Below are 72,089 nucleotides of genomic sequence, written 5' to 3'. Positions count from 1 at the left end.
ATTGATCCCACTCTTGATCCCCATGTCTGTATGAGACATATGAGCCAGGGAGTTATCTTAGTTTAGCATACAGACTGGAACATTTAGGGAAGATAGCCTTACTCTGTTCAGCGGGAACAAAATCCACCTATTAGCCAATCACAGCTGAGTATGCCATAATAAGAATCAGGTCATCATATCTTAGGCTCAATAAGCCTCGTCAAAACATGCTTCTACAACATAAGATAAAGATAAGAGGTACTTTATTGATCCCAAACTGGAAAATGTTTTAACATGTAACATGCATCTACAACCAGCATCTTCAACCTCATGTACTTTCCTCCAGCTCTTTCTATTTATTCGAAAACAGCTAAAGAGACCTCCGCTACCATAAACCCAAATCAATTAGGAAAAAGTCCAAGTCGCAGCAGCTGCATGCCTTAAAAACCTTTTTGTTATGGAAGGTCTATGGAGAAAGATCAATTAAACACTAAGATATATCTTTATTCACAGGTTTGTGGTGTTGCCATGGCGAGGCCCGGGCGCCCTGTGTCTGAAAACTACCAGCCGGTCTGGTCTTCAGTCAGTCAGTCGGTCTCCTACTCCAGTGGAGCGAACGCTATGGTGTCAGAGGACGGAGATGATCATGCGGGCATTTTATCCCTCTCCAAGAGCTCCATGGATGTGGTCATGGCGACGGCACCGCCGCACATGCGTGACCCAGCCTGGATCGGTATGGACCTGAGACGCAGCTCCAGCACCAACACACACATTGAGCAGAACTCTGTGACGCTGCAGAAGCTGCACCCTCGCATGTGGCAGCACATCAACTCCGCCAACACGGACATGCACAAAAGCCCCCCCGCCCTCAGCGAGCGCTGGATCGCTAACATGCATCGCTGGAGTGAGAGCAGCACCAGCACACACAGTCGCAGCAGCACTCCAGATACAATTGTGTGGAAAGATGGGACCTCACGCCCTTCGAGTCTAACCCAGGAAACCCCTTGCTCTCCCTTTTCCAAAATGACCACTTACTCTCCATTCATGTCGCCGCTAGAGGCAACTGAAGATGTCTTAACTTCTTCTTCTTCAACACTTACACTGAGCCCACAGCATCAGGTAGACCTACATGCGCCCTCGCCATCCCCACTTCAGTCACCAATGCGTGCTCTGACCACATCACCCTTGCCATCCCACTCCCCATCCCACTCCCCCAATCTCCTGCAGCCCACTAACACGGAGGATGAGGGCTTCCTGGAGAATAACTCGCTTTCTTTTATATTCCCATCCCCGATACCATCATCTGTTAGCCTAGCAGGGTTAGGTGCGTCAACAGATCCTGAATGCCTTGACAATGGCATTATAGAAGAGCTGTACAGTCCTGGAGGCTCACAGTTTTCACGGGGTGGAGAAGTGATGAGCCCAGGGAAAATGTTAGGCTACCAGACGCCTAATTCCCCAGCAGACGGACAGGAATCAGAAAGAGGAGCGTCAGTCAGCCATCTTGAGCTGCCATGGAAACAGGGACAAAGCCGGGGTTGGACGTCACCCCTGGTTTCTTCCTTGAGCGACTCTCTATTGGGTGACTGTTGCAGGTGCAACTTGAACAGCAGAGAGAGCATCAAAAAGGCTCCGGAGTTCAGGGAGGAAGGGACAATGACGACACAGAGGGAGTTTGTGGACGCAGCGGTGCAGACGGTCTCTCTTTACGGCTCCTTGTGGGGCCTCAAAAGGGACACCTCCAACATGGGCTCCCACTCCTTTCTGGGTTCGCCGCCCGGATCAAGACTGAACCTGAAGACTTTAGTGGGGTCCAACTCCAACCTGGTCTCCCCGACTTCCAGCATGTTCCCAGCCAACAGCAGAGAGGGTGAGGAGCAGGAGGAGAGGCAAGGAGACGACCCAACGTGGGATGTTAACTCAACATCGTCATTGCACGACCATGAGAGGAGGAGGTCGTGTCTAAAGATGAAGATCTTCCAGGGAGTGGAAAGGGACCAGTTTGGAAGGAGGGGGAGCATGAAGCAGGTGCAGTGGGACGAGGACGGGATGACATGGGATGTTCACGGAGCGTCGGTGGATCCGCAAGAGCTGAGCACAGCCATACGGAAACACATGGAAATCCAGAACAGCCCCAGATTTCCCAAACTCGCCTCGAAGAAGAAAAAAGCACCGATGCCTCCTCTCCTATCGAATGTGGTGAAGGTCTTTGCCCCAGAACATCCTCCGCCTGAGACGATTATTACCTCAACTTTTACAGGGATGGGAGAGGCAGACGAAGGATGGAGTGAAGTTGAGGGGGAAGGGAGAGGCCATAAGGAGGGAAGATTAGAAGCTGGTCGTAGATTAAGCAGAGCTGAGGCACCTTATGCAATAGAAGATGATGAGGTTTACGGAGATGAAGGCAGCAGACATCCAAAATCAACCTTGCATGGGAGTGGTAAGAAGAGGTCACTGAGGAGGCCTGGGTGGTGTGGAAGCTCTAGGAATGACGATGACTGAGCCTGGAGACCAGACTTATTATTGACTATGGATAAATGATGGCTGATCCGGTCCTGAATTTGCAGAGCTCTACCAATAAACTCTACATGAAGCTCAGCTCAATTAACTTGATCATGTTTCCAGTTAAACTGCATTGTAATTACATTTTGAGGTCAATGTATTTTCCCAAGAGCCACAGGGGCAATTTTAAACACATTATGGTTTGAAGTACAAATAGCAAAAGCGCAACAACACTACTTGGCTATGTTTATGCAGTACTATTATTCTGCTTAAAATACTGTACGCCAATAAAGATATGGATGTACCTCTTTTAAAAGGTACTTTTGACTGAAAATGTTTCTCCCAAAATGTAATTGGTAGTATATTTAGTGGGACCATGTTGCATTGGGAGGAGCTCTCACTATGCTTGTTTTTCAGATACATTTGATCAATTTTGTTTAATCTACAGTTAATATTCTAATACAATATGCTTGAATGAATCATAAATCAAGGTTCAGTAGTAAGGATTCACCTTCAAGTAGACATTTGTTGTTTTTAGAAAGTGAAAAGTAAACTTAATATTATCATAACTATACTTCTGAAGTTTACTTGAGCCTCATACAGATTTTTTTGTTGCCAATACTGACAATGATTATGTACTCAAGTAAAAAGCCTGTATACTTCTGTCAACAGTTCTCTTTGCACACTATTGTAACACGTTTTTACAGTCTTTGTTTGCCACAAATCTTCAAGCCTGAGTCGACTAATTTCTCTGTATAAAATAAACCAACCAAGATCTGCATTTCTCTCCAGCTGACTAATGAGAGAAGTGCTGGGTAAACACATTTACACTCAAATATTTACACATATAATTACACAGGAGGTGACTCGGCTGAAACATGTTTGTTGTTTGTGAATAAACACCAACTCAAAAACCCCAATAACTCTCCCTCGCTCTCTTCCCACACTCTCTCAGCCCATTCACTGTGGAAAAAAATACACAAAGTTGAGTTGTGTGTAAACTTGGTGAACCACAGTGGTGAGGTTTGACCATTCGGGCGTTGCTATTCAGATGAGCGGGCACATTCTCTCTCATTCACCACAGAAAAAAAAGCTCAACTCACTAGTGGCTTCCACTGCAGTCCTCATATTTTCACAGATGTGTGTCGAGTGGACATTAGGGTCTCTGTTGCTGTCACTTTAAACAATCCACTAAAAAACAGTAAATATACTTAGAAACTGATTAAAAAGAGGATTAAAATGATGTTTCTATGTTGTATAAGCGGACTATACGAGCATATATATGCCGATCAACACTGGAGCTTTTGGGCAGTCACCAATATCAGTAAGGCTTTTTAAAACACGTGATAAGAATATATTAGCTAAACATAAAACAAACATGTTATTCTTCTTTAAAATTGTGTGACTTTGATATGCATTAAATTACGGTATATCACACAAAACTAACACTAAGAGTATATAGCCAGGATTGTTGCTTTGTGAGACTAAATGCTTTAGCTAACTGCTAATTAGCGGCATGCTAAATGCTCACAGTAATATTGCTTACTAGTTCGAGTTTAGCAGTTATAATCTTGAGCATGTTTAACATCTCGGTTTAGAATGTTAGCATGCATTAGCCCCTAACACGTGGTACACATATATAGCTGATATAAATGCCATTTGTTGGCAGGTATTTAGTCATTGACCCTTTGACTTAATGGTGATGCTAGATAGAAAGTCAGGAAATTAAAAATATAAAACAATCATCCTCAAAGGAACATGAATGTCACTACCAATTTTCATGGCAATCCATCCAATAGTTTTTAAAATATATTTCTTTTTTTTAATTCTGTTTATTTGCCAAACAGTCTCAAAAAAGAAAGAAAAGGATACCTATCAAACACATATAATAATATGAATGACAGCAGTAGTTATACATTTGGTTACATTTAAGGAAGAAAAACAACTTTAAAAAATAAGAATAAACCTGTACTCACCGTTTAAATGTCTATTAGGTTAACAACACATATCTTACCGAGTAACGTTTACAAAGGATGCACTGTAGTTGTGAGAGTTTAGATGTAAAGGTCAAGTTCAGGTCACTATGTCACTGCTGTCATGTGACATGATGGGATGTTTGTGTACAGTGCTGCATTGTGCAGTGTGCATGTTGGTGTACTGTGTGTGAGCATACTATATGTATGTGAAAGTGCTGATGGGACTCCCCAAAATGCCCTTTTTTTCTCAGCGGCAGTGAAAACCCGCAGTTGGAGGAGAACAATCCAGCGCTTGGCCTTTGTTGTGGCTTATTGTCCCTGTGTGTGTTTGTGTGTACTGTATGTGTACCTGTGCATGTACATTTGTGTGCGTTGGCTGCTTGGTATAAATAGCGTGGGACGTTTGCCGGCCGGGGATTCTGTGATGAAGATGGCTGTACCTGGACCTCCGCTGCTCCTCTTTCTGTCTCTGCTGCTGCCGCTGCTGTTGAGCAAGGCATCTCTGCCAGCAAATGCATACACGCTCACCCCCGGACGGCAGCCCCAGCACAAGCTCCTCCACCTGGGTGAGGGCTGTTAAAACATGCAAAACCTTACATTTGAATATCAACTTTCTGGTTTTGGAGCTTTACTTTTTTTTTGTTATACTTCCCTCTCAGACTGGCCAAGGGATTGTGGTTTGGCACACTTCAAGCCAAACGTAGCTGAGAGGATTGTTTCCGGGAACGAGGCCAGACCCCACTCCTGGCCCTGGCAGGTGTCTCTGCAGGTACATCTGCCTCTCCATTGATGTAGTTCAGTTTAGGGAGGTCTTAAATTCAATGCTATATTCAAAAATCCAATACACTAAGACCAGATACACTTTTATTTATCCTAAGACTGCAACTACGGGTCTTAAAGAAGTTTATCAATTAATCTTGTATTGTATTGAATGTCAGAATATAGTGAAAAATGCCCATGATAAATTCCCACAGCAAAAGGTGACGTCTTTAAATTATCTATTTCATATGCACAACTTTTTTCAAAGCAAATAGATGCTTGTTAAACAGAGAAAATCAGTAAATTCTCTTATTTTAAATGGTAGAAAGGAGTGGTTACGCACACATAAGTTTGACACGTGTATTTCACTAAATGAATTGACTAATCACTTGAGAATATTACAATTTAAAAACATTTTTTTTAAACATGAATTATTGTAATTAACATTAGCAGGAGAAAAGGTGTTATTATCATAGATAAATACGCTTTTATGTAAATCGCAGAGGTGGAAAGTAACTGAGTTAATTTACATTACATGTTACTTGTTAGACACTTTAAGCCAAAGCGACTTACATACTCAATGCTGTGGGCAATCCCCACAGGAGCAATTTGGGGTGGAGTGTCTCAGGGACACAACGACATAATGACTGCAGTGGGACTCGAACATGCTATCCCTTGATTCGAAGATCAGCACACTAACCCACTGATCCACAGCCACCCTTTAATTTACTCAAGTACAGTACTTTTTGAGGTACATGTACTTTACTTGAGTATTTCCTTTTTTGCTACTTTGTACTTCTACTCTACTAATTGAATACCTTAAATGAGCAGATTTTGATTATTGATGTGAATCCACACTTAAATAAGACTGTATTAGTTCCACCTGGAGTAAATTCACAAGCTCCCTGCAGTATACAAAGTCATTAAAACTAGCTGCACCTTTAGCAGCTTTGACAAAACTTGGATAAATCAATAATCATAATCAAAACATATAATATATATTATTCTAAAATGGGTCAATTTTCACAATGAGTACTTTTCCTTTTGATACTTTAAGTATATTTTTGATGAAACTACTTTCCTACTTTTACTTGAGTAGCATTTTGAATGCAGGACTTTAACTTGTAACAGAGTATTTCTACACTCTGGTACTCAAGTACAAGATGAGAGTACTTCGTCCACCTCTGGTAAATGGACACTAGAATAGGGCTAATTGGGTCATATATTAATACATGTGTGAATGAACTGATTTAACATTGATGCTCTATCAAATGTGAACCAACCACATGGTGAGCAACGGAACATCCTTGTTTACTCACTAATAACAAATCATAATTAATCATCCATCAGGTGATCATTTTTAAAGTAAATTAAGTGTCACCAAATGTTGTCACATCACTGAGGAGGGTGTCTGGTTGTCTCCTGTAGGTTCGTCCCAGGGGAAGCAAACATTACATTCACGTCTGTGGAGGAACTCTCATTCACAAGAACTGGGTCCTTACTGCTGCTCACTGCTTCCAAAAGTAAGAAACCGCGAACACAGAAGAAGAAAGACAGAAGGTTTGAAAAAAGAAACAAAATGAGAACCACTATGGTCTTGCTTTAACTTTTTGTTTGGCCTCTCAGGGGGAAAGCTGAGGATGCTGGGAGTTGGAGGATCGTCCTGGGGAAGCACCAGCTGAGACGCTCGGAGAAAGCAGAAAGGGTCTTTCCCGTGAAGAGGATCTACCGACACGAGAACTTCCGTTACCCGGCTCAGAGCGAGCTGGACTACGACATCGCCCTGGTGAAGGCTGCCACAGATATCGTCCCCACAGACTTTATCCGCTACGCCTGCCTGCCGCGCAAGCAGACCAGTCTCAACCCGGGACACTACTGCTGGGTCACCGGCTGGGGAGACACCCGAGGTGAGAGGAAGAGAGGGATTGTTAAAGGCACACTTCCCCTCAAAATTATCATTTATTTATCAGTTACTTAGATTGTCTTATCTTGAATTGAAAAAGAAAAACATGCTTATACACAGCAGGGTTGCCAACTCTCACGCATCTGGCGTGTGACACACGCTTTCACTCTCAATCTCACGCTCTCACGCTGCCCAAACTATTCTCACGCCAAAACAAGAATACCGAAGATTAGAAACGGTTTTGAAAACTGTTGTCACGTAGCGATCGTCTTCTCAATAGAACATCTTTGATAATGTCTTCTGGTCAATCAGAATAACGGCGAGGTGTTGTTGCAGGAAGTCCCGACGGAGAATACTTTTGCTGTAGTACATCTCTATATACATCGATACAACATTACGTGTTGATAGAAATCAACACGCAGTGGCGACTGGTCATTAGGGGCAGGTGGGGCACAGCCCCACCTAGTGTCAGCAGAAAGTATTACAAATAATGATTACAAAAAAATGCAAAAAATAAATTAAAAAATATATAAAATATATTTTAAGATCATGTTTAATCATCTGATTCGTCTGTACATTGCTGTTTTAGTCTGTGCTCTTCTAATTAGTGTCTACAGTGTGCCTATTGAGCTCTTTAGAGCCATGTGGGACAAAACCCGATCCTGCCCCTCCCTCTTCTGTCTAAGTCAATGGTGACTGTAAAAACTACACTGCGCATGCTCAGAGTATTGTCCTATTTAATGTGTGTGGCAAAAAAATAATGACCATAGGGGCATAGTGCTGCCATCCCCACCATACGTCATCTTACATAATTCAGAGCTGATTGGCTGTAAGTACGTGTGCCGCGAAAAGTGTGGTGTGTGAAGAGGAGACGAGAGAGCTGCAGTGACGCGTCCTAAAACCCGGAAGTAAACTGCGCATGGCTTCCCTCTACCTAAAAGCAATGAGATTTCTCCATAGGATTTTAGAAAATAGCTCAAAATAAGATCTGTGGGAAACAAACCTGTTAGATAAATGCACGTTTTGTTCAGCCGGATAATATCCACATGTCTACCCTACTTTTATAATTTTCGAATCATAAATCTATTGATTAGATTAGATTTATGATAGACTTTTGAAACTACAAGAAGATAAGGAGGACTTTTACAAAAAAGTAATAGCGATTTTTGTCCAGAAGGATAGGCAAATGGACTTCATCTTCATGTCAAGGTAAGACTGCAATTTTATTGAAAATGGGATCTTACTAAGAGAGAACAATTCAATATTTAAAATTACATTTTTTGGGTATCCTTCTGTTGAACTGTCTGTTTAAAATTAATTGAAGCATCAGACAAAAAAAGCTTTTGAAAATAATATTATATTTTGATTTAGGTCAAAATATAATATTTGTAAACCTGAAGAGTCAGTGGCAGTGCCTCACCAGCCATGAACCTCACTGCAGAAGCTTATATACATACTTGTAGACATCGAAGTTGTTTGTGCCCCACCACTTTTGTACATATAGAAACGCCACTGTCAACACGTAATGAAATAAGACCCCACGGTTTGATGATTGATAGGTGTGTGGGCTGTCTTTCATTTTGACACTCAGAACAATGGGGGCTATCCACCCTTATCCACAATGTAAAGTAATGCACACAGCCTCTCCCCTCTTCTCTCTGTGAGGAGCAGCAGGTTCAGCTTTCAGAACAAAGTAACACAAAAATTAAATGGCATTCATTTTTTTAAATATGTCGTGTAGTAATAGATTTATTTATTTTTCTTCTCAAGAGAGTAGCCTACCAGAATGTGTATTTTTTGTTAGTATTTCAAAAAATCTCCTGGGGGACAATCCCCCCAGACCCCCCTACAGAGGTTGGGTTTTCAGCATGTCAACTCTTTCACTTGTGGGGAAATTGCAGGATTGGCTCCAGGTCGCCCTTTTTATTTACTACAAGACAAATGTGCCTTTTTGTTTCATACAGTTCCATTTGGATTGAGACAGGGAAATCTAAACCTCACGCGTGGCATTTCACTGTCAAGGGGAGCACATTACATTGCAAATACTGACTTGAGCCCCACCACTGTATGGGTTAGCCCTACCATAGATTACCCAACAAAAATACTCCGTAGCCGATAAATCAATTAATTGCTTATCGTGACAGGCACACAATAAAACAGTGGAAACAAACATGTGTTTGACTTTCATTAGTGAAGGAAACTGTGTGCCCTTTATAGTCTGTGTCCAATATTGTGTATTTGTATATTGTATTATCCTATATCCTAAAGTCCCGCTACTGACACGATAGCAGTCATTTCGTACGCATGTGTAATTAAACCCATGATATCAAAATCTCACTCCAGCCAGGTACCCAAAGTTGGCAACCCTGTACAGTGAACGTAGAAACTAAAATCAAAGAAAAATCTTGATGAATTAAACTAAATGGGGGCTGTGTTAACAACAGTTAATAGCCTATGTTAAAAAAAACCTGTTTAAAAACTAAAAACACCCAAACTCACGCATTATATATTGTCTCTTCAGTACTTCCAAGACATCTCCACTAAAACCTTCCTTTTTAATAAATGTCCATATAAACATGCTCACAATGGTGCCGGGGCAGTAATTGTCGTGGCTAGCACTGTTTATACTGAAGTGATTTAAATAGTGAGATCTCAGTTAAAATGTGTGGATCTTGAATGTGTGCGTACTGTTGTACAAAACTGCAGGGGAGATATTTCAAACCAAAATGATAAACTATCATTACTCTACTTCGTGTTTGATGTCATATTGTCACAGCAAAATAACAGTGTTTTAATGACAATTGTCTAGATTGACCTAAAATGCAGTTTAAATAAAAATTGTTGTCCTTTACTCCATTTCAGGCGGGAAGGAGAATGTGTCTCTGGCAGAAGCCCTGAATCAAGCCCGCCTACCCATCATTGGCCACAAGACATGCCGGCAGAAGAAATTCTGGGGCGAGCGTGTCCGAGACTCCATGATCTGTGCCGGGTTCAGAGACACTGAGGGCCCGCCTGCTGCATGCCAGGTATGACAAACATAAAGCTGCAACTAACTAACAGTTATTTTCATTATGAATCTGAAGATTCTTTAGAGTAATATCGTGGTCTAAGAAATGTCAGAAAATAGTGAGAATCAACCATCCCAGTTCCAAGGGGATTAAGAGGCCTTATTATACGTATTTGGGTTTTTTATTTCCTGTAGTGTGTTATATTGTTTTTTGTGCATATAAATGGTCTCCAAAGGCTACAATCCCAAAGTTACTCTCCCCCAAATATACCTGGGCTCTGGTTTCAGACAGAGGGTGAAAAGAGGTGCTGCTGCACAGGCAGTATGAGAAAAATAAAGAGCTTTTTGAACATTAAAGCATGGAGACATGTCCCAGTAGAGAGTAGAGGCACAAAACGAATATGTACCTGAAAAAGAGCATACTTTAAATTTGAATACAATATAAAACACAAAGCAAATCTCATTATTTGAGGCAGGTTCTGCCATTTAAACACAAAAAAATACTTTAATTTATTAGTAAATTATTTGATAACTTTTCTCTTGATTGATATATAATTTTGTCGACTAAACACTGAACCCTAGACTCTGATTTACTGAATATTTTGGGGGTAAAAGAAAAAATGAATTTTTAAAAGACGCCACCTCCTCACCATCTCTCTCCGTCTCTCAGGGTGACTCCGGTGGCCCTCTGCTGTGCCAGCAGGGTCACGACCGCTGGGAGGTGCACGGTGTGGTGAGCTTCGGCCCGATTGGCTGCACCGTGGAGAACAAACCCAGCGTCTTCACCCGCACCGCTGCCTACATCCCCTGGATCGAGGCGACGCGCATCAGGGACTTCTTCCTGCACTAAACGTGTCCCCGGCTCTGTGCTGGCAGCAAACTTAAGCTCTGTTTAATATCTGACGTCCACATGAGACAACAATCTGTTTTGATGTGCCATAGTCCATTCAGCAACCACTTCAAGATGTAAATACAAGTTCTGAATGGGCAACTATTGTTTTAAACACATCATATTTGACAGTGTACACTATGCTCTGCTCTGAACAAAGTCGTTCATAATGTACAACACTTTTACATCCAGTCTACAATTGTGCAATAAAATAGTTAAAAGCTAAATCTTTGTCAACATTTTTTTAATATCGTTTTTAATACAGCGAGTGTGATGGAGACACCAACAGTTTTACAGTGATTTCTTCTTGCACAGTAAAACAGGAACCACTGCATACACGCTTCAATAAATACAACAGTATTTAGAACTGACCTTAAGGCTTCGTTCTGTGTTTGTACATCGTAAATGAAAATCTCTTTGCTCGTCTACTAGAAGAGTCTTTCAGTCCAGAAACAGAACATGCTGTCGTTCATCAGGTGACCCACACACACCAGGTGTCACCCTTTGGCTTATTTAACCCATATATCACAGGTTCATTGATTTCAAAACTAGCATCAAAGAAGACTTATAAGTCTCACATAAACAATAATATAACAAATGATACACTTCTATAAAAAACCTTTCTTATGACTAATCAGATCAGTGACAGGAATCCCACAGATAAATGAAGAGAGAGGGGTGTTATAGGACGGTCTACATCTCGATTCCCAGCGGAGTTTAGTCCAATCTTCCTTTTCTTTTCAACCACACCCTATGTTCCCCAGAATGCTCCTGGAAAGGAAAGTGAACCAGAGTACTGGGAAGAGCCCACACTTCCCTGAAAAGCACACTGCATTTGACCAGAGTGTAATTCCTCTTAGCGCTGTGGTGAAAGGCTGTGTCCTGGAGAGATATTTGGCCCTAATGTAAAGCAGATCTGTGTGGGAGAGGGTTAGTACAGCCTGGAGGACGGGGAGGGGGAGGAGCCTTTGAGGTGGTCCCAGTTGCTATAGAGAGCGTAGGCACCAGATAAGGCAAAACCAGCCAGGCCTCCTCTGGCTACACCTCTCAATCCACCTGCTAACATAGAGGAAACAGAATCAACGATAGAGCGGTGTATGAACATTGCAGAATGCATTAAAACATGCCAAATAACAACTTCAGAAAGATTTCTGTTTTATGGCTCTACGGCATCGTTTTAAGCTTTATTCTCAACGTTGACACTCCACACTAATTTATTTAAAACCAACATGTTGCACAGTTTTTCTATGCATGTATATTCATTGTGTTTTAACCTGCTTGGATTGTTGTCGACTTGTGTGATCTAAAAAAGGAAAATAACTCCAGACCATAGTCCAAAGTTCCATATTATAAAATCAGGTGTATTTGTGCACTCCAATTATTTAATCAATGACTGTAGAAATGGGACCTTAGAAAACATTTATTCAGAAATGAAGACTTATGACTCGTGCAAGGTGGAAATAGGCATCAATTTAATAGATTACTTATAAAGAAAAGTATATAATCCCTAGCTTAATAAACAATCACTTGTTGCAGCCCAATAGCATTCAAAACATTGCATTTTGGTGTTCAGTAGGGTTATAGTTGCATTCATTTAATTGAGAATTTTTCCACAGGAGGATTTTATATGGAGACAATGAATGTTAAAATCCAGCTATCTTTGTTTCATTAAAACTAGGGCTGTCAAGTTAACGCGTTAATAACGCAAAAAAAAATTAACGCCACTAATTATTTTAACGCGATTAACGCATGTGTATTTTTTTTCCTCGGCCGCCCCGTAGTTTCAGAGCGCATCGAGTTTAAAATACCATCTACAAGCTGATGCTGCTGACAGCCCCGCTCCTGCCGCCCGCTTGTGGCAGACCACACTTCCACGCTCACCGGCAGGCACCGACTGGCCATCGGGAGGACCGGGAGGGTGTGTGTGGCCCGAGCGAGCGAGAGAGAGAGAGACCTTACGTGCATTACCATACCGCAGTGTGAACGCGGCTATTGTTGTTGTTAGCATCTGGTGCTAGCTAGCTGCGCTAACGGATATAAGGAGCTGTTAAATGAAAACAGAGGAGCGCCCTATCCACACAACTGCGCCGAGCACTTGACTTTAAGCAGGAAGCAGACAGTGGGACATTGTACGAGAAGTCAGCACACTCATGATTGCAGCAACATGATTGCAGCGTCCAGGCAGCTCCCGTTCGAGCATATGCCTTGAGTTGCACATAGCTCACACACACACACACACACACACACACACACACACACACACACACACACACACACACACACACACACACACACACAGACACACACACACACACACACACACACACACACACACACACACACACACACACACACACACACACACACACACACACACACACACACACACACACACACACACACACACACACACACACACACACACACACACACACACACACACACACACAAGGTTGAATTGAGGCGAATATTTGTAATGTTCAGAGGTTGTTGTGTTTAATATTCATGAGAATATTTGTCATTGTTCAAATTATAATAAACATTAGCATAAAGCATATTTGTCCACTCATATGTTGATAAGAGTATTACAAACTTGAAAAATATTCCTCTAAGGTACATTTAGAACAGATAAAAAATGTGCGATTAATTTGCGATTAATCGCGATTAACTATGGACAATCATGCGATTAAATATTTTAATCGACTGACGGCCCTAATTAAAACACATCTGCAAATAGCACGCACATAAGTGGTAGGTGTACAACAGAGAAGACACTTACTGCTGGATTTAAAGAGCATCCCAGTTAGCGTCCCAGCGGCCACCGTATTGATGTCGTCCTCTGCTCCTCTGGCCTTCTCTATCGCCACGCCAAAAACACTATATAACAAGGCTGCAACGGCAAAGAAAAAAACAAACAGGTTTCATAAAAGAAATATAACAAACAACAACAAACAATCATAAAAGCACTCCAATATAATATGTAGTGTATACAAATAAAGTAAAGCTTCCCTAGATGTTGCAGTATGATTTGGGATTAGTTTTTTATAAGGGTCTTACTAGGGCTGTGCAATTAATCGTATTTTAACCTCGATTACAATTTTGGCTTGCAACGATTACGAAAGCAGCGTAATCGAAATAAAACGATTATTTTTTGCTGCATTCTCTTTCGCAATGATGCTCTCAATTTGTCTTGCGTTATACATCCTGCCCGCGCATGCGCTCTCACCCCTCCCTAAAAGCCCTCTTGGCAGGTTATGTTGTGACTTGCAGTCCGTTTAATAAAGCCATATAAAGACGTTACAAGGGAAGCTTTAGTTGCCGTGTCTTTATTCTCCGGTCTCTAGCGTACAGTCAACTTTGACTAACCTCGTCAAGCCGGAACCTCTTAGCTCGCTACTTCCGGATAAGGGGTTACAAAAGTACTGCGTGTAGCAGAATAAACATGACAGGTTGTGGGTGACATTAGAGATCATATTTATATATGTTTAGTAGGTTGTGGAAGTGCGCTCCAAAATATTTGTTGATCTTTATTGGTATTTACTATTTTTGATATTATTTATTTAAATGTTGATATAAATGTAATTTTTTTTTTAAAGTTCAATAAATGGATGTTTTCAAAGTCAATGAAGAATCGTATTTAATAATCGTGATATCAATTTTGACCAAAAATAATCGTGATTATGATTTTTGCCATAATCGAGCAGCCCTAGGTCTTACCAACAGAGCCCAGAGAGTTGGCCCATGAAGCCCCCTGTCTGGTCACCATGTTGAGGATCCTGAAGGGAGAATGCAAACATTTAGAAGAAGTGATCCAGGTGTAATTAAAGAAATATTACTGAAGTGTCCATACTCACTGCACATTACGAGGTTTGGACCATCCCAGGTCTCTAGTCTCCTTCAGGCTCACCCTGAGACCATTGACAGCCCCAAATGCTGCTCCTGAAGTCAAAACAAGTTATGTTCCAGTTATTATTTATTTAACAGGGACGGTGCACATTAATCAACATTTCTGTAAATGTGCCGGAGTTAGCGAAGAGGCTATTTTACATCTGTAGTCCCTACAGTCAACCTAAAACACATTTCATTTTAAACAAGTAAATACAATAAATGTAAAACATGGAACACACATTACTGGAATACTTAAATAAAAAATGTTAAAAGACAGAACAATAAAACAAAATAACATGGCAGTGGGTTTTAAGGAGCAGAGGATTGAGTCAGTGTTGGCAGAGCTGATTGAGCTGATTTGAGTTGTGATTTAAATAACCTGAATGTAGTCTGGTCTCTGATTGGAGAAGGGATTGAGTTCCATTGCTGAGCAGCTTTAACAGAAAATTAAGACTGACTGAAAGAACTTTTTCTGAGTGGAATAATGCAATCTCCTCTCGCTGCACCTCTTGTTATCCTAGTTGCAGTTGTGCGTATGTTAACAAACTGTCTAAGAGGAGGTGAGGTAAGGCCGTTGACAATCTTGTAAAACAGGCAAACAATTGCATGTTTCAAGCTCAACAAGTTGTATGTTTTGAGTATTGGGCAGTGATAATAAAATGATTTTTTGTCCAGTATTTTGAGTGTTTGTTTGTATTAATGTGTGACTCATTCTTTGCAGAATTTGCACCAGTTTTAATGAACCTGTTATTTATTCTTTTGTAAAGCACTTTAAACACCCCGTGTACAAAATGTGTACTCATATTCTACCCACGTTTATCATTTTTACTACAAAGCAAAAAATGATGTAAAGTGAAAGGGATTTATATACAGTAAATATATATATAGAATGAACACGTGTACTTTGCCTTACCAATAATGCACGAGCCTCCAATGGTAAAGAAAGCCAGTTCAAACCTTCCTCTTGTTTTATTGGCACCGGTGGGCAGAATAAACTCATCTGTGTCCTGAAACACAACATCAACAGCTGTTAGAAAAGAAATGTTAAAAAAAGACACATTTATAAATGTCCATTTTTACAGTTATTTTGACTTGCCATATGCCTCTATTTATATAACATTTGAGTGATGGAATATTGTTTTGGATTCACTTAAAATATAAGGTAAGGTTAGATTATAGGGTAGTTGGTTGGTCTTGGTTGTCTTGTAGGCTGTTATTGTTACTGTTCAATACATTCACTTTTTCAAATCTAGACAACATGTAGGAAACATTGTACTATCTAAAATAATATAAATCTGATTATTGTCTGAGCCCATATAGTCAAGCTTCAAATGGGTTATCAGGCTGTCACATTTCTCATATCTCCATTATGCCTAATGATAGTACTTAAAAGAATCTGAATTTACGAAGAAGATACATTCCACTTTAGCTTACCTGAACAAGGTACCGAGGGTCGACATTGAGGTAAGGGGACAAAGGACTCATTCCAGTCACTGAAATGAAATCACAATAGTATGTTAGCTAACCTTTTAAATTGTGTAACGGTTGTATCAACAAGACATCCAAAGGACATAGAGCTGGCGACCAGCACAGATGTTACCGGTGTTAGCAGACTAAAGCAAAGGGAACACTTACAGGGAACACCGGCGAGCTCTGTGTTGGAGTATTCACCTCCTCCAAAGAGACCCCCGATACCTCCTTTCATTCCTCCCGACCCTTGCGAGTTGTCCATGGCTGTAAAGTGAGGAGATCCGAGGGTCACCTGGTGAACACCGGAGCTGCTAGCCGTTAGCAAGCACTAGCTAGCTATGTCGTAATACTCCAAATCCAAGAGAGACTGGTCGACGACGAGCTGCTGGATTCACTGACAGCAGTAGACAGTGTCCTGCTGATGTGAATGTTAAATCCTCACTGAGTTTTAAACGTGAAAATGCTGATTTTTGTTACAGACACTGAGAAAGTCTTCTCGTCTATCCTCTGACCTCCAGCAGCACGTTCTGCTTTCTTCTTCTGTGGTGTTTGTATGACAGGTGCCGAACACGAGTAGATGTGCATTACCGCCACCTGCTGGAGTGGGAAAAGAGATTCTGCAGGTAACAACTACAAAAAACATTACAAACTTAATATTGAATTTAAGTATTATCTATAACATAGTATTAGTATTAATTTGTATTGTATATTAGCCTTATTAAAGGGTGGAAATGAAGTATTATAACTAAAGACGTTCTCAGAATAAAATAATGACTTCGTATAGTAACTCTAAATAATGAGAAATCTTTCCTAGAATAAAGATTTTGTATCTTAAAATATTTTTGTATAATCTTTTGAGGTACAAAAAAAGTTAACAGATAATGCATAATGAGATATTATAGATTAAGATTAAACGTTTAAACATTATTTAGCAAAATAATATACATTAGTTCAAATTAGTGCCACAGAAACACACATTGATGCACCTAGTTATAATCAGGGTCGGTTCTAGACAATTTGACGCCCTAGGCGAGATTTTAGCTGGTGCCCCCCCCCCTCCCTATAGAATATATAAAGAATAAATGAAAAATCTCTACAAAAGACAAATACACTACAAAAACCCTTATTGACATAGGTAATATACATCAAAAAGGCTTCAGATGTATTCAGTATTGTATGGACATGTTGGAATTGGGGGGTGGACATCACCTCCTCTAGGGGGGTCCGGGGGTATGCCCCCCCCCCGGGATTATTTTTTTAACATTTTAAAGTAAAATGCTTCAATCTGGTGCACTTTGAGCACACACTTACTAGAGACTATCTGGGGGTACAACTCTAAAACACGCATTTTATGAAAAAGATCGGTTTACATTTTAATAATCAAATAATGTGAACATAACCAATAACCAGAGATGGGGTCGTTACTCAAAAAAAGTAATATATTACGTATTACTTTAAAAAAAAAAAAGCAATACATTACTTTACTTCGTTACTCTCTACATAAAGTAACACGTTACTTTACTCGTTACTTTACTCGCAGGGCCGCCTCTCCCTGCAGGCAGATCACGCAGACATGCGGAGGGAGCCTCATCTGAATCGCAAATGCGGTGCACCCAGGGGCGGCGGGTACTGTAGGCTAGGGAAGGCTAAGCCTTCCCAAATATTTTTGTCACTGCATCCTGGTAAAATAAAAATATAATGTTTGTGTCTTTGACATTAGCGCTGCTATGCAGCCACCAGTAAACTGTACTACGAAGCCAGTTCAACAGACCCTGGATATATTTGAGTTATCTTAACTAACCCTATAAACGAGATCTCGCTAAGCGGTCCTACGACGCTGGTTATCAACTCTGTAAATCAAGCCAGGGTTTCTTTCTCCAGCTGAGAGCGCATTCACGTGAAAGGGGTGGGGTTAGCTACATTTGACCAATCACAAACAGGGACAAGTGTACTGACAGTGCAGCATCATACTTCAGTAATGAAAAGTAAACTAATATTAGACACATAATGAGCTTTAAACATCCATGACTTAAACATATAATCCAGGATACAAGCCACATAGTTGCACCTGCAAGGTGAATATAGAACAACTGGGTAAAAGATAAATAAACTACCAAGTGTTTGAAAGCGTACAACAGTTTTATCATATCACTGCCCTATCTAAGACACGAGTGGATCTGACTTTAATTACATTTGAGTTGAGTGTTTCGTCAACCTAATGTGTTGCTTAAAATAATACTTCTGCATACAGTATGTGACAATGTAGCCTAGGTGTTGCACGGCCAGATAGGGCTCGAGAAGCTGACTCAGATAAGGACATATGATATATTATTATATTATATGATCGATGATCTGATTGAATGTGATATGAATGATAAGTGCGACACGTCGGCGTCTTCTCTGCATACGGCAGTTTAAACTGTACTTCCTTTATCCTGTAATAAGACGTGATAGATTTAAACTGCGCACACTGAGCTCTGATTGGTCACTGAGTTGATCTCTTTTCTATACACGCCGGAGGCGGGCAGCGTCAGGTAAAAAAAGTTATTTAGGCCCATTCCCAAACCGCCCCCTACACCCTACCCCTCCGTTTGCGCGTTCACGCGGAGGGTCCGCCATATTGAGGGCTGTTCCAAAGCAACGAGTGTGGAGGGGGAGTGGGCTATCAAGCCCTCAAACAGCGAGTCTGCAGCGGTGCCAACCCAGTCTCACAAAAAAACGTGTAATAACTACGTTGGTCCACAACGTAGGACGTAGTATTTCTACGAAAACGCCTCTGAAATTGTAAGATCCCTACGTTTTTTTCACCATTCATTCCAATGGCTGGCATCTATGTCACGTGATCTTCACATTTCTCCCTGCAGAAAAAAAAAAACATGGCCGAACTTCGTTTTATTCTCGGGGTGTAAAATGCCTATTTAAAGTTACTTTGGCCATTAAAATGCGTTTTGATGTCATTTGATGCGAGAAATATGAGTTGTTATTTCAGATTATGTGTGCAGTGGATGTACTTGATCTTTAGTTTGCTAGTTATTACGAAGATTACTTCAGGAAATGGTGTTTATACAACGTTTTCATTGTTACCAAGGTGGTTGCTAGGGACGCTGCTATCGATATTATTTCTGTTATGTTGTGTAACTGTTTAATGGTGTTATCTTTATTGCTACCCCCTTCCCCGTCAAAGTATAGTGTTGGTCCACAGCGCAAACGTATTAGTTTAACAAAATCCGCATCTAAAATGGTGCAGAAACGTTATTTTCCCCTGTACAATTCCAGTTTCACATCTCACAGCACATCGTCATTAACAAATACCGGAAACAGACCGAAAACACTTTATTCCGAGTGTACTTGCTTTTCTCTTTGAAAGTCATCACATAACGGCATTGTAATACACGGTTCGGCTGCATTAAATATTACATATCTGCCGTAGTTCGGTATTTATAGAGCCCTGATGAGAAGACTTCTAGACAAACATGAGGAACTGCCGCCAACACTGGAAACGTGACGTGGATCATAAATATATCAACAATTAAACAACATCTTACATTTCTTTTCACACAATGCGTCTCCTTGCAGTATCAACACTAATTCGGCGGACTTTTATATTTGATCCAATTGGTAGATAGGCTGTATTTACACCATAAAGGTGCACAGCTGATATAAAGGGACACCTAGTGGTTAAAGCATGTTATTGAATTTCATTATTTTTATTATTAGATATTAATAGGATCCCTATAAAGTATGTTCATTACTCGTTATTCTCTACTAATAGTTAAGTAAAGACTGTATATAATGACTATTTTGCACATCCCTTTCAAGATTTCAAGATTTTCTAAGGTTTATTGACATATCATATAGGCCTACACAACTATGGTGTAGTTATGCAATGAGTGAAAAACTTGGGGCGCAGGTTCCTCAACAGTGCATTACAAGACATCTATCAATATTTGTGCATACCTCCAGCAATGTTAACTATGTTGAAGCACTTATTTTAACTGATATTATACATATGTATTATACTCTTATAAGATGTATGTAGATAGTATAAGAAATGTGCAGAATATGACAATTTAATGGTGGAGGTACACATATTGAAAGATGTCTTGTGATGCACTGTTGAGGAACCTGTGACCAAAGTTTTTCATCTCCGACCTTGTCAGGTATTGAACAATCAATAAATAAAGAACACAGAATTATTAAATATAAAACACAGAATATGTGTGATTATACTAAATGATTTACAAATAAACACCACTGCATATTTCCAACTATACACATGCTGATGTAACGCAAATGTTTCCAACTTGGGATCAATAAAGTATATCTTATCTTAAGATGATTGATGGCTACTGCCATATTTGCACAATGTGCCTCTGAACCTTGACAAGTGCATGTTTCAGGCTCATCAATGAACAACAGGAGGGGTCACAGACATAAGACCAGCTGTTAAATAAAGCTCGTCTGACCTTAGCTGTCGTGTGGGTATATTAATGCTGCCCATTATGGGCACAAGCAATTTTTACCCATTTATTAATTTTATGTTTTAAATTTGAGTGTTTCCTATCCCCTAAACCTCCAGGGATGTACACAGTTTAATACTGGCAACTTCTTATTATGGGAAATATGAAAACGTCTTTTAAAACTACAACTCCCAGTAGAGACGTGCCATAGATAGAGAACATGTTGCGAAACACACAATAGCCAGCATGTGTAGTTCTGGGGACGGGGTGTGGGAGGGGGGGAGGTGGGGACGCGGTGGACCCGTTCAAATCCAGTTTTGGACAGTCTGCCGGGGTTTGTCAAGCGAAGCGGAGAGAATACTTACTTCCGGGTGTAATATTCTGTAAAGCAAATGAGCTGCTCCGACCCTCGGTCCTGACGGACTCCAACTTGTGTTTATTAATCAAACAAATAAATAAACACAAGGATAATTATGTGTTATTGTTGAGTAAATGGAGAATTGCACAGGGGAAAATAACGTATCTATTGTGGTGATTGACATTATTCACCCACGGATCTATGGGTTAGGGTATTGTTCTGCACAGACATTTTAGTGAGCCGGACTTCCTGTCTCCGCCGGTCTTGTGTTTTGAGATGCTAAATACAAGTCTAGCTTGTACCTTTGATACCCCGCCTCCGACTCCCATCTCTCGGCACCACACTATGCCACAATTTTAGATGCGGATTTTGTTAAACTAATATGTTTGCACTGTGGACCAACACTATACATTGACGGGGAAGGGGGTAGTAATAAAGATAACACCATTTTACCCAACATAACAGAAATAATATCGATAGCAGCGTCCTTAACAACCACCTTGGTAACAATGAAAATGTTGTATAGACACAATTTCTTGAAGTAATCTTCGTAATAACTAGCAAACTAAAGATCATGTACATCCACTGCACACATAATCAGAAATAACAACTCATATTTCTCGCATCAAATGACATCAAAGGGCATTTTAATCGCCAAACTAACCTTAAAATAGGCATTTTCCACCGAGAATAAAACGAATGTCGGCCATGGTTTTTTTTTCTACAGGGAGAAATGTGAAGATCACGTGACATAGACGCCAGCCATTGGAATGAATGGTGAAAAAAAACGTAGGCATTTTACAATTTCAGAGGCGTTTTCGTAGAAATACTACGTCCTACGTTGTGGACCAACGTAGTTATTACAAGTTTTTTTATGAGACTGGGTTGGCGGTGCTGACTTGAGACTGGTCTCTACCTGACCGGAGTCACACTGTGTGTGTCCGTCAGGAAACACGCTGTTTACAAGTAGTTCCAGCAAACATCCACTGATAAATTGCGATGTTAACAACCTCATGATAACCTCATAATGTTTTTAACTTAGGATCATACCTGTGTTTAGTCTAGAATAAGGTAAATGTGTGCATTTTATTATAAAGTTGTGTATATTTACAGACCGTTGCAAAAACTAAGAAGCTTATAAACATCAGGTTTAAAACTAAAAGAGCTTTGAAACACAATGAAAGATGTTTGGAGTTTTATTTGAGTTATTAAATTAAACTTGAGAGAGTTTGCTGATTTGAAACCGTTGTTACATACAGTTACGGCATTTCCTGTTTCTGCCGGAGAGAGGGGAGGCCGTCCCCAAGCTTGCTGCTGTATTTACTCCCTCCATCTGACAGGAGGGAGCCTCGTTGAGCTGCGAGTGTGGCTACAGACGGAGTTCACTCCATCACGGAGGGGTAGGGTCGAGGGAGTGGTTTGGGATTGGGCCTTCCCAAACCTGAGCCTCACGCGCCGCCTATGGGTGCACCTACAGTGTTGTTGACTCGTTACTTTACTCGACATCCTCACTCTGGATTCGGAGGTCCTCCTTAGCTATTAGCTTCACGTTAGAATGTTGTTTTTGCAGGTGCTTGTTGAAGTTTGACATTGTGTTTGCAGCAGTGGATAAAAGCTTCTGGCCTGGACACAGTTTGCACCTCACCGTTACATTCTTGTCCTTTCTTCAGACAAACTCAAAATAATGGGCATACCTCCACCCTGGCCAACTTGGGGCCCCAAGCGACATTGTGAGATGAGGCCCTCCCCCCCCCCAACCGACAGGAGTGAAAATTTTTTTTTGGAAACAAAGTACTTTGCAAATATAATTCCTGTTTATTATTATTATCAACACAGTTACTTTTGTATACAGTGAGGTACATGTGCATGTATGTCGTTCAGTATACGTTTACAGGTGAATACGCATTACCTGCCAAATACTAGCCTCAAAAAAATTAAAATATAATTAATGCAAATAAACTACTTCTACTAATAATAATAATCATAATCAACTCAATAATATAAATACTATATTATTTTATAATAATATAGTTGTCATATAGTCAAGACAAAACATGCTTATTACATGCTCAAAAACTGATATTTCTTAAATCTGTATTCAAATGTAGTTCCCTCTGTCAGCAATGTATCAACACACACATTTCTATCAGTATTTCTCTGTGTTGTGGTTGGCATGATGTTGACTGTTAGGAGTTAAGGGGAGAGGCTGAGCATCACCATGAAATATGCAAATTGACATACAAATGAATAAAAGGGGGGAAAATGCTCCATGTTTTTTAGGCTGTAAACTTGAACTGTTATGTAAGCCAACTAGACAGACAGTTTATCACTCTTCCTCCTGTACATTAGCAGATAAAAGGCATACCATACTTGAATGAATGTTCAATAAAGAATGCTGGAAATAACTGCATCTTCATTAGCCTATATGCTATGCAGAGACCGCCTTCTTCATGTAGTGAATTGCAGCTGATGTTTTAATATGGCAATTGGCAATTTTACTTATACAACATTCGCAAGTTGTACATTTGACTCATACAATAACCCACCTTCGAGCAGGGGCGCCGTAAGGGGGTGAAAAGTTAGGACGATTCTAAGGGCCCGTGACTGACAGGGGCCCCAACATTTTTAGAACATTAAGAAAAAAAATGTAAGTAAGCCTTTCATCAATCCTCAATAATTAACATTAATAGAACGTTATATTGATACATTACTCACTAAACTTACGATTCATTTAACTTTTTTTCTTCCAAAACTTAATTACCCAAAGCCTCTGTACACCCCCTTCTATTGACATGTAATGGTTTGGTCCTGTCTCCAAACGCGTTGTGGCACCCACTTGCAGAGAGTGAAAGCATGTGAGGAGGGATGCTAGTACTTAGCCTACGTAAGTGTGTTGTACTATGGTTGTACCATTAAGTAGCCTACTATTAATATCTTGACAGAAAATTCAGAGGTCTTTCATTTCACTGCTCTTTTAGCTGACATTTAAAGGTATGGTAGGTAATTCACTTCAGAAACACTTTTTGTTATATTCCATGGAATGCTCTTAACGTCCCGATAGCAATGAATCTATGAAATGCTTTGACAATAAATACATAGAAAAATGTCATCTGTGGAAGCCGTGGCGCTGTAAAAAGCACGACCAATCATCTGAGCTGGCCCGGCAAAAATGACTGGATGGCCTACCTGCCTGTCAGCCTTCCATCTGTGCACAAACTGATCTCGTGCCCTCATTGGTCATGTGCGCGTTCGTGTGTGTTGGAGGAGGGGCTCTGTAAGGAACTCTGAAGGAAGGGGCAGATTTTTTTCGGTTGTGTACTTTCAAATCCTAGCGCACTCGAGCTGGTTTCTCCATTCTTACCTACCTACCTTTTAATAAATGCAGGCACATTTTTAGCGCATATTCATACTAAATCAGTTGTCCCTCCCCCTGGTGCCAGGACCAACAGATCTATCTTTAGGCTCAGCAGCCCTGTCCCCCCATAATGCTGAACCTGAACCAGCTTTTCTCCCAACTGAAGGAGGTGAGCAGCATTGTGTTGAATGACATGCCACTTAAAGGGGACCTATCATGCAAAATGCACCTTTGTACGTCTTTTATACATGAATTGTGTCCCCGGTGTTCCAGGGAACTCACCAAGTGTCAGAAAACACAACCCTCTCTATTTTCCTCCTTCGCCAAATCTCTAAAAAAAGGGGCTGCAACGGATCTGAAAAAAACGAATCCAGATTTCAACACTTTTCTACGTCACAGAGAAGTCCTCGGCTTATTGGTCAACTCTCCACCTATCAGGGGAATGAGCCACGGCCACGTGCATTGCCAAACCTCTCATTCGCATATAGGCTATCGGCAGGCTAAATCAACCCACATCTGTGTTTTTGCCTGCTCTTGCCAGGATGTCTAAGATAGTTAAACGTTGTGCTGTTGTTGGCTGCAAGACTCGGGACAGGGGACTGCATGCAATGCCATCAGTGGAAAAAGAAATGAATCTGTGGCTAGACTTCATTTACAAGGGACATGTGCCAGAAGACCACGGCAGATTTCTGTTTGTGTGTTCCAAACATTTTACGACGGACATGTTTATGAACTTGTCTCAAGTCCAACACGGATATGCCTCCAAAGTAATGCTAAACCCGGGATCAATACCAACCATCCGGGACCAGGCCAGTGAGGACACATCCAATTTTGAAGCTGTACGTTTTTATTTAACGGTGTTTTTCCTGATAAAGCTATCTCTAGCTTGTAGCATGTAGCATGTACAGTGTGAGAAAACGTTTTTAGAGAGTACTTGTCCATGGACAAGTGAGTTTGGCAATGTACTTGTCCGAATACATTTTTCACTTGTCCAGATTTGACAAAAATTGGGGCCACTGGAATCTTCTTTTTCGTCATCGTATTTTTTACATTTTCCCACGTTTTTTACAACACCGCTAACGTAAGTGAGCGGTTATTTTTGGTTCTCGATTCCGGTTCTTTGAGAGGGTAAAAATAAGTCCCGTGACAAACTGGGAGAAAAATATATTTATGAAAACATTAAGTCAAATCTGTATTCCTATTTACAAATCACTTCATACTGTTTAATTTCTTACGGTTATTGAATACAATTATATAAAAATAATCTCTGCATTGTTTAGTTAGTTCTAAGTGGTGCAGTTTGAGAAGGTACAAAGACTCCAGCTCATTAAAAACTCTGCAGCTAGACTACTGATGAATACCAAAAGGAGGGAACACGTTAGTCCTGTCTTAGCTACTCTACACTGGCTTCCTGTAACTTTTAGAATTGATTTGAAGGTTCTTCTCCTCACATACAAAGCTCTAAATGGACAAGGACCCAGCTACATTGCTGACTCTCTAATGAACTACACACCTGCCAGAACACTGCGATCATCAGATGCAGGTCCATTAGAGGTCACCAGAAAGAGTCCTAAGAAGATCGGTGATGCAGCCTTTGTAAACTACGCCCCAAAACTGTGGAACATGTTACCCAACAATATTAGGGAAGCCAATACATTAGGCATTTTTAAAAGGCTTAATCTCTTTACCAAAGCATTTTACTGATTTTACACTATTATACTGCACTATTCTCTGTGATTGACATTGCACTATTTCTCTATGTTTTATTCTCCATGTTTTATTTTTAATTATTTTATCCCACTTTATGCTTTGCTCTTGCTGCTTGTTTTACACTGATTTTATGTCTTATTTTTTACTGATGTAAAGCACTTTGAACTGCAATCCCCTGTATGAAAGGTGCTATACAAATAAAGTTATTATTATTATTATTATTATTATTATATTTATAGCCTATCCTAGTGCTTTTCTACAACTCAAAGACACTTGCACGCTTACACATGTCCTGCAATACACCTGCTGCAGCTGCCCAGCTGCTCACTGTTTGTAAAAGTTAATAAATAGTATAAATAGCATTTCAATAATGTACTTTCTATACCCTGCTTCATAAACAATACTGACATCCCTGTGCTCCTCCGAGTCTGGGGGTCCGGGGATGTGAGGACAGCGCGAGGACACAGACAGTGAGGCTGCTTCACTTCAAAAAGGAAATGGCATCAATATTAACAACACAGGAGCTAAAACGCTTAATAACCTTCATTACGTGTTAGAGAAAGAACATAAGAAAGTTTGACAAAGATGAGGCTGTTAAACAGGCAGCGGATCCACTGTGTGTAGAAAGAGACGAGAGACGCTGAGCTGCACCGTGCAGCGATCAGCTGATACGGAGCATAGAGAGAGAGAGCTGCAGTCCGCGGGGCTCGGCCTCGCCTCCTGTCCTCACAACTCTTATTAATCCCGGGACCGGACAATTGTTATTTGTTCCTACTCGGAACCGAGTTTTGCTTCCCAACCTGCCACTGTGCTACACTTCCCGCCCCGCCCCCGTCTAACTGTACAGAAAGCGGCGAGATGCATTTCCTTAGGAATCGACAAGCAGAACCGAAACTAACATTTCTAAACGAACAATGGCGGACACGGACAATTTGCGAATGAGTTCTGCCTTTTGTAAACTGAATTTATCAATAATTTGTCAATAAATCAGGCCAAAAAAACGTCACTTGTCCGCCGGACAAGTCAATTGAAAGATCTACTTGTCCGATATTGTAAATAACACGTCCCGGACGGTGGGACGTGTACTTTTTCGCACACTGATGTAGCTTCGCCGTATCAATGTCGCCTCAAACCCAAATAGTAATCGGTTAGGTGTTTATATATTTTTGTAGCATTTTATTTTGTACGCTCCGCAGTCTTTGCTTTGTCTTTTATTTGAATTATCAGGCATTTGCTAACATGTTCAGACATACTGCCGTAATGGCGATCTGTGTGAAGGCTGTAAAGCCACGCCCTAGGCGATAACACAAGTATTTATTCTCCTATTTATTAGTATTTTGTATCCTCTATAATCATATTGAGTAAGTTATAATAACAAACGTAATCTTCCGTAGGCAAGTGCCGTTTTTTCCAGCGTTATATGTAAAAGCTTTTGTGATTGTAGTCTGTAAGAACGATCAGATATCATCGATCTGTAAGCTAAGCTACGCTACGCTAATGAGACATGCCGTTTTTTCCAGCGTTATATGTAAAAGCTTTTTTGATTGTAGTCTGTAAGAACGATCAGATATCATCGATCTGTAAGCTAAGCTACGCTACGCTACGCTAATGAGACATGCCGTTTTTTGCAGCGTTATATGTAAAAGCTTTTGTGTGTTTACTTGTTTGCGCACATGAATATAAATGGGGGTGTGTTAGGATACAACACTGTGTATGTATGCGAGGGGACACACACACCACGAGTAAAACTGAGCTAAAGCCCCGTTGGTCTGTTGTTGTTGACAAGGCCTTATCTCTAGCAACAGGCTAATTAGTGGCTAGCACTCATTACAGTCAGTCTACTGAGCTCAGCCCCTCTCCAACACATCATCTGTATTGAGTCAGAAACACAGCATGCACGTTACGGTTCAAAACTAACTCAGATTGGAAAAGGCTAAGCAAAGAGCTTTGCTAAATAGAGAGTTTTGCTAAATAGAGAGTTTTAGCCCCATCTTTTGGGATTTCAGACTATATTTATCCAAATAGTATTTTCTCATCCTGAATACTAAGTTGAGATGATTTTGTTCTAACTATGTGTTCTTCTTTACAGGCCAGCACCTCACATACTTACTAATTAGTGACAATTTGTACATCCTTTGCTATTATTTACATTTTTTTTTATCATGGCGGAAATGAAAGACTGTACCTGGCAGCCCTGCACTACAATGAAAATGCACAAGCCACAACATCCACTGGAAACCCTCTGTATAAACTGCAGTTCCCAAAGGCCAGGAAGGGAGAATGCAGAGCAAAACCAGTAAAGACTGACCCCACATTCCGTAAGTGTTTAAAAATATTTATTATACAACTATTTACAAATGTAAAATAAAAAAATTGGAAAGAAGTTTCAGTTTTTTACATGCATATACTAATCTAAACCACATTTTTTGTTGTGCTTTTTTTACCATTGCACAGCCCTACGTGGCCAACTTGATGGACCTCATATTCGACCAAGTCTTTGTGGACCCTGCACCATTATGAGCGACCTGACAGGGAGGAGGTCATCGCCGGGTATGCTACACGGTTCAATTTGGCTGCTGTCTGAACCCAACATCGACATTTCACCATCCATCCATCCATCCATCCATCTTCTCCCGCTTATCCGTGGTCGGGTCGCGGGGGTAGCAGTTCCAGCAGAGAGCCCCAAACTTTCTTTTCCCTGGCGAAATCAACCAGCTCTGACTGGGGGATCCCAAGGCGCTCCCAGGCCAGCGAAGAGATATAATCCCTCCACCTGGTCCTAGGTCTACCCCTTGGTCTCTTCCCAGCTGGACGTGCCTGGAACACCTCCCTAGGGAGGCGCCCAGGTGGCATCCTAACTAGGTGCCCGAACCACCTCAACTGGCTTCTTTCGACGCGAAGGAGGAGCGGCTCAACTCCGAGTCCCTCCCTGATGACCGAACTTCTCACCTTATCCCTAAGGGAGACACCAGCCACCCGGCGGAGGAAACCCATCTCGGCCGCTTGTATCCGCGATCTCGTTCTTTCGGTCATGACCCATCCTTCATGACCATAGGTGAGGGTAGGAACGAAAATGGCCCGGTAGACAGAGAGCTTTGCCTTCTGGCTCAGCTCCCTTTTCGTCACAACGGTGCGGTAAAGCGACTGCAGTACCGCTCCCGCTGCTCCGATTCTCCGGCCCATCTCACGCTCCATTGTTCCCTCACTCGAGAACAAGACCCCGAGATACTTGAACTCCTTCACTTGGGGTAAGGACTCATTCCCTACTTGGAGTGGACAGTCCATCGGTTTCCTGCTGAGAACCATGGCCTCAGATTTGGAGGTGCTGATCCTCATCCCAGCCGCTTCACACTCGGTTGCGAACCGATCCAGTGAGTGCTGAAGGTCGCAGACCGATGAAGCCATCAGAACCACATCATCTGCAAAAAGCAGTGGTGCAATCCTTAGTCCACCGAACTGCAGACCCCCTCCCCCACGACTACGCCTCGAAATCCGATCCATGTATATTACAAACAGGATTGGTAACAAAGCGCAGCCCTGGTGGAGGCCAACCCTCACCGGAAATGGGTCCGACTTACTGCCGAGGACCCGGACACAGCTCTCGCTTTGGGAGTACAGAGATTGGATGGCCCTGAGTAGAGACCCCCTCACCCCATACTCCCGCAGCACCTCCCACAGTAACTCCCTGGGAACTCGGTCATACGCCTTCTCCAAGTCCACAAAACACATGTAGACCGGATAAGCGTACTCCCAAGCCCCCTCCAGGATCCTTGCGAGAGTAAAAAGCTGGACGGAATCCGCATTGTTCCTCCTCAATCTGAGGTTCGACAATCGGCCTGACCCTCCTTTCGAGTACCTTGGAGTAAACTTTCCAGGGGAGGCTGAGTAGTGTGATGCCTCTGTAATTGGCACACACCCTCTGATCCCCCTTTTTAAAAAGGGGAACCACCACCCCGGTCTGCCACTCCTTCGGTACTGTTTCCGACTTCCACGCAACGTTGATGAGACGTGTCAACCATGACAGTCCCTCAACACCCAGAGCCTTCAGCATTTCCGGGCGGATCTCATCCACCCCCGGGGCTTTGCCACTGTGGAGTTGTTTGACGACCTCAGTGACCTCCCCCCGGGAGATTGGTGTTGATCCCCCGTCATACTCCAGCTCTGCCTCTAACATAGAGGGCGGAGTTGTCGGGTTCAGGAGTTCCTCAAAGTGTTCCTTCCAACGCCCTAACACTCCATCAGTTGAGGTCAACAACGTCCCATCCTTACTGTACACAGCTTGGCTGGTTCCCTGCTTCCCCCTCCTGAGGTGTCGGACAGTTTTCCAGAACAACAGCCCGAAAGTCCTTCTCCATGTCTTCTCCGAACTTCTCCCACACCCGCTGCTTTGCCTCGGCCACGGATGAGGCTGCTGCCCTTCGGGCCTGTCGGTACCTTGCAACTGCCTCGGGAATCCCCCGGGATAACAAATCACTGAAGGCCTCCTTCTTCAGTCGGACGGCTTCCCTGACCACCGGTGTCCACCAGGAGGTTCGAGGGTTACCGCCCCTTGAGGCACCTAGGACCTTGAGACCACAGCTCCCCGCCGCGGCTTCGGCAATAGAGGCTTTGAACACCGACCACTCTGGTTCAATGTCCCCAACCTCCACAGGAATGCACGAAAAGCTCCGCCGGAGGTGCGAGTTGAAGGCCTCCTGAACTTGGGCCTCCTCCAGACGTTCCCAGTTCACCCAAACTACACGTTTGGGCTTACCAGGTCTATCCAGAGGCTTCCCCCGCCACTCGACCCAACTCACCACCAGATGGTGATCAGTTGACAACTCCGCCCCTCTCTTTACCCGAGTGTCCAAAACATACGGCCTCAGGTCCGATGATACGATAACGAAATCGATCATGGACCTTCTGCCTAGGGTGCTCTGGTACCACGTACACTTATGAGCATCCTTATGTTCGAACATGGTGTTTGTTATGGCCAATCCATGACTAGCACAGAAGTCCAGTAACAAACCACCAATCCGGTTCAGATCAGGGGGGCCGTTCCTTCCAATCACGCCCCTCCAAGTGTCTCCATCATTGCTAGGGTTGGGTACCGAGAACCGGTTCCGGTTCGGAACCGGTTCCAACATTTCGATTCCAACGGTATCATTTAGAAATGTGAATTTCGGTTCCGCTTTTCGATTCCTGAGGAAATGTTTCTCGCCGCTCTCCGTAGCCTGCTGCATGACTGCGGCGGGGCGGGAAATGTAGCGTATCTACATTTCCTACAGTGTAACCTGAGACCAGGGCCGGCCCGTCGCACTGGCATTATAAATGTTCGCCTAGGGCGCCAGATCTGTGGAGGCGCTGCGCTGACAGCTCTGGGAGAAAAAATAAATGTTTTGACCGTTGGTGCTCATCCTAATTTTCGGCCTTGATGTAACAACATTCATAATTAAGTAAATGTAACACCCTTTTCACCCCGGTTACACTTTTCATTTGCCCTGTACGATGGGCGCTGCAAGTGATGAAAATGGGGGATGTTGGCTTATCTGGCAACCGCAGCTCACAGCCAAAGTGCACGTGAGCGAGGGAGAAAGGGAGGGTGCACTGGAACCGGCGCTGTTGTTATTAGCATCTGGTGCTAGCTGCTCTGACGGAAGAAGAAGATGTTTCTACAATGATGTGGAGGGAGAGTCCTCTCCAGTCAGACTGAGAGGCTGATAACTTCAGCTCAGTGAGGTAAAGGACTCTGAGGGTTTAGATAGTTCACTTTAGTCTAAGTTATCTCAGTGGGTCTCAAACGTTTTGATCACAATTTATGTAAACACATATTTCCAAGGCTCTCCTTTATAATTATTGGGATAAAACAGGTTTGAAATCATTCCAATGTATACTATAGGACAGTAAACCAGACATATCGTTTTAAACTGGAGAGATAAAAAGATATGCATAAATAAAATAGTAAAATAAGATATGAATGAACAACAAAAATAAAATGCATTACATGTAGGCTATTTGTTATTTAATTATTAAAATGTAAACTGATCTTTTTCATATGGGTGTTTAGAGTTGTACCCCCTAGATCTAGTCTCTAGTAATTCTGCGTGTGCACCAGATTGAAGCATTTTACTTCAAAATGTTCAAACATTTCTTCCCGGTATGCCTGAGAGGCAGATATGCTTGTTTTTCTCAACAAGAACTGTTTTTAAAAGTTGGACTGTTGTAGCTTCAGTGGTTCTCAGGTTAAAGTTACATAGCAGTGAATATAAATAGACTGATTAATGTGAATATTACTTTAAACTAACCTGTGTAAAAGTTTCTCAAATAAATGTAATTTTTTTGGTGGAAGAAGCATGTATCATTTGTTTACCCTGCCCCTCAAAGAATCGGAATCGAGAACCGTTAAGAACCGGAATCGAAAAGTAGAATCGGAATCGGAATCGGAATCGTGGAAATTCAAACGATACCCAACCCATTGCCCACATGTGCGTTGAAGTCTCCCAGCAAGATTAAAGAGTCCCCTTCAGGAGCCCCATACAGGACTCTTTCCAGGGTCTCCAAGAAGGCCGTATACTCTGAACTGCTGTTGGGTGCATAAGCACACACAACAGTCAGAGTTTTCCCCCCATAACCCGCAGGCGTAGGGAGGCGACCCTCTCGTCCACTGGGGTAAACTCCAACAACGAAGCACCTAACCGGGGACTTGTGAGTAGCTCCGGCTCCTTCCCCCCCAGAGAGGTGACGTTCCACGTCCCCAAAGCCAGCTTCTGCCGCCCGGGTCTGGTCCGTCGAGACCCTCCGCTTTCACTGCCACCCTTCTGGCAGCGCACCCGACCCCATCGTTGTTTCCCGTAGGTGGTGGGCCCGCGGGAGGGAGAAGCGGAGGTGTTGCCCACGTTGCCTTTTCGGGCTGGGCCCGGCCGGGCTCCGTGGCAAGCCCGGCCACCAGACGATCGCCGACGAGTCCTCCTTCTGGGCCTGGCTCCAGAAAGGGACCCCGGGCTTCCTCCGGGCCGGGTATCCTCACTTCTTGTTCTTGTTTCTTTCATGAGGTCTTTTGAACCAATCTTAGTCTGGCCCCTTGCCTGAGACCAATTTGCCATGGGAGACCCTACCAGGAACACAAGGTTCCAGACAACACAGCCCCCAGGTTCATCAGGGCACACAAACCTCTCTACCACGGTAAGGTGCTGGTTCTTCATTTCACGGATCAGGAAACTCCCTGCGTATCCTGAGGACAACGCAGGCCGGAATCACCACTCTGATCCTGCGTCCAAGGAAGCCCCAGCACCAGCTCACAAAGCTTCTGTAAAAATATAAGTAGGCTACATTTAGTTTTTTTTTTATGGGTTTTTTTAACCGTTGATTTTGACAATAAAGTTCCGAGTTGATATCAAAATGTGTCGTGATTATTCATGTTTGGATGGGTAAATAATATTCTGATTTCAAAAGCATAAGGTTGTGTGTGTGTGGACCTTTTTGTCGTACACATGGGTGTGTTATGCCATTGCTGTGTAGTATATAATATAATGGTACAATGACAGAATGAAAGATTGCATAAAGCCATACACACCAGTATTTATTTCCATGAACAATATTAGCATTCGTTTTACAATTTCAGTCAAAACAAACAAACCACTCACTGCTTTATTTGCCTCAACTGTAGTCCACCATGTTCAGCTCTGTAAATATTCAACGCATTCTGCAGGGAGAACACATTTAGGCACACAGGCTCCAATCCAGGATGGTCCACCATACAGGTTACAGAGTCCTCAAGTTACTGCATCCGTCTTGACACATTGTGATAAACATATATTGAATGACATGTGAAAAATGTATTTAAACAGACAACTTAGTAAAGCTGTCACAAATGTTACCTGTGGTATCTCCATGCAGCACACATTCTCCGTTCAGAAGGCATCGTGGCGCAATTTGCACAAAGAAGTCAATAACTGAGCTTTTAAAAACACATGAAACTACACACATTGCTGACAACTGAGGTGTTGTTGGAGTTATACTTTTTATCATCCTAAGTTATTCAACTTTCCAACGGTTGTTGGAAGAAAAGGACTGTAAACTATTAATAAACGCAATGAGGCCATTGTATATATGCTGAAAATATGAATGTCTCTCTTTATACATATATATATATATATATATCGCTGTTTTTGCGTTACAAACTGTACACATTGCATTCTTGCTAATTAGCCAAAATATGAACGGAATAAGGAGCAAGCAGAAACGTCCTGCTGCAACCGAGATTTTTGCACCTCCACTAAAACCTCCGCTGCTTCAGGGTCAGTTTCTGGATCAAATTGATAATATGCTTGAACACATGCATTGCTCTGAGATGACATGTTTATTCGACACTCGTAATCACAGCAAGCATGGTAACGTGACTCTCGCCGGCTCATGCCTGCTCTTCTGCAGGGGGGCGTTGTCAGCTGCTGCTCAGAATTTTCAAAGACGGGCTTGGAATAGAGCGAAAATTAGCGAAACGAGGCATGTCTAAAAAATGATCTGTTTGGTATTTTGAAAAATAAAATGTATAAATATACCTTATATAGGTATGGTCATACACTATATCATTTAAATATAGCATGATAGGTCTCCTTTAACATATCTGAAGGGAGACTGGAATACAAAATATATATATAACAAAAAGCTAACATCTAATTTAAATTATACATTTCAAACAGTATTTTCCCACATTTTGATCTATATAAAACAAAAAACTGCTTTTAGTCTATTTAGGATGATGGACAGTTTGAAGCATTGAGTGATCAGTCTGTATTTTGGTTATGATATTAATACTAATGTTATTATATTAAAGCAGGGGTGGGGAACCTCCGGCCCCGGGCCGTATACGGACCGCTAGACCATTTGGTGCGGCCCTCGAGGTAATTTATAAACAAAGTGGCCTGTGCCTGGTGGTGGGGCCCAATGTGATATCTTTTCATGGGGCCCAAAATCCCTGGCGCCGCCCCTGGCGCCGCCCCTGGCGCCGCCCCTGGCGCCGCCCCTGCCTTCGAGTGATGCTCTAGTTTCTTAATGTTTTGTTTTTTTCCCCTCTTGCTTGCGCCGGACTGAAACTGTCTTTTCACCAACATCTCTTCACCTGCACTAGTGGCCGTATCAAAGCCATGATTGGTCAGATGTCAATTCATTGCAACGGTGTCGGGTTACAGATGTGCTCCCCTTGTCACCTCTCACTCTCACGGGGGGTGCGCGGAGAACTGAGCGGAGAACTGAGCGGAGAACTGAGCGGAGAACTGAGCGGAGAACGGCGCATAGCAGCTGAGGCCCTCTGGGCGGGGCCCCCTGCGCAAGGCGGGGCCCCCTGCGCAAGGCGGGGCCCCATGCAGCCTGCGTGATTGGCCTGTAGGGAGGGGCGGCCCTGCCTCCACCCCTCGAAAGTTATCGCTGTTGATGACTCAGCCATGTTTATGCACTGCATGTGGATGCGCAAATCGCGCAAATGTTACTCAAATATAAACCTGCGGCGGAAATCCCTCTTGTCTGTCAAAGGGAGAATCTAGTAATTCTGTATGTAGGCTAACTGTAGTATGATTACTGATTTTTATAAAAAGTAACTAAGTAACGCGTGTCGGGCAATGTTAGTAACTGTAGTGTGATTACTGAATTATAAACGCGTTACATTACTCCGTTACCGACAAAAGTAATATTATTACAGTAACGCGTACAGTAACGCGTTTTTTTTTTTTGTTACACCCAACTCTGCCAATAACCTACCATAGCCAATAACAAATACATTTAACTTGTTTTATTTGTGTTGTTCATTCATATCTTATTTTACCTAGTTAACATTTATTTAGTAATTTAGCATTTTTTTTATCTCTCCAGTTTTAAACAATATTTTTGGTTTACTTTCGCCTATACATTGAAATGATTTCAAACCTGTTTATCCCAATAATTATAAAGGAGCATGCCTTGGAAATATGTGTTTACATAAATTGTGGTCAAAACGTTTGAGACCCACTGAGATAACTTTGGCCCCATTTACACAAGGACGAAACGGGTACGTTTGCGTTTATGCACCGAATTCATTTTCAAAAAGTCTTCAGTTCACACCTTTATATATACAGTCTATGGCAGTGGTTCTCAACTGGTCAGGCCTCGGGACCCACTTTTTACTTGGTCAATAGATCGCGACCCAACATTTTGAAGCTCTCAAATCTATTCAACAAAAAATCGTGCTGTAATATATACGCTTTTCAGCATACAATATTAATAAAAGTGAAGTACAGTGCATATATCCCTTATATCCCTTCACAGAACTAAAGTATGCTTTTAAAAAAGGTTTAATGAGATGATGGAATCAAAGCTGAACTATATAAAAAGGCACGCATGCTGAATGTCCTCATTTTAAAAATCAAGTCACTGAATGCAAGTAGTCACCTTAGCTTATTTTGTTATGAGACGATGATGTGAATTACTGTTCAAATTAGTTAATGTAATAATCGTTTGGTTATTTTATGCATAGCCTAATGTTACATTTCTGTGCTTAAGAATGCCTTCAAGACAGAGAGAGGAGACTGAAGCAGAGAGAGAGATATCTGAAGGAGGCAATAAAAAGGATTGCAACTTTGCAGAGCTGGATAAAAGGTGCCAGCAGGGCAGCTGCAGGTGAAGCACTGTGATTATGTCAAGCCACTACATAAGTTGGAGTACACTAATAACTCATTAAAACAAATATTTAAATCAGTGATAAATGCAAAGCCTCTATTTGTGCTGAGTGAAGTTAATATTTGTCTGCTGGGGACTAACCCGAAGCCTCCAGTTCAGAGCGCATTTGAGAGCTTGGTGAACTAGTAAAATACTACTACTAGCTGTAGTGTAATATGGATAAGATGGCCAGATAACTGGTTCACAAAGGCTTTATAACAGGTTGTAAATATTCTATACAAGTAGGCAACATATTTATTTTCACATGAATGACTATATAACCTTCTCCAATCTAAAATGTAACTGACAGCACTAGTATTCAGTTGTCTTTGTATGTTTTTATAGCAGTAAAGAATTAAGTGTATATGTTACTTAATTCTGATACTAATAATTCTGTTTAAGAATACGAATATATGTAAAATGTTTATTTTGGAGACAGCTCCATCTTTGAACTCCTTTATAGTGTGAAAAGGAGATCACAACAGTAATAATGCTTTCATTATTTGAACACTTAGCAACAATGCCTTATAAAGAGCTCTAAAACATTCTCTTAATTGTATTTGATAGATGGTGAGCCTGAGACAAAACACAATGATGCCCAGAACAGTTCAGACTCAGAGAATGAAGAAAGGATAGAGACAGAATCTGAAAATAAGGAGAAAGAGACAGGAATTGAGAATGAAGAGACGGGAATTGAGAATGACGAGATGGAAGGGGAGGATATAGAGATTGAGAGGGAAGAGATGGAGAATGAGGCAGTAACATCAGAGTCCACAAGAGTGAAAGCTCCTTCAGAATTAGTTTTTTGCTACAGCTACCAAACCCCACCAATCCAGCCCATGTTCAGAAGAACAATATCAAGTACAATGAGGCCTTCGTCAAACTCAAATGGACCCTGTCGTCCTCTGGTCCAGTTCCCAACAAATCAAGATGGGCGGTCTTTTCAGGGCCACTGGTATGATGAAAACCCCTGTTTGAAGTATTCTCCCCAAAATGATGCTATGTACTGCTTCAGCTGTCGCATTTTAATGAATGACGATAAGTACAAGAGTAGGTCTACATGGAAGTCTGGAGGCAGGTGGAGGCAGGCAAAAGTAAGAATGAAGGAGCACTGCTGCAGTGAATCGCACATGTTTGGCACGACCAGGTGGAATAAATATAAGATAAAGCCATTGGACATGGCTTTTGCAGTAGCAGATTTGCGGATGCAAGCAGCAAAAGAAAGGGAGAGGCAGAAAAACAGAGATCATCTTCCGGTTAATAAAGATCACATTATATCTTGCAAGACAAGGCTTGGCTTTCAAGGGTAGAGATAAAAGGGGGGGGGTGCCTTTTTCCAGTTTAGAGCAATAGCCCCTGCAAATGTCTGTGCACGTCCCTGGTTCACACGCATTCGGCTCAATTAAGTTGTCCGTTCACAGGAGACCGCTCGACCCGCTTGAAACACTGTAGTACATATGCCGGGCCTGTAAGTGGCGCTGCTGTCGCCACAAAATACACCAAAAGCAGCGAAGAAGACCTTGGAGCATGGTTGCCATGGTTGCCCTTATGTTTATTCTCCGCGGTGGACGGCGTTTGCTCCTACTGTAAATCTCTCCGGTAGTCCACCAGCAGATGAAAAACACCCACCTCTTCCAAGGGACGAGGGAACCGTGCGGCAGAGTTACCGTTAACATTTTTTCCGCCGGTTAACATGTCCGTTAAAGTTGAAAGCTTACAATTGTCAAATGGATCGTTCTATAACAGGGGTCTCCAAGCTTTTTTAGGATGAGAGCTACTTTAAAAAAATAAAACAAATCGTGAGCTACTTTTACTCCTCTTTTTTTGTTTTTTGCAGTGTATATATTTAGCATATTTTAAAATTATTATATGCTTACCTTTAACCTTTGTGTGTTGTTTGGGTCTGTGGGACCCGTTTTCAGTGTTTACTAAAAGAAAATGTATGCAATTTAATAATTTTAACCTCACATACTCTTGGGGGATCCGGGGGCATGCACCCACGTGAAGATTTTTTTTTAAATGTTGAAGTGAAATGCATCAATCTGGTGCACTTTGAGCACAAAATGAATTTATGGATACAGCTCTCAACACTCATATGAAAGGGAGATGTATACTTGTCAATAATCCAACAATCTTTAGAATATGATCACAACCAATAATAAACCATTTAAACTTGTTTATTCTTATACTATGTTACCTGTAGTATTCTTTCTTTTTATTTATGCATATTTTACGAATCACTCCCCTTTTAAACTGTTTTTTTTTTTACTGTCCTATAGTACACATTGGAATGATTACTTACTTTATTTTTCACAACTAGGCTATATTAATAATGGTGTGCTCTCTCTAACTCTCTCTCGCTCGCTCACAGAGGCTGTGTGCTCCTCCGTGGCGATGACGGCTTGTGTTAAAAAAGAATAATAAACATAGCCTATTTGTAAAGTGGGGGGATACAAACGGGATTTCGAAAAGTGTCAGGGTTAAACTCCTTATGAAGTGGTGAGGTGCCGCTCCACTTTGCTTTTCTTCCCGACTGCAACGCTTTTGTGTGAGCGTTTCCCATGTGTGTATGAGAGATTTTTACATATGTCTGTAAATGAGTTTGGTTTCAGTTGTGTTTGTGTGAACAGGCTCGGATTGGCCATCGGGAGATTCGGGACTTTTTCCTGTGGGCCGCTGCCGTCGGTGGGCCGCTGCCGTCGGTGGGCCGCTGCCGTCGATGGGCCGCTGCCTTCGGTGGGCCGCTGCCTTCGGTGGGCCGCTGGCTCTGGCATAGGTGGGCCGTGGACTTTCACAGCGCCGCTGCGCCGGTACCGCATCCGCCGAGTCTCCGGCTGTAACAGTCCACTACCGCCCGCGAGGACCCAGGTTCGATTCCGACCTTTAAATGTATTAAAACAAAAATAATAATAACAATCTCCCGTTCATCACGTCCATTCGCAACCCACCTATCACATCTCTGCGCCCCACCAGTGTCGCATGCCCCACATTTTGAGAAATGCTGACTTAGACTAAGTTAACTATCTAAACACTGAGAGAGTCCTTTACCTCACTGAGCTGTAGTTATCAGTCTCTCAGTCTGTCAGGAGAGAGCTCCACCTTTTTTGTAGAAACATCTTCTTCTTATATCCGTTAGCGCAGCTAGCACCAGATGCTAATAACAACAGCGCCGGTACCTCGCTCCCACGCTCACTCGCTCCCGCTCACTCGCACTTTGGCTGTGAGCTGCGGGCACCAGATAGGCCAACATCCCCCACTTTCATCACTTACAGCGCCCATCGTACAGGGCAAATGAAAAGTGTAACCGGTGTGAAAAGGGTGTTACCTTTACTTAATTATGAATGTTGTTACATCAAGGCCGAAAATTAGGATGAGCACCAACGGTAAAAAAAATATTCCCCCTCCCAGAGCTGCCAGTGCAGCGCCCCCCCAGATCTGGCGCCCTAGGCGACCGCCTAAGCCAAAAACCGGCCCCGGTTATAATTCAATAATATAATTATTATGGAATGAGAATGGATGACTCATTTTATTATTGGTTATTTTATTATTTTAACTTTTAATGAAAAACATTTAAATGCTAAAAGTACTCTGTTAAAGGTGGGGTAGGTAAGTTTGAGAAACCGGCTCGAGATCGCTAGAATTTGAAAATACACAACCGGAGAAAATCTGCCACTTCCTTATAGAGCCCCTCCTCCAACACACACGAACGCGCACATGACCAATGAGGGCACGAGATAAGTTTGTGCCCCGATGGAAGGCTGACAGGCAGGTAGGCCTTCCAATCGTTTAGCCGGGCCAGCTAAACGGTTGTACTTTTTACAGTATTACGGCTTCTACAGATGAAATTTTGTTATGGATTTTTTGTCAAAGCACTTAAGATATTCATTGCTATCGGGATGTTAAGAGCATTCCATGGAATATAACAAAAAGTGTATCTCGAGCCGGTTTCTGAAACTTACCTACCCCACCTTTAAACGACGAATCGTTTCCTCTTTGTTTTTTGCTGCTCACCAATTACATTTAATTCTTTCGTCAATCTTGGTTTATTGCTGCAAAGCTCCACAGGGTGGGAGCAGAGAGCTGCTAGTAAAACCAGCCATTGATGGACAAACCTGTTGATTCTGGTACCATTTAGTCTGCCCTTTCTTTAATTAGACTTGATTTAATTGACTGATTTAGTGAAATGTGTTTCTCCTTCCCATACATACAAGCGTATTTGCTGGTCTTTTTTGCATTATTAGAAGTAAAGCAGTAGATCTCAACAAAAATGACACCTGTTAGACCTTTAAATATTGATTCCCCACATTTCAAATGTACAGCATTCTCACACATGATGCAACAGTAGGAAACAAGACCACACATGCACACGTACGTGCACATCAATGCGGCGCGGCCCCGGGCCATCTGCTGCTGGTCAAAGGGACAGAGGCACTGAAGGAATTTAGTGTGCTGAATTTCACGAATAACAGAGCATCTTATTTGGATTCTGCCATTGTATGTGTGTATTCAGACGGGGCCAACTGGAGCGATGAAGTTTGCCATTGTCGCCCAGTGTGGGTGTTTTCAGACTCTCTGGCATGATCTGTGAGTTAGTGTTCTCGGTGTTACTGCCCAGTGTGCCCACTGTCTTTTCCCACAATGCTCCATTCAGCCCTGGGCCTCTCTCTCTCTCTCTCTCTCTCTCTCTCTCTCTCTCTCTCTCTCTCTCTCTCTCTCTCTCTCTCTCTCTCTCTCTCTCTCTCTCTCTCTCTCTCTCTCTCTCTCAGATCACACATCACACACTCTCAGACTAAGCCATTGCCACCCATTTTGTGCCTCGGGCTAATAATCATCATCATTATTATCATTATCATCACCGTCGGGCTACATACCAACATGTTCAGTCGTGGGATAAACTAACTGTGATGTCATCTATGTCGTCTTTTTTCTTCCGGCCTTCTTTTGCTTCCTCTTTTCCTCTCTCTCACACTTTCTTTCTTTCTCTTTCTTTCTTTCTGTCTCTCTGAGCTCCCAAACACAAAAGACAGAGAGGCCGCGACAGGACCCCAGTGTATGCTGGTTGTCAAGGAGACAAGGAGACAGTGTTGGGTCTTTAAACTGCCTCAGAGGGGTGTGTGGAGTTAGGGGGAGTTGGCCTTATTTACATGGGAAAAGGACAAGAGAGGGAGAGAGAGAGAGAGGTTTGAAATACAACTTCTGAGCTGCTTATAGGATTCTCATTCTTCAGCTCGAAAATCATTCCGCCACTCCGCTATCAAATATTTACCAAGCAGGGAGAATCTGGAGCTGCTCATTATGTGGGGAATGCTGTATACATAATGTAAATCAACCTGTCTTTTCCTCACACTTTCTCTCTTTATCACACACACACACACACACACACACACACACACACACACACACACACACACACACACACACACACACACACACACACACACACACACACACACACACACACACACACACACACACACACACACACACACACACACACACCACACACACACACACACACACACACACACACACACACACACACACACACACACACACACACACACACACACTCTCACACTTTGATTGTAAGCGCTGGGAGCTCTGTGGGCCCCAGTGTTGGCCGTGGAGAAGAGCTGACTGCAGAATACATTAGCAGATGCTGGAAGAGTGTTTTAGACTCTTAAAAAAACTTGAATGAAAACAGGAAAAACAGAAGAGTGCACACCCATCCATCCAAACACCCCCACCCATTGATATCCACACAGTGTATTCTTGTACTTTCTCCCACTTGCTATCTCTCACTCCGCTTCTTCCTGTCCAGATTGTCAGCAGCGGTCACATTATGTCCTTTCTCTCCCCCTCTCTCTTTCTCCCCCTCTCTCTCTCTGTCTGTGATCGGCCACTGAGCATGCAGGCTCAAGTCCAAGCCTGAAGTTCAATATCACCCCTCAACTCCACAATGAAGGCAGGAAGGGCAGGAAGAGGACGAATGAGCCACCCACTGCTGCATTCACCACGGAAACCTTTTTCCCTTCTCCTGGCGTGTGAAACCTTGAATGTGCAGTTTAAAGGGAACTTCAAGTGTCAAAGGCTCCCACTGCCCTCCCCTTTTTTTTCAAATGACCCTCTTTAGGGTTTGATTTTTTCAATAATTACACCCAAGGAGAGAGACAAAGAAGAGCCTAATTGAAACAAATCTAGCTACCATGAGACATTTCAGAGACATCGGGGACAGACTATGATCCCGCGTTATATTTGCTCTGCAGATGTTTGAGGGCGAGCTTGCACAATCAATTTCCCCTTAATTCCCCAGCCATCCTCCAAACCTGAGCCCCCCCCCCTTTCCCCGTCTCCTTTTCTGTTATACATGTGCATGCCTCAGAGAAACCATGGTGAGCTGGGTGTGTTTTGTTCTCTCTTATTACAGACATCCATGTGTGTAATGTCTACTTAAATAGCAGGGGGAGAACAAGAGAAGGAGCACAGAAAAGGAGAAGTGGGAAAAACATGTTGTGGCCTTTTCCCTGCAATTTGTCTCAAGTATCTGCCAGTTTCTCTTCCCCCCCTCCGCGGTATCTAAGGAGTGTTTGGTGATTAGTATGCAGAAAGGAAGCTGATTTGCATAATTAAGAGCTACAGAGAAAAAGCAACAAAGTGTGTTAGTTTAACAACTATGAGTTTAATAGTGTACAAAGAGTTATTCCTGCTCACTTTCAAAGTTAAAAGTTCAACACATATCTTTAAATTTGTTTAGACACACGTGTTTTCTTTGTAAAGGACTCCAAAGCAGACACAGATACCATTAAAGTGGTTAATAGTCACAGAAGTGGTAACAGTTAGTAACCTACACTTGTCACTGAAGAGTAGATTAATGTTGTTCTACACTGTTAATGTCACACTTATAGTATACACAAGGCACAGAAGGCAAGCAAGGATCTCAAAGGCTCAAGTTAATACAGAGGACATCAGAGATTCCAGTATATTAGGACATTGGTTACTAATATTGACACATGAAGGATAGTTAAATTCATCAAATTACTCTCCGTAATAAGGCATAATGTTTTGTATCTGAAAAGGTCATTTAATGTTATGCTCACGTACAAAATAGAATATAAAAATACATTATAAACTTGTTACAAATGTTACGGCTCCATGATTTCTTCTTCTTTTTTTTGTATGTCAAGGCATCAGTTGGTTTGCGTGTGTGTAACCGTAGCACACCTTCTGAAAAAGTGGATACACATGCAGAACTATGGACAAAAACAATCAAAAACACAAACAAACAAAAAGATAGAATATAACACTGCTCTCCGAAGGTATCCGAACCTCACACATAAACATTTCAAACATCGTAGCTGCTGCTTCAATACCGCATTGCACTTCCGATTCAAATGAGCCACTTTTTTTGGCAGTAACATCTGAATTGAGAAGAGGATGTGGGCCATAAAATGTAGATAATGACAAATAATCTGCATAAACCCAAAGGACAGAATTTCATGCTGGGCACAAACCCACAATGCAGGGAAAGATTTAGGTGTAACATTGTTCCATCGCTCTCAAATAAATAAAGGCACTGTTGTTCAACCTCGTACAATACTGTAGTGTGAAAAAGGCATCGCTGTGTAAGTCCTCTGTTTAGAAATAAGAAGTGCAACCTTCCCTCCGTGTGTGTGTCCGTACTGTAGTACAGACATTGCATTTATACTGCGTATGTTGAGTCAGTATTGAGATTATTTACTTATTTAGAAAAAGCTCAAAAAGATACTTTGGCATTTTGGATTCCTTCTCTGATCACAGGTTTTCTTTTACTTGGAAAAAGTTTACCTTACTTTAGCGATGGCTTTTTTGTCTTATTTTCCCAAAGGAAACATTTAAAATCACTCCTCTTTTAAGGAATTAACGCACAAAATAATACGAGAAGAAAAGTAACAAGTAACAATTTAAATACATTGTTTGTTTTACCACTCAAGAGAAAGTGTGTATACATATTAACATTTAAATGCCAATTATAATAAGTAAACAATTAATGTATCTCATTATTCCCTTTAAAAAGTGTGCGTAAAACTATAATTAGTTCTTCCACCCAAAATTGCCAGTAGCATGTCAAATACTCACCCAGTTTTCCCCTTGAATTCTTGAGGAAAACGTTGTCTTACTGCATTCCACCACGGTGAAAAGAGAATCAAAAAATTAAGACAATTCTTAAATTATCAACAGTTTTTCGATTCTTTGTTCACCATGGAGTCGTGCGAGAAAAACGACGTTTTCTTCACAGATATATGTCACATGGGGGGAGAATTTAATATACAAATGATCATTTGGTCGATTTTCCTTTAAGTAAGAGGAGGAAAGAAGCTTGTGAATACCAACATATCCTTCTTTGTTTTAGTGTTGTGGAGGGTTTCTGTGCTGGATAAGTACCATTATCATCAGTATAGTTACCATGATATTAATAGTCATTATTATTGCATCACATGGGCTGTGGGCAGGGCAGCTGGGTTTAGGAGCCCATCCCCGGTAAAGTCTACTTGTTATGCATGGCAGCAGCTGTTACAGATTGGGATTTCGACTGGTTATAAAACATTCTCCGACTGGCTTTGGACTTTGGGAAGGAAGGCACGTTTGGTAAAGTTTGGGTTAGGACTTGGTGGTGGGCGGGGTCCTGAGGTTTATTCCCATGATCGCTGTCGTCTGGTTGGCTGATTAGACAGAAGCAGCCGGGTTGTTCCCAATGTGCTGGTCTGGTTGGCTGAGCTTGGGGAGTGACGGGGCCGTGGGCCAATGAGCACGCCAGCAGGCGGAGATGGGTGGGTCATCAGTGGGCGGAAAGGTCAGAAGGTCAAGGGGTCATGGGTTAGTTGCCGTGGCAGCTAGAGTTAGACAGACACAGACGGACAGACGTGGAAAGGAAACAAAAAGGGCACATAAAAGGGGACATAAAAAGAAAAAAAGATAGAAGAGAGATTAGTGTCAGCTAGTGGCGTCAGGATGACAACAAGGCAGATCTACTACAGTCTCACAGCATGAGGGGCGCTCCAGGAGGAGCTGCGCAACACCTTCATGAGCCCTGCATGACCATTCAGAAGGACTCACATCAACCACGGGTGGTGACACGAGGAATGGCTGGTTAGCGATGCTCACGTGTGCTCATGAAGGTGTTAGCAGGGTTACGTTTTAGGGGATGCCCCTCCTGCTGTGGGACCGCTGCTATAGTGATACTACTCATGCTAGCTGTTCTAGCACAGACAGACAGTGAAACCATGGACAGAGAGGGAGGCGGCATGGTTTCATGTGGGTGAGAGAGTGACCTTTATGTCCAAGAAAAGTGTCTGGGCCTCAGAAATACTTTTGCTTACTGACAAGTAGAGCTATTGTTGAGCAGCAGGCGTCAAATCTGGATGATTAAAAGTTGTGATTATGGTTTGATCAATTTGCTATGAAGTATTAGAAGAGCACGTAATGACTACAGTAAGCAAAGAGGCACCAGAAGAGATAGTGATGAGAGGTTAAGAGATGGTGATTTAAGAGGGTCTTTAGAAACAATTTAACAGTAGACAGACTAGCTACAAGAATTTAGAGGCTTTGGCTTTGTTTAGAGATTTTTTTTTCAATAGTCATCTTTATTGCCTTTTAGTGTTTTTTGTCCATCATGTACAACAAGAGCACCACCGCTCTCACACACACACACACACACACATATATCGTAGCTAGCTAGTCCATTTTCTATTGCATAAAACAGTCACGAGGCCTGTGAATTGAGAAGGTCACCTCGTCTTAAATAGACAGAGCAAAACACTGCCTTCATTGCCACCTTTCGCGGTGACTAAAACAGTAGTAGCTACACACCTTGAATAAAAGTTTGAAGTTTACATGGAGACACTTCATCTATAAAAAGCATATCGTAGAAATAAAAATAAAAATATACAAACTAAAAAAAAAAAGAAAAGAAAAATACTATTTCCAAAGCGATCTTGTTCGATAAGCTTCATATAAGCACTTAAATCCTTAAAATCCCTATATACAAATTTATTTTGCAGCTAAATACATGGTAACAGCACCACTCTGGCTAGGAAATATATGAAAGATGTAAACAGCCCCAATGATCAAGTCCAGTGGGCGACTGATAAGACCACAAACAACAGTATTTTATACAAAAGAGCTTGTAACACAGACCTCAGTAGTTATCACACGCTGTGTTTTAGTAGTTAAGACCAAAGATCATATTGAATTGGATGACCTTCAGAAAAAAAGACAATCACTGTTACTTTAAGTGTCATATAGTCATTGGGCACAACACAGGATTTAATTAATAATAATAAAAACATTTGTGGCAATCTACTGGAATGAAATTGGGTATAAATAAAACGTCCCACAGTTATTTGCAGGGTTTAAAAATAGTACCGAAGAGATAAAAACATCAACAACGAAAAAATTCTGAGAGAGGACTCCATAGTCACAAGGACTGAGTCACATGAACGGAGCGATCCATTATAATTGAGAGGGTCCCGGCCTGCAAGCCGTCCAGTTTATCTACCAGGGTGAGTGAAGATAACGCCGCAGCTGTCACCCCTCACATAGTTCCTCCCAAATCTACTCGCTTATTTCACTTTCACATTTTACACTGAAGCTGCTTCAGCGTGTGACCATTTGCGCCTGATATTTATTTTCTTTACTTTAGGCATGCGGTTCTACAAACAAGTGTAAACTGAAATTGGTCCATTGGTCCGCATGCACGCACACACACACACATACACATAAAGTGGCTGGTGAGCTAACTAACCTCTGTCTGGGGTCACTACCCTTTGGTAAGGATGGATTCTCTTGTCGTGGCGTCGTACCTTAGTGGTCATGGCACCTGCTAACAGCCATTGACATCGCCAAAACAGAACACAGAAGGTTACTCATCAGAAAGACATCAAACAGTCCACCCATGGCACCAACATCAGTGAAACCAGGAATTTACAAAGTGTTCAAGGCTGAGGGCGAAAAATAAGTAAAAAAGAACGAAAACATCTTGCTTCTCTGAGACACAGAATTCTTGTTGTTTTGTGGTCTTCTGTTCTCTAAAGAAAATATTAATCCAAACCACTAATTTCTCACTAAGCTTCACTAGTAGATTCAACATCAGCTGTAAGCAAAGTCACTTTATAGCTCTGTGATTAAAATAAGCTTATATTAAATCACAAACAGCGGCGCTAAAATATCTATGGGTTCACTAAAATGTGTTAAAATTACAAGCGGAAGCTGAACTATTAAAAAAAGTTAAATAGCTGTCAAACCACAACACTAGTCTGCTAATACAAAGAGGAAATTAACAGGAATGGACACTTGACTACAGAATGACTGTCTGTCATCCTAAAGTATGAGCAAACTTTGAGTGTTTGCTATGTGGGACAAGTATGTAGGGAGGGGGAGGGGTCTCTGCAAGCCAGTCCTTGAGTGTGCTAGGAAGGGTTGCTATCGCCCTAGCCTTTGGTTGGGAAAGCCATACCTGCGAAAACACAGGAAGAAGGGACTGTTAGCCCAACAATTAGCTTCAGTATACATTTATACATTTTATCCGGATGTATTACAAGAGCTGGATTTGGCCTCCAAATTGTCCCAGTTGCAAACCATGGTACAAAATCTGAAAATCTTATGGCTGTCAAGATTCTTAAAACTTTGGTCTTCGCTCGAGGTTGGCTACTTCAGAAGTAAGAAACTATTTTGTGCATGTAGGGACGTACGGGCACATTTTCCGTGGCTCTTACTCTAACCTCAGAAAAGGTTGATATTTAACTAACTTTGCAAATTCTTTAAATCATCTACATTAATGAAACAGCTCGTTCTTCACTGTTGGTGTCAGTCACAAAAAACCCACTTTCAAAGATAATGGGTTGACTTGAAGGTGCCCTTTTTTAGCATTGATGCCATGATACAGCATGCAAATGTTCCGTTTCATACATGTATTTTTGGATTTACCAGAACATGTTTACATGCTTTGATGTTAGCGATGCTCTGATTGACATGCTTTAAAATGCAAAGGTAGTTCTCAAGCCTCAAGTGGAGATACTCAGATGTGGGGCGGTATTTAATAATGAGCCTACATTTGTCATAGAACGGGACCAAATTGAAATAGCTTGTTGAATACCATGTTTTCAGTTATCCAACTCTGACTGTATATAACTCAAACAACAATTAGCCATCATCAATAATGCAAATATTGCTTGATGTTCGGTCGAAGAATTGGCGTCCTAGGTTTTAGTTTTGTTGTTGTTGACGTATGCGATTGGTAAGCAAATTCCATTGAAGGCCAGTATCCAGTTCTCATAATACATCCATTGATTCTATATGAAATGATGAACTTTTTCTTTCTAAGTACCTAAAACTCCAGTTGAGTCAATCGGGTATTCCAATATGGATGGCGTAAGTGTGTAGGGATAGTCGTAGGGCGCGTAGATGATTCCAGATTCAGGCCCTTGCTGCACCAGCGCCTGGTGCGGATTGGCTCCCTGCATGAGGGCGGAGCTCTGGATCTGACGAATCAGAGGCAACATGGTCTGCGTGGGGAGTTGGGCGGAGTTGCGCATTGAGGGAGGCAGGCACGACGTCGGACCTGTGATGAGCCGAGGCGCCTGAGGTGCCCCCATAGGGAAGCCAGCGCAGGCTGTGCAGCACACAAATTTGCAATAATGCAAGTATGCACACACCCACACACAAACAATAGACAGGGAAGAAGAGGAGAAGACAAACAGTCTATTTACCAGGAAAAACAAAGGCATTGTTCATATGTACAGTGGACTCCTGTACCCAGACCCACCAACCCTCCTCCACAAGTTAACTATGATGTCATCCTTACACATCTTGACATTGGCATCTCTGTAGGTCCCATTGAGAATGGCCAGCTCCATCAACTGCATTTTCTTCAGGTTGTCCTCCCCCTCAGCCTACACCAGAGCAGAACAGCACAATCAGCTTCCTTAGCAAGGACAGTCATTCAGTCATTTGACAAGTGAATGAATTCCCTTTTGTGGGAGTCAAAAAGTCAGCAAATGTTACATTATGCAGGAACAAATAATGAAGTCAGGGGGAAGACGTAGTTGTGTTTGCACTAGCCTTCTATATTATATTAACACAACATGCACAAAATATTTCAGGTTTTGCCCTAGAAAAATCAAAAACAATATTCCTACAAGGCTGTTTACAAGGTTGATTTGATTTATCAGCTATGATATATCAGAACAAATTTAAAATGTCCATCACAGTTTCTCAAATTCTGAGATGATGTCTTTATTCTTTTATTTTTTAGCCCAAAACCAAAAGATATTTACTCTAATATGATAAAACAGTACAAAGAAGGATATCTCCATAATATTCCAAGACTAATTTTGATATGCACAACTCCAATTATTTAAAAGTTTTCAGGCAGATTTGTTAGACCGTGGGAACACAGCCTCTCTCTTTTGTTCTTAAAACCAGGTCCAAAATGCTTTATTTGTGCAAATCAAAAAGCTTGTTAGAAAAAAGCTTTTTCATAATGTTTCAAAGTGTGTTTTCCTTCCGACCACATGTTTTTCTTGTAGCATGTACATCAACCCCAGCCTTCTCAACCGTATGTCAGTTGGATTGTTTGCAACATGAATATCTATCATGTTCGTAACCATAGTGTAACATCAGTGTGCATGTAAACAAATGGCATTGTCTGAAATGCAGTTGACCAGTCCTTGAAGACAGTGACTTCACCACACGGGACATATTTAACTTCCTAGCTCCAGTTACAGCTTGGTGAAAAGCTTGACTGATTTACAGTCGGAAAGCAAGGTTGGCTGGGTTAAACTAACACATATCATTAACCACACACACACACACACACACACACACACACACACACACACACACACACACACACACACACACACACACACACACACACACACACACACACACACACACACACACACACACACACACACACACACACACACACACACACACACACACACACACACACACACACACACACACACACACACACACACACACACACACACACACACACACACACACAAAGATTAACAGGTGTCCAGCTCCTGATTGCCCACAGATATTTCTTACATCCTTTAACTTCTGGAGTTGGCCGACCCCCCGTGCTGTGACCGGAGCGGAAGTGACGGCTGATTGCTATAATAGAAATCCCCCTGCTGGTCTATTCATTCTGTTTCTATTGTCGTGAATAATGCATAGGGGGGGAAAAGGAAGGTGCCTTGTGATATTCGCAATATGAGCTTTTGTGCTAGTGCGTCTAACGGGATAATTAAGACAGTTCCTGCATCTATGTAAGCAATGCGTTATTATTTGTCATCACGTTCATGCATGTATGTCCGTAGGGGGGACGTAGGTGGGCCGTAGAATGTGAGAAATGTTGAGGAGTGCAATCAAAATGTCCTTTTGTGTGGATGACAAAAAAACAGGGAGAAAAAGGAATACTGTAGCCAGTAGTTGGGAATGAAGTGAGTTGTGAACGAGTGAAAGGAGTGATGGAGTGGGGAGAACAAGTGAACAGACTCTCCATTCATTCCCGCAGCCTTTCAAACAACCCGGGGTTACTATGGAAACCCCTTTATGCGTGTTCCCTAATTACCCTAACCCCTTACACATACTCTCTCATACACACAGAGACACACACAAAAACACAAAAAAAAGACACAAACACACACAGTTTTTGGACTGACAATCCCCTTCCCCCTTCCATGCATACCAACACAGTGAACTCTCATCTAGTCACACGCAGCTTTTCCATCGGTCCAGAACATAATATGGGACACTGAAGGGGTTCGCACTGATACTCACAGCTGGCACGAGAAGTTTCTTGACCTCGTTGATAGCCCGCTGGAGTTTGATCTTGGCCCGGTTGTGTGTGTCCTCCACTGTGATCAGGACGTGGAGATCTTCGCTGAGGTGCTCCCAGTTGGGCTTCCCTCGGTTCATCTCCTCCTGAAACACAAACAGCGTTTTTAAAGCTCCGTTTGAATGCACCACACGAGCTCATGACTGGCACAGTGAGAGGACAGGATTTCACTTTTTCTTCTACTTTGGCTTGATTTTCTGGATGGCCTCAGACTACACACTAGGCTCAAGGTTGTGCAACGGAGCTTTGGAAGAGTTATCAAACTCGTGATATAACCTTGTTGCTTTTCACTGATTTCAAGTTTAACGTTGCACTTTATTAAAGGAGGCACTCCCCAAATCACACTCTGCTTAGCTATTTCCTTATCTATTCACTCTCTTTTTTCTCACTGACACTTTATCCAAACTAATGCCTAATAGCCTACTAATTGAAATTCTGATTTTGACCACAGCATCTATGATTATAGTAGTTTATTAAGTCAAAAATAATAATAATGACCCTGTTGTTGGTTGTATTTGTTGGTCTCCTTCCCTTTAGTTAATAGAACAAAACAGGTGAACATGGTTAGATTTGTAAATGTCTGTTTTGGATAGCTTTCCTTTCCAAATACAATTACAAATCTGTGTTTTATTCCATGCTCATCAAATTAAGCAATTTAAGAAACTGTATTTGGCTCTGGGAACTTGTTAGAGAAGCTTTTTTTATCATTTACAACTGGGAACTATTTGGTCAGGCTCAGATATTCATGTCTGAATATCTTGTACAGACAGACTTTGCCCACTACTTTCATCATGAAATACATTCAAAACTGATGGCGACCTCAGTTCTTTGTATTAAGTGCTAAATACAAATGTTTGCATGCTAGGTCGCTAAGTTTTAATCATGTAAAATACTTGCTTAAAGCACTGATGTGCTAAAAAGACACGTTTTATATTTTGGGAAATATGCTTATTTGCTTTCTTGCTAGGAGTTAAATAGGAAAATCAATATGACAATGTGATCTGTTCAATCTGAAGCTACAGTCCAGATGCTGTGACATTAGCTTAGCCAAGTCTGGAATACATCTAGCCTCGCTCAGTGAAATGCTTACTAGAGTCCAACTCTAAAGCTCACCAAATCAGTAAATTGAATCTTGATTTCTTTATCTTTTAAGAATAAAAATAAATTAAAATGAAAACTTGTGGTTTCATGGGTGGTTAAGCTTCCATTATGCTTCTTTGAAAGCGGTTATTGGATGGATGAAAAGCTTCAGAAACCAATTCCTCCCACGGCTTTCCAACATCAGATTGGAGAGTAACTTTCTGAAATTCCAACATTCACACTGAACTCCATGCCGTGATCATCCAGCTGTGCAGAGGTGAAAGAGTGAGACTGCACACGAATCTTTAGCTCTTCTTCTCACTTTTCATGTGAACAACTTAGTGCAACACTATGAAGACTTCCATACTGTTGAGTAGTGCGTATTTAAACAATATCCAACCCCCCTCTCAATGCGTGTGTCCAAACAACTTTGATCACTTTTTATCTCCAATATGTTAGGCAACCCGTCTTACAAACTACTTTTGTTTAAACATTACCGGAACTTTATGTGTTGGACCTATTTCTTGGCTGAACGCAGTGACTTCAAAGCCAGACCAGCTGTTTCCTCTTGTTTCCAGTCTTGATGCTAAGCTAACCTCCTCCTCCCAGCTGTAGCTTCATATTCAACAGACAGATATGAGGGTAATATCAATCTTCGCATCTAACTCTCAGCTAAAAAAGTACACATTTTACGGGAAAAGTCACCTTTAAGTACAACTTTACATTTCAGAGCGGGAACAATCAGTTATTTAAACACATCTAATGAGAATAACGGTTTGTTTCATCCCTAGTTCAAACTGAAATTATGAAGTGGTGCTCTGTGTATTCAGTAAGGCATGCTGGGACATCCTATCGGCTATGTTTTGTCAAGTGAGATGTATCATTCTGAAAAACACCAAAAGTCAACATCTTCCTCTCATCTCCCCCACTGCCTCCCACTGTGTCTCTGTTTTCCTTCCTCTCTGTCTCTCTCTCTCTCTCTCTCTCTCTCTCTCTCTCTCTCTCTCTGAGGGGCGTGAGAGGTAGGGAATGTTCTGGAGAGAGAGAGAGAGAGAGAGAGAGAGAGAGAGAGAGAGAGAGAGAGAGGGGACAGGGAGTAATGCTGGACTTGCTCCACCTGCCGTTTGGAAAGCTTGAGCCGACTCCGTCCAACAGCACACACCAGGGGAGAGGAAGAGGAAGAGGGAACAGATGGACCGAACACCGGGACAGAAAAACTGACAACCAAAAACTCATTCTGAGAGAGAAGGGAGAGAATGGAGAGGAGGAAGAGATAGATAGATAGATAGATCCTTGTATTTTTCTCAGTCTGTAGCCTGCTATTGACTTCCTTCCAGGTCAAAGCTGATCCTCTTAAATGCATCTGAACACCATGTACCCATCTTTATTGTTTTGTTGTTGCCGAAGTGCTAAGCAGAACTTCTCACGCTTCCTAATGCACACTAATTTAACACGTTATATCTCAGTATTATACCCATACAAAAAGTGCTGTGTAAATATGGCACATTATGGTTTCACTGGGTTAGGGTATTTCTAAGCCTGTTTCCAGCGACACCTTGGCTGCTTGTTTTGTTAGTCCAAAAGATGTTCAGTTGAATGGGTCAAATTCCAGAGACTTCTATATTGAAGTGGCTGTATACAGCAGGAGACTATCAAAAGAGGTGGAGATCATTTGTCAATAGATAAACGTATTGATTAGTTAACACATTCTACATTAGTTTAGTTAACTAACCAATGCAACTCTATCATCTGGAGTCTTTGGTTGGAAAGAAGAGAATACTGTTTTTACTTTTGGACAGAGTCAAGCTTCCCCCCATGTTGAGTCTAAGCCAAGGTCTCTTGACTGTAGCTTCATATTTAGTGTACAGACACGCGAGGGCTTTGGATTTTCTCTTGACCAGAAAACAAGTATTTCAAACTATTAAGTGACCTTTAAGTAAAGGTGATGCGAACATGCATAACATCTATACGTACAGAGCAAGTGAAACTGACCATGAAAGCATGTATATTGTGTGTTTGTGTGTGTTTCTCAGTGTGCATACCTTCTTCTTGTCTCTCATGGAGCCCTTGCCTCGCACCATTATCTTGCAGCCGGTCTCTGCTTCCAGTTGTTTTGCCGTCAGTCCACGTGGGCCCAGGATCCTCCCTACAAAGTTAAACTACACAAAAGAGCAAAAACAGTCTCATTGATAATCAAAGAGAAAGGCCTGGAGGAAGACAGACACACACACACACACACACACACACACACACACACACACACACACACACACACACACACACACACACACACACACACACACACACACACACACACACACACACACACACACACACACACACACACACACACACATACATCAAAGACGGTCTATTCACAATGTGTGTGTATCTGCACGTGCTGCAAGTGAATGTGTGTGATGTGTTGCTAACAGAGATGAAAATAGATTATTATTTGGGTGCTGGCTGGTGCTGGTGGCATAACAGGACAGCGCCGTTCTCCTAACCTTATCTGTCACTAAGACTGAGTGATTAACTGGACAGCTGTCCCTCTGTGTGTGTGTGTGTGTGTGTGTGTGTGTGTGTGTGTGTGTGTGTGTGTGTGTGTGTGTGTGTGTGTGTGTGTGTGTGTGTGTGTGTGTGTGTGTTTCATTCCCCTGTGTCTCACATTTGTCTCTCAAACCATTTGTCTAGCCTCTTCCACCAAGCTTAAACTAATGTTCACTTTAGTTGCAACACATTTGCTCTACTATAACCCTCGACACACTCACACAAACCCAGAAAGAGGAACTGCTCTCTAAATGTAACCTTGATCTCGACCGTTTTGCAGTGTGTGTGTGTCCTGTTAACCTCCTGTCATGTGAGTGAGGACAGCCTGTCATTGTATTCAGTGATTGGTGAGCTGATGCGCGGAGAATATCATGTGAGCCATTTCAATCTGGATCAACATAACTTACATTGCAGCGCTTTACTGTGCTTGGCGGGCGCTGATACGTACTCGTTTCTTCACTGCGGTGCAATTGTCTTTATATTTTGGGGAAATATTTAGTCCACCTAAGCTCTCATGAATATATATGGTGTTCAATGAAATGTTGTCATTGGGAATATTGACTGACACATAATGTGATATATTCATTTTTATCTTTTCGGAAACACTGGCCTGGGATCATTATTGATTTATTTGAAGTCTCGATTACATCATCGGGTGTGAGCAGAGATGATCTCAGAATGAAATCAGCTTTAAGATTAAATGCAAAGCTGTGATTAAAAGCCTCAGTAACTATTTGGCAGCCCTTTCTGTCACTATGAGGAGATAAAGTGACCTGATAAAGTAAACAGAAACTCTTGTCAAAGGTCAAAGGTCACGTAGTTATCCACTCACGTCTGGGTACTCTTTGACAGGCACGTAGAGCTTCTCCTGGAGCTGAGCCACGGGGCCGACAGCTTCGGGAAGCTCCTCCATGTCCCGCCCGTTGAACATGCCACCGTTCACTGTGTCGTTGTACATGTCCTTGCGTACCCTGCCGATCTCTGGAAGACAGAAAGAGGGAGGACAATCAAACTGAGTGTAAATGAGCAACCATAAGTGTCACGTTTCCTCAGACCGTCCTTTACTAGGACGATGACTCACTGTCACCAGAATTACAGGAAGCTCTGAGTGGGACAGAGGGACAGAGGGAAAGAGGGACAGACAGACAGACAGACAGACAGACAGACAGACAGACAGACAGACAGACAGACAGACAGACAGTTACCAGAATTCTGCACCCCAATGTAGAATCTAACCACCTAATGCTCTGCAACCAGGCCTCTTCTATTACAGACAATTTCTTTATTTCCATTTATATTTCCAACTGTGTCCAACACACGCACACGCACACACACACACACACACACACACACACACACACACACACACACACACACACACACACACACACACACACACACACACACACACACACACACACACACACACACACACACACACACACACACACACACACACACACACACACACACACGCACGCACACACCACACATTTTACCCTTTCACTCTGTAAATAACAGGGGAAAAAACGGACATGTCAGCATGATCACATTGACCTACTCGACCCTTTAGTGTTTATTGTAGAAGACAGTGTTACAACATCAATATAGACCGCCATCAATATTTTTACAAAGCAGTAAGGCTGCAACTAGTGATTATTTTTCAAAACATTTTCAGACTCCTCGATACAGGCAACAGTAAAAATGAAGATTCATGATGTGTTTTTTTCTTTACCTGATACCAATATCAGCTGCTTCTCATGGCCGATACAGATAAGATCATTTGACTTTCTTTTCTTTTAAAAGAAGCTAATATCCTGGAGTTTATGGACAAATGAAAAAATATACATTAAAAAACGTGTATTTCAAATTGTGACATGTCTTGTCGTGCTGCGCTTGTTTTTCTTCGCCACCTACTGTATCTGAGTGTGTTGATATTGACCTTTTTTTGTCTAGGAAAGCAATTTTTCTAATATTAACAGACAATCATTTATCGGCAATTATTTCATAATTGGAATAATATTCCTAGGAGTCTTCATATGTGTTTTTCAGACCGACAGTCTAAAACTCAAAGATATTCATTTAGTTACAAATAATCGCAAAAAATTTTGGCAATTGTTGGAATTGTAGCAATTTTTTCTTACAATGTACCTAAATGGTCCAAATCTTGCCGTAGGTTTGGTGCGGAAACTCCATCCTAAATAAATGAGACTATGTTTGTTTGTCTGGCTGTCTGCTTGTTTAGTGTTGTCTCAATGACCTATGTTAGCCTCTGATGCCTTTGTAATGACACGCTGGCACAATAATAACTGACTACTGCGCTACACAAACACATACGCAACACATACCAACAGACCCCCGGCTTGAACTCACACCAACACACACACACGACAGAATATCTGCCTCGAGGCACAAATATCATCTGACCTAAGCAGGCTGACAGGCATGTCTCCCTGCTCTGATCAATCTGACCATAATAACTACAGTAGGATGCTATAATTACAGCCACAGCTACAGGGACAATGATGATCCTCTAATAACCTCTTCTGACCTGTTACAGACTAAGAGTGACAATTAAAATTCACATACACACACACATACACACACAGACACACACAAACAAATCTGCACAGGCAAGCAGGCTTTTGTCACACTTCAGTTAGAGCATTGAGGAAAATGAGAAGTGAAAGAAGAACAAGAGAGTGGAGGAAGGAGAGAGAGATAAAGGGTGGTAGTGGGGGGGGGGGCGGACTGTAGCAGGCCTTATCTCAACACTTCAACTTGTCAATGGTTTATATTTAGACCGGACTCCACCACACTGTGTTTCCAAATATGCCACAAACATGCAGCCCGTCAAGATGTTTGACTGACGGGCTTTCTTGTTACCCTGCAAAACTTTTTTGGTACAATGCCCTTGTCCGCATTACTCAGGCAGAAGACAAAGCCAGGCTGAAAATGAGCATGGCACAATGCCTTTCATTCTAACCGAGGGTGTCACAGTATTAAGGGTGAGGGATGAGTGTGCCCGGCTGTCAGTCGTCAACATGTACACGACTGGAGATGTTAACCTGACCTATGTGTCAGGCTGCAGAGGTCGTCTGGTATGAGATCAACCTTGCTGCGTCATGAGACTTGTCAAAGCGCACAAAGTCAGGGTCTTGATGATCCTGATGTGAAACAACAGTAGCAACAACAGGCCTTGAGATTCTAAAAAGGGGACGTTTGGCAAATAAGACCTCACTTTGAAAGCAAAGTTGCAATGCCGTGACATTGTGTTATTTCAGAACTGCAAAAAAAACTAAAACGGTCAGACATCAACAAGTGAAAGGCATTGATTAATTGCACATGCAGCATGTAGAGCAGCCTCAAATCAAATATTTTACACAGTGACATGCTCTCGTTCCTGCTCAGGGATGGGCTGCAGCATTCACATAAGCCTGCGCATTAGGTCACTGGGAAAGACTAACAACTGTCTGTTTGTTCCCATCACCAACTGCCCGTGTGTGTGTGTGTGTGTGTGTGTGTGTGTGTGTGTGTGTGTGTGTGTGTGTGTGTGTGTGTGTGTGTGTGTGTGTGTGTGTGTGTGTGTGTGTGTGTGTGTGTGTCTGTCTGTCTGTCTGTGTGTGTGCTCATCTGCTGCTCTCAACACATTAAATATGCTACTTAAGGTTCACATCTCTTTTCGTTTTTTAATTTGTATTTACTACCTCATCTCTGTAAGGGAATTCAGTGAAAAGCAACAAGTACAATGAAAGAGTTTCATAATTTATCGTCCGCATCATTCAGGCTGTGATGGAGGTGACATTTGTTTCCTAGGAGCCAGAGAGGAATTCGGGCAGTTAATGACTTTTCAATAAAGTGAGTCAATAATGTCAGTTTTATGACACTGGCCATCAAATTAGCCAAGAAAAAAGGTAATTGTCTCTGTAGTGTGACAAGTGGTTAGAGTCTCCAATAAACGGGGTTTAACTCCCTGAAAAGAAACCGAGTTACCTTCATCCAGCAGCCGCTCCAGATGCGAGAAGATGCCGCTGAAGTTGGGCAGGGAGCTCATCACCTTCCTGTCGTTCATCAGCTGCATTAGGTAGTCCGGGTTGGACTTGGGTCTCTCCTTCACCTCTGTTTCCCCAACCATGGCTTTAGCTTCTACAATAAAGTGTCTAAATGAAAAACTTGTGGTGGATATTTTCAAAAAACAACGCACACGCCCTGACAAGCGATGCGAATACCCCAGGGGTTTCCACCGGCCGCGACCCGCTGACCGCCGCTCTGATAGCGGAGTAAACTCAAATATCAGTCCCGGTGAAAAAGAGTGTCCTTCGGATAACGTTTCTTCTGTATGCCCTCTCTTCTTCCCCCCAGTGCCGACTCTCTGTCCAGAGTTTGAAAAAGTTCCTTTTTGTAGGGGGAGTTTGGCTCTTTTTTGACACTTGTGGCAACACGCTAACAGACTCCACGCACTTCTTAAAAATAAAAACCTGCTCTCGTGTGGTGTCCTCCGCCCCGGCTGCTCTGCTGGTGTCCGCCCGGTGTGTGTCGGTATTCTGCAGCGGGGATCGACTCCCTATCATATGATTACAGTACAGTATAGCAGCAGCACGAGTGGGTTGTCAGGAGCGCGCGGCGCGTCTCCGCTATCACAGGGGAGGAGGCGCGTCCCCTCAGAGCCCCTGCCTCTCTCACACACCCTACGCCCACAGAATAACAATATAACAGCTCTAGGTATGTACCATAAACTGTATATATAAAGGTATGTACACCTGTTACTGTCCATCATTTGTCCTTGGAAGTGGGTGTGTGTGTCCAGGTGCCCTCAAGAACTGCACTGAAGACATTTGAGCAGTGGTGGAAGTAGTTATAGTGTAGAAATCTCTGTTATAAGTTTTGAATTCAAAGTCCTACTTCTTTAAACATATACATATTACCATCAACATACTTAAAGCACCAACAATGCATAATGCATTCTGCAAAGCAACTTTAATTGAAGCACCTTATACTATCCCTACATTTAAACAGCCCAGACAAAAGAGACAACAATTTAGCAAGACTAAAATGTGATAAGATATTCTCCAAAGTTGATTTTAAGGCAATCAGAGGTGTAAAGTAACTAAGTAGGCTACATTACTAAACTACTGTACTTAATCTTATAATGCTACGTTATTACATATTGTTTCAATATCAGTAAATCGTGTACTTTTACTCCACTACTTTATTGAATACCTTCGGTTACTTTTGGATTAATGATGTGAAATATAATCAACTCTTAAATCAGAATGTAGTCATTAAGACTAGCTGCACCTTTACCAGCTTTGATAAACACATGAATGCATCAATAATTATAATCAAAACATAATATATTATTCTGAAATGAGCCAACTTTTCAATGAGTACTTTTACTTTTGGTACTTTAAGTATACTTTGATGCCAATACTTTTGTACTTTTACTTGAGTAACATTTTGAATGCAGGACTTTAACTTGTAACCGAGTATCTGACCTCTGAAGGCAAGAGGACTGAACTTGAGTATTTCCAGTTTGTGCAACTTCCACTTCCACTTCTTCCACATACATTTCAGATTCCATCATCATCTTACGATACATTTATTTGACAGAAACTAGGCAACACATGTTGAGTTTGACTACAGTATGGTTTATCTATATTGTTGCTGCTTCATTTGTCTGTTTATTGACTAATCAAGTATTTGTTTCTGTAGATTAAACAAACAGTATTTGGACCAGTTAAAATCAGCTCCAACAAGAACTCTGTTAAGTACTGTTTACATGTATCATTAACAATCACCCTTTAATCATGCTGATACTCCTGCTGCCCTTTTATTATAAAGGACCTGTGATTAAGTATTTTGTACACTGTGATGTGGCTATTTTACCAGTTAAATGATCTTAATACTTCTTCTAACCCTGTCTACTACACCCCCCCCCTCTTTTGTTCACACACCCTTCCACTTTCAGGGCTTTTGTCAGGGATCCTGAAATAATAAGCAGGTGTGATGTGTGCGTTGGTCCTCTCTGGGTGGCTGGAACAGAAACGTTATTGCTAAAGTGGGAACAGATAGGTGCTAGTGGCTAAACTTAACGTGCTGTAAATCACACACATGTGCACACACACACACACACACACACACACACACACACACACACACACACACACACACACACACACACACACACACACACACACACACACACACACACACACACACACACACACACACACACACAGTGGCGAGACAACATGTGTGCCCATGCATGCCTTGACTTAAGCCTTTTGTCCGGCGCTGCATGGCCTCCCACTTGGTTTCTCTCTGTTCTACACAGTGTATGATTTTGCCTTGTAAGACTAAACTTATGATTGAGGCAGAGTGGGATGCAAAGTGTGTTTGATTGTGTGTGTGTGTGTGTGTGTGTGTGTGTGTGTGTGTGTGTGTGTGTGTGTGTGTGTGTGTGTGTGTGTGTGTGTGTGTGTGTGTGTGTGTGTGTGTGTGTGTGTGTGTGTGTGTGTGTGTGTGTGTGAAAGCAGCAGGAATTGTAACGGGGCAGCAGCAGCGTTGGTAATGGCTGATCAGCTGGTATGGCGAGTATTCAGGGCGGGGGCAGTGCATTGTCCTCTCATAGCTCCAACAATGCCCCTCTGAGCAGGCCACACATCTACCAGTCACGGGCCTCTCTCTCACTTTCTGCCTCTGCTTTTCTTTCTGTCTGCCATATTTATTCAGCTTGTAGTGAAGTGTAGAGGGATGTGATAGCACTGTCCCTGACCTTTGGCTCAAATGTCAAGGTCAACCCTTTACCACAGTTAATATCAGAGCATGTATAACTCCAAACACATGACTTCCTTATCACTCTAAAACATTCATTCATTCATAACTTTTTTCGGGTCTTGTAAAGCTTGTTGTTGTATAGTTTTTACTCCTATAGGCTAAAGGTTAAAAGCCTACCTTTTATTTTATTATATTTTACACATTTTACATTCATCTATTAGTCGCATTCTGGATGCAAAACAGTCACATATGATTTAATGTAGGCCATTCATTTGTTTAATCATAAATTCCATAAATCAAATCTGAAACCATTTATTGACAATTAATTTGATAACGTTTAAAGGGGCCCTATTCTGAGCTTGTTCAGGTTCATATGTATTTTGTGCCTCTACTAATACATGTTTCCATGTTTTAATGTTCAGAAAGGTCTTTATTTTTCTCATACTGCCTGTGCTGCAGCACCTCTTTTCACCCTCTGTCTGAAACCAGAGCCCAGTCTGCTCTGATTGGTTAGCTCGCCGTCTCCGTTGTGATTGGTCAACTGCTTAGAGATGTCCCGGCCCTTAGCATATGTTGGAGTGCTAGCCACTAGAAGCGCGAGTGTTACAGAGTGATGTCACTTTTCAAAGGACTATAATGGAGGCGTTTCAGGCAGGGGGTAAGTGTGTGGGAAAGAAACTCCCTCTGGCATGAACTTTGGGATTTTAGCCTTTTCAGACCATTTACATGCACAAAAACCTATAAAACACAAACAAATAAAACCCCTAAAAACGTAATCGATACTACTGATATTTCAGAGTCTTCATTGCATGGACATGTTTTGGTCTGTTTGTTGAATACAACTAATGATATCTGGAAATAAATGTCCTTTTTTCACTCCGTCTCACATTTTTATGCTAAACACTTAATCCAATAATCAAAAAAAGAATCAACACATCAATCAAATATTAAACTAATATTTATATCCTGTCTAAATTTAGTTTTCAGTTGCTGGAAGATGTGCTTTTATCATTAGTGTCAATAAAAGGGATCTTATTAAAGTGATGACATACTACTTATAAATAGACTTCATTACAATTCTGTCTTTTGTGTTTCATCTTAATATTTATTACGTATTAAGTATTACATGCTCTTCATCTTAAAGTATTTTCAGCAGTGGGGTGGTCATCCCTGTTATACCATCACTGATGAAAAGACACCCTCCTGTGGACTTCTAATGTAACTGAAACCTTGTACAGGCCTAAAGTGTCGATGCATGCCAGCAATTTGTCAATGACGCAGGGAAAGTTCAGAATACATTTGGAGTCAAATAATCTACATTTGAAGAGAGGCTGGGAGTAAAGGTTGCTGCAAGAACAGTTGATCACAAAAGAGTTTCAACTGAAGCTAACTACATTTTATATTATTGCTGGAGTCGGAGATCTTCAATGGATTAGATTCACACCAAGTGTATTTGTATTTTTATTACCTGCCGTCACCAACAGAGAGCAGCAGAAGACAATAGACACACAGGATGTTTTTGCAGCCTGTTCCTTTCAGGATAGTTAACAGATGTGGGCTATGTGGGAGAAGCTTCAGTCTTCTTATGAGAAAGAATTGTTTGGAAACAATATCGGATGCAATTTGGTAAATTATGTATCTTAAATTTACAATTTACTGTCAAACAGAAGTTGCTCTGATAGCAGGCGGTTTGTTCATGACATTTGTTGTCGGGACAATAATGGGTTGTTAAACCAGTGGGGATAAGTAACTCAGTACATTTGTAATCTACTAATATTATATTTTCTGAAATAATTCTGTAAAATTAGTAGGCTTCTTTACTTGTTGTACTTCATGTATTTTTGCTAATATTTCTCGTTGAATTTTATTTAAGGGAATATTTTAATATTTCTTCCACCACTGATTAAAACTGTTCTATATTTGACAATATCTTTATTGGTAAATGTACTCAAGTACTATAGTTTATCACAATTTGGAAGTAAATTGTGTACTTTTCGCTAGTTACTATTTACTTCCAAAAAAACTATACACAAAAATAGGAGCATTTCAAATACGATGCATGTTACAGATCAAACGACTGATATTTATAAAAATACTCTTATATGAAACAGTCACACTTAGCTCTATGTCATAAACTCCATTTAAATACTGTTAAAAAGTTAAAGCACCAGAAATAGGATCTCTTAATATTATCCATAGTTATACACTGCAGCAAAATTAGAACTTATTTTATATTTATACCTTATCTTTATTTATTTGTATATACTGTATATGTTTGGCAGAGAAGACTTTACTCTGTACTTTCACTTTTTGAATGCAGGACTTTTGATTTAATGGTGTACCATTACATTGTGGTTCACTCAATTAAAGGATCTAATTTTTCCACCACTGTTTCTACGTTTTGTTTCAAATCTATTCATTAATTCCATATGTTACTCAAACCATCATGTTTTAGCTGCTTGGCCTACCTTTTCATTGCACTTAACCTATTACTCTTTTTATCTCTGTCTGTGTGTCCCTGACTCCGTGACGTGAGTCCAGCAGCAGCTCACCTGGCTGAGGGGCTCATGCTAATCTAAAGCCGATTAGGCCTCTTATCTACTCAGTGCTGGTTATGTGCTTTGCTCCAACAAAAATACGGCGCGGAGTTGGCCTCTTTACTTCTTTGCAGCTGACTTTTCCTAGCCCCCTATCTGCTAAAAAACACTGATTTTCACACAGTGGTTTCCTGATATGTGTTTGCAGTGTATGTCGAGCTCAGATAAGATGTAACTTAGTGGACTGTGTTTCAAAAGATCAACAGTTGGTTGCTATTTATCAACATATGTGCTGAAGGGATCAAGGGATTTGTTATTTTCCATCTTTAAACGTCAAGGCTCATTATAGACCGGATTTAAGACACAGAAATATCAGATTGTGCATTAAATCAAAACACCACACAACCGATTGAAATGAAAAAGTCCTTTTTAAACACACACATTCACTCTATAGTTTGTGAATGTATCTGGTTCAACCCCCCCCTTCCTTACACTGGACATGTGAAGAGTCATCCAATGTCCTGAAAGCAGTAATGCCATAATTGGCCTGATCCTATTGACTTAATCAGGAACCCTGCGGCACTCACAGCATGCCTCGCCTCTTGATCTCAGGTTTGTGCGACTCAAGGTCGGGACAATACAACGTTGTTATTTCACTATCAAATAACATTTCTAAAATTCTTTATTCCTTTTTATAATTCTCATTCTACACAGACTCACAAAGCCAAGAAAAAAAATGGAAAAAACTTTACAGGGATTTCAATAAAAGATTTAGCTTAATTACATTATTTAAAAAAGTTAAATATATTTCATCATTTCTACACTATGTACAAACACAGCAACCCAGGTTGTTGGAATTTACATACATGTGTCTTAATATACAGATACTGAATGCACAAGGGACACACCAAAGAGGGTCTGAGATTACAGAGCAGGGGTCAGGAGCCAAGATTTAGCTGCCAATTTCAGTCGCCCTCCACAGGTTTGGAGTTGGCCCTGCCTCTCTACAGGGCTCACATCCCAGTTCCCATGACTCACTAATCGACCATACGCCGCAACATTCATGCATTATTCATACCGATTCATTCAATTGATAATTTTACTCCATCTCAGGAGCTTATCCAGTCTTCGTTTGGGACAAAGTCGGACTGGAGTGTAAAAAGAGCTGAGTGGATATCATTTGTTACCATTATGAGCTACAAGCCAACGTCTAGAAGTCAATCAAAAACAAAATATCTTTTGGGCTGTTAAATACCTTCCATCATTCCATGAGAGGGGGGGTTGCATAGCAACCACCATCCCCGCCAAACTATCCGATAACATTACAATATTTTACTCGTGATTGCAAAGCATCTGATATTTATCAATACATATCACATTTTTTTTTTTTTTTGTAAAGATCCAAACCCCACGGATCCAACATTTCTTTAAAAGAATGCTGAAAGCAGGGCTGGAGCCTCAGATGGAATTGATTGGTTGGGGAAAAACCAAAATGTAAAATTACAACATTACTCACCCTACACATTATCTCTCTCTATGAATATATAATTATTTACGCAAGGATTCCATTTGAAAGGGGTCCATTTTGAAAGGAGTTCATAGCTGAGTATGTTTGTGTGTGGTAGTGTCGACATAATGAATGTTGGTAGAAAAACGCTTAGATCTGATTTGTCCCCTTCCTCTCCTCTTTAGGTGGGAGTTGTGTCAGTTTTTGCAGGAGGGGTTAGCTCAGCTCACCGTGGCCACCCCTGCCTCGGCCTCCTCCACCTTGCCACCTTTGCTCATTGCCTTCATGTTGGCCATGATGTCGGTGAACGTCTCCCCCACTGTCTTCTCCAGGATCCAGCCCTCGCTCTCGCTCTCTGGGTCCTCAGGGTTCACCAGGCTGGACAGAGAGCTGTTGATGTACTGCAGGCCGATGGTCACAGCAATCTGAAACAGTGAGAAATACATATCAGAACACCTGAACACTAGGAAATCACAGATTCTTCTGATGAGGACAATCTCTGGCAACATGTTTAAAGGTGTTGTTTGTAATCATACGATAAGTAAAAATAGAATCTTGTGGCAACCACAATATCCTATCAACTGCTTGCTGTCAAGGGACCGGAGGAATAAAAACGCATAGGTGAAAAAATACTACATTATAAATTAAAATTAGAGTTGCATATTTTGAAGATTGATCAAACCTTTGGATCACTTTTACGCAAATATGCCAACATTGTTCCAGTAAATAAAAATGGAGAACATAATCAGCAGATTACAGTTGCAGGCTTTTTAGATTACAATGGAAATATCTAGAAACTTTTTTTTTGTATTAGTGCAGTGTGAGTGACATAGTAAAAGAAGGTACATAGTTGTATTTATATTGTGTTCTAAATATGATATATTGGTACATTTTGAAAGAAAATTACATTGCATAAATAAGATCCCTCAATGTATAGACATTAACAATATAATAAAGAAAACTGAGGCTTTGAGTTGTATATTTAATGTATGTGTTTAACATTTTCTAAAGCTAGATATTGATGTATTTTATGTGAATATGTTTCTGTGCATATGTGTTATGTAAGTGTGGTTTGTATGAGTGATCGGTGAGAGGGAAATGCATAAAGAAGTAGAACAAATAAATGTGAAAATTCGTTTTTTCTTTCTTTTTTTATCCCTAATTATTCAGCATACATTTTTTACTTTAGTTTGTATCATTATTTTGTTCCTTTACCCTAATTTTCTATTTTCTGTTTGTCAAATTATGAAAAATAAGGTATTTACAGCCTGAGGTCAACTCTATCATTAGAAACGTTAAGTAGTAATTTAAGACCGTGACTTCAGATGAGATTGTGAGCTAAAGCTGCAGGAAGTGTGTCTGTCCTTGTCACCTCCCGTAGATTAACCCATCACTCCATCTCTGAGCACACTAATGTGTCAGTATGGAGACTCTTGCGTAACATCTCTTAAATCTGAGATTCTTCCAACTGTGCGTCTGATCAGCTTCCAGGGGGTCGCTACATCTAGAACAAGAGCTTGTTTGCTGGACAGACAGAGGTGTCGTTGAGTTGATACAGGGACTCACTGACTATCACTGACTTTGAGGATGTATGTGTAAATGTTTATCACTTTTAACTGCAGTGGAGTTAAGATTATTGGACCTCGACAACAACAACAACAACAATCGAGGTTGGTAGAGGATGTTCCGGCCGTAGGACAGCTGTAGGATTAACATTTAGGTAAAGAGTGGCAGGTGAGATGCTGTATGTAAGCTGCATGTGCGTACATGCCAAAGGTGGTGCAGGGTAACCTAACAGAAGGTAAAGAGGATAGACTCTTTATGGACGATGCAGTAACAGATGATGGCAGAGGCGGAGTTAGGAAAGGAAGGAGGTGATGGATGACAGATGTGCCAACTGGGCCAAGGCTAAGCATGTTTAAGCACAAGATCGTCATCTCACGCCATACTACTAGTCCTCATTTGACTCCTGAGCAATTTTATTCAGCCCCCACTGAATTGTTTGGCAAAAAGATACATCATATTTAATCATCAATAAATTGACCCCCTTACTTCACATGGATGTTTGAGTCTTTATCTCTTATAAAATCAGAAAGTACTGATACAAAGTAACTTTGTGTCACCTGTGTCACCTGTGAACGTTTACATTTTTAATATGGAATTGTTGCTGCTTGTGGGAGTTTGAGGGAAAATACCAACTGCCGTTCTTAACAACCGCCAGGTAACTGTGGGTGTGTTCATCAATGAGCCCTGTTACATCTTGGCCAATGAGGCAAAGATGGTTTAATGCTAGAAAATGTACTTGGACAACTTGACCCAAATGGGACAATAATCAAGCATCAATTTTACAAGGGACAAACTTCAAGATGGAAGACTCACAAATCCATGTCTGGTTAATTTCTCTACCTTCATTGAATTTCAGATTGTTAGTGAGAAAGTCCTTGTGATAGCTAGGTGATAGTGTAGGTTTTCGGGACTTACAATTATGGAATACAAAACAGACTGTATTGAGGTACACAATTATAATTTTCTTGCGTGAATATTTGTGTTGTGTGCATCACTAGCCCTGACCTGAAGCATGGTGACCAACAAGACCAGGGCTCCGATGGTGTTCATCAAGCCTCCGTAGTAGGACACCATGGCTTCACGGCAGCCGCGCTTCCATACGTTGAGTTCCTCCGTGTAGTGGTCGTAGCTGTAGTGGGCAGTGTTGTTGGTCATCTGGCCCTGAATGCAGGGTCTGGGGGAGCTGGGGTTACAGCAGCTGAACGGGACTCCATCCATCAGATACTGGCCGTCCACGTTGCTCCCAATGCGGCTAAGAGGATAAGGCAAAGTTCCACGTTAATGTCTCATTAAGATTGGCGGGAGGTGAAAGGGATTAAAGATCAGGAACTGTATTGACGTATGTGTGAACTAGTTAATTGCATTTGTACTATGAGTATAGGGCATTAGATATTTTCAGTTGGGTTATAAAGTATCCCTTGAATATTTAAAAAAAGACCAAACTGCTGTTGGTCATACAGGCATTGATCAAACTCTGACCTTAATCAAGACTATTTATTTCAACGACTGAATATAATCTAATTAAAACACATCTAATGAGTATAAGGTATTTAAGGCAATCGTAACAATGCTATGCATAACTCCAAACCCAACATTCTTGCCAATTAATTGTAACATCTCTGTTAAAGAGGATAAGCATATATCAAACTTTAAACCATCACAAAATTAGGATGATTGCCGAGTTTATTAAATGGTTTGTATTGCTTCAATTGTGTTAATTGTATATTATTCCCTTATTTTTTTCTTGTGTGAAACAACACTGTCACTGGTGTACAAGACTCATTTTCATTTACTGTAAATTGGTTTGCAGTAAATGACTGAATTAAAACCATTAATGTTTATTGATAAAATGTCTCAAATTGTGTTTAAAGGGCCTTACACAGATCTTGCTAACTGTTATTGATGGTAGTAGGTCAATGGAAAGACGGGTAGGATTGTATCACTAAGACATGAGATAGTCAGAAATGGATCAGTGGTGTTTAGAAACATCAACAAGCCAAAAATAACGCCCCAGATAAGACTTTGGGCATTACTACAGAACACAGAGTACTTACAACCCTATAAAGGATAGGGATCAGTTCTGGATACTAGTCACAGCACTATTAAGAAGAAGAACACTGGAAGAGCACAGACCTCTGTCAAGGCCAAATGCACTAGCTTAGAATGTTAACAAAAGTGAATAATAATTTGTAGACGCCCTGTGATTCGGATCCGCTTCAACATAAAATGAGTTATTTCTTGGCACATGTTACACTGTTCTTCAAAGTTTAATGAGAAATCAGGCCAGTAAGTAATCCTATTGACAAACAACCCAACCAGAAAACAAATTACCAACTCGACATAGGTAATTGGATAAATGGCTGAACTGATATTGGAGGATTTTAAGGATTGGATTTGGTTCAAAAGAAAATACTCTTCAAAACTTAAAAATAAGCAATTTTTGAGAAATATATTCCAATAATACTGTCCTATAATTATTTAATCTCTATTTAGCCGAGAATGTCCCAGTGAGACAATATCTCTTCTTCCAGGCAGTCCTAGATAGTGCTTATACTGATCATAGAAGCTACACATTGTTGTGTTGCCAGGTCCTCTGATGATTGAACAGGACCCTAACCCTAACCCTAACCCTAACCCTAACCCTGAAGGACGTGGACTCTGTAATCCTTAAGATTAAACACTATGTGCCAGTGCTCAAAATTGTTCCCTGTACAATACTCGTCGCCAATCCTATCTGGTACTTCAATCAATGTAGATATGAACATTTTGTCAGAAAGAGGCCACATATCACTGGAGTGGAACAAGGTCCTGTTAATCCCGCTCATGCCTTTTTGACCTTTGAATCTTTTTCTGTCCCTAATCACCTCCTTAAGTCCCTCCTTCTCACCTTTATCCAGAAAACTGCCTAGTATCCTCTTCCACCCTCACGGCTCCCAATGCCATGTCCTCATTGCTGTCATCATTTCGTTATTCTCAGTGGACGAAAGGGAATAATGCACCTGCTTTGACCTTCACCTGAAATCCACTTATACTATCCCCTAAAGGACCTGACCACCCCGTGGAGGTCGGTGAAAGGGTCCTTTAGACACACTGAGATAGTACATGCAGCTTAAATGTCAACCTCTTTAAGCCTTTCTCCTGTCGCCTAAAACAGGAATATCTAACATTTAATCTCAAATTCTTAAAGGTTATGATGCAGGATTTAGTTATGAATTCGCGTTTCGCAGTATTGGCAATACTATGTTTAAAATGTGGGTATACCAATAAAGCCCCTTTGTATTGTATTGTGAAAATGAATTTGCGTCACTTACTCTTTGACTTCCTTTGCGCTGAAATCCAGGTAGCGGTTGCTTACCCACTGAATCTCAAACCAATCTCTGTAGTAGTCGTTTCCGCAGCATCTGAATTCCATCTGCATCAGGTCCAGGGTCCTCTTCATGTAGCATCGTCCTGGTGTGTCCGTGTCCTTGTAGAACTTCATGCCATTCTTCAGCCCCTCAGCCAGGGTGTACTGCAGCGGGATCCTCATCACAAAACACAGCAGGGCTGTGACAAACAACAGGCCGTTGAACCCCACGCAGAACATCAAGAAGGGCTTCAACATGGGCTTCCATTTTATAAACTTGGAAGGGTCCAGGGAGTCGTAGCAGACTTTGCCTCCAAAAGCGTTGACGCCACAGGCTATTAGACCCATTAATATAAGAACGTTGGGCAGCAAGTGGCTCTCGTTGTTGTCCATAAGTTCTGAGCGCTTTCGCAGCTCGATCTTAAAGAACAGCCCCATGCTGAAGACCAGCACACCGGCCATTACGGCGAACCAGTACAGGAACCATATTGTCTGAGCGAGCTTTACTCGCTTCTTCATGTCAAACTTTACCAACATCAAAGCCATTGTTGAAGCTGTAATGTGTCCTCACCCAGTAAAGAAAATACTCAAAATTACGATCTAGAACAGCAGGAGCTCCAAGGTGTTGTTGAACACGCCAACCTGCAGTTCCTGTTTCCCGGTCCCTTTGCTATCAGGGTCTCCTCTGGCTGGTCTAAAGGCAAAATAGGAATCAGCTCAGCCTGTAATCCATCGCATAGAAAAACAGCAGAGATGAAGAACCCAGGAGAAACCGGGAGCAGCGTAGTAAAGTTATTTCTTAAAAGCTATCTCCTCTCCCATTGTGACAGAAACATCCACTTTCACCAGGCTATTTTTCCCCAATTTTTACCGTTTTTTCCCTCCCCAGCACGCAGGTGAGGTTAATCGTGATGTTGC

At 41.7% G+C, this 72,089-nt stretch overlaps 4 protein-coding genes across 5 annotated transcripts; 1 reads left to right on the top strand and 3 right to left on the bottom strand.

Moving 5' to 3' along the window:
* Positions 1–4,887: 4,887 nt before the first annotated feature.
* Positions 4,888–10,976, top strand: LOC117464481 (elastase-1). The gene is made up of 6 exons (XM_034106933.1): positions 4,888–5,023; positions 5,117–5,226; positions 6,645–6,739; positions 6,843–7,123; positions 9,982–10,145; positions 10,797–10,976. The coding sequence occupies exons 1-6, from the start codon at positions 4,888–4,890 to the stop codon at positions 10,974–10,976; spliced, it is 966 nt and encodes a 321-aa protein (XP_033962824.1).
* A 266-nt stretch (positions 10,977–11,242) lies between these two features.
* timm23a (translocase of inner mitochondrial membrane 23 homolog a (yeast)) lies at positions 11,243–16,947 on the bottom strand. The gene is made up of 7 exons (XM_034108042.2): positions 16,539–16,947; positions 16,338–16,396; positions 15,817–15,910; positions 14,870–14,954; positions 14,733–14,791; positions 13,795–13,905; positions 11,243–12,074 (listed from the first exon to the last, which is right to left on the bottom strand). Exons 1-7 carry the CDS (start codon positions 16,633–16,635, stop codon positions 11,947–11,949), a joined length of 633 nt encoding a protein of 210 aa, XP_033963933.1. The 5' UTR covers positions 16,636–16,947; the 3' UTR covers positions 11,243–11,946.
* Positions 16,948–43,580: 26,633 nt separating this feature from the next.
* qki2 (QKI, KH domain containing, RNA binding 2) lies at positions 43,581–60,048 on the bottom strand. Of its 2 annotated transcripts, XM_034108114.2 has the most exons (9): positions 59,432–60,048; positions 56,271–56,419; positions 54,931–55,047; positions 51,751–51,894; positions 49,760–49,847; positions 49,283–49,567; positions 48,413–48,436; positions 47,702–47,779; positions 43,581–45,791 (listed from the first exon to the last, which is right to left on the bottom strand). In XM_034108114.2, the coding sequence occupies exons 1-9, from the start codon at positions 59,571–59,573 to the stop codon at positions 45,769–45,771; spliced, it is 1,050 nt and encodes a 349-aa protein (XP_033964005.1). In that variant the 5' UTR covers positions 59,574–60,048; the 3' UTR covers positions 43,581–45,768. The 2 variants fall into 2 exon arrangements, with proteins under 2 accessions (XP_033964005.1, XP_033964006.1); XM_034108115.2 differs by lacking the exons at positions 43,581–45,791; positions 48,413–48,436 and having other exon boundaries at positions 47,771–48,412.
* Positions 60,049–66,480: 6,432 nt separating this feature from the next.
* Positions 66,481–71,717, bottom strand: prph2a (peripherin 2a (retinal degeneration, slow)). The gene is made up of 3 exons (XM_034108188.1): positions 71,137–71,717; positions 68,831–69,077; positions 66,481–66,684 (listed from the first exon to the last, which is right to left on the bottom strand). The coding sequence occupies exons 1-3, from the start codon at positions 71,715–71,717 to the stop codon at positions 66,481–66,483; spliced, it is 1,032 nt and encodes a 343-aa protein (XP_033964079.1).
* Positions 71,718–72,089: the final 372 nt, after the last annotated feature.

Source organism: Pseudochaenichthys georgianus, chromosome 19, assembly GCF_902827115.2.
Source record: "Pseudochaenichthys georgianus chromosome 19, fPseGeo1.2, whole genome shotgun sequence".
Lineage (NCBI taxonomy): Eukaryota > Metazoa > Chordata > Actinopteri > Perciformes > Channichthyidae > Pseudochaenichthys > Pseudochaenichthys georgianus.
The sequence above is the reverse complement of the archived record's forward strand: the minus strand, read 5'-3'. Positions and strand labels throughout refer to the sequence as shown.

Excerpts from the sequence above, each read along its gene's own strand:
- LOC117464481 (XM_034106933.1), top strand. The coding sequence starts at position 4,888 with ATGGCTGTACCTGGACCTCCGCTGCTCCTCTTTCTGTCTCTGCTGCTG. Across the intron at positions 5,024-5,116 it reads GCACAAGCTCCTCCACCTGG|ACTGGCCAAGGGATTGTGGT; the intron begins GTGAGGGCTGTT and ends CTTCCCTCTCAG. Across the intron at positions 7,124-9,981 it reads CGGCTGGGGAGACACCCGAG|GCGGGAAGGAGAATGTGTCT; the intron begins GTGAGAGGAAGA and ends ACTCCATTTCAG.
- timm23a (XM_034108042.2), bottom strand. The coding sequence starts at position 16,635 with ATGGACAACTCGCAAGGGTCGGGAGGAATGAAAGGAGGTATCGGGGGT. Across the intron at positions 16,397-16,538 it reads AGAGCTCGCCGGTGTTCCCT|TGACTGGAATGAGTCCTTTG; the intron begins GTAAGTGTTCCC and ends ATTTCATTTCAG. Across the intron at positions 12,075-13,794 it reads GATGCTCTTTAAATCCAGCA|CAGGTGGATTGAGAGGTGTA; the intron begins GTAAGTGTCTTC and ends CCTCTATGTTAG.
- qki2 (XM_034108114.2), bottom strand. The coding sequence starts at position 59,573 with ATGGTTGGGGAAACAGAGGTGAAGGAGAGACCCAAGTCCAACCCGGAC. Across the intron at positions 56,420-59,431 it reads GGAGCGGCTGCTGGATGAAG|AGATCGGCAGGGTACGCAAG; the intron begins GTAACTCGGTTT and ends TCTGTCTTCCAG. Across the intron at positions 55,048-56,270 it reads CTGTCAAAGAGTACCCAGAC|TTTAACTTTGTAGGGAGGAT; the intron begins GTGAGTGGATAA and ends TCTTTTGTGTAG.
- prph2a (XM_034108188.1), bottom strand. The coding sequence starts at position 71,717 with ATGGCTTTGATGTTGGTAAAGTTTGACATGAAGAAGCGAGTAAAGCTC. Across the intron at positions 69,078-71,136 it reads AGCGCAAAGGAAGTCAAAGA|CCGCATTGGGAGCAACGTGG; the intron begins GTAAGTGACGCA and ends TTATCCTCTTAG. Across the intron at positions 66,685-68,830 it reads TGTTGGTCACCATGCTTCAG|ATTGCTGTGACCATCGGCCT; the intron begins GTCAGGGCTAGT and ends TCACTGTTTCAG.